Source organism: Lathyrus oleraceus, chromosome 4 (assembly GCF_024323335.1).
Source record: "Lathyrus oleraceus cultivar Zhongwan6 chromosome 4, CAAS_Psat_ZW6_1.0, whole genome shotgun sequence".
In the NCBI taxonomy this organism is placed as follows: Eukaryota; Viridiplantae; Streptophyta; class Magnoliopsida; order Fabales; family Fabaceae; genus Lathyrus; species Lathyrus oleraceus.
Window position 1 is genome coordinate 23,382,668 of NC_066582.1, and position 72,089 is coordinate 23,454,756.

A 72,089-nucleotide genomic window follows, 5' to 3' on the forward strand; every position below is an offset into this window, starting at 1 on the left:
CTCAACCCATGTCTTTCATTCAACACCTAAAGTTCATCATATATAACAAAAATCAATATATCCACAAACTTATTTTCATAAAACCCTAAAGTTCAGTCACTTCACAACTATTCACCTGCTACTAATTACTATAAATGAAAGTTATTATGCAGAAAGTCACCAATCAATGTTTTAAGGTTTCATCCCTTTTCCACACCAATAAATTTTTCCAGCATTTGATTATGAATTTTGTAAAAACATAGTAAAATATGTGTTGGTTATACTCCTAAAAACGTATATTATGCTCAATAAAGTATAGGAATAGAGCATCACAATGCCATGAGTTCGATAAAGAGTGTTTAAAAACAAAATACAATTTTAAGAAGATGATGATAATGGTGGTTGTTGATTCCTTACAATACTAATGAGTATTTTCTTCGACTCTTCATCTCACTTCCCTCATATAGGATACTAATACTATGTTAAGCTGAGTTCACATTTCATTATTTCCACAAACACTCACCATAATAGGTTAACTAAAAAGCATATAAACAAAGTATTGTATCAAATAATAAACCAACACACTAGGTAATGCAATCAGTAAATCAAACTTTACAATATCTACTACCAAACACCTTTATCCCTCACTCAAATAAAATTGTTTATTCCTTCGTTGTCATAAAAACAAGGGTAATAGTATTATTGTCAAAATTTTGTTATGTTCCTACAATTTATGAAGGAGACGAGGTCATAATTTTTTTTACTTAACACTCATTTCTTTCTTCTTTTTCTTTTTTTTTTTCTTTTGTTGTATGCAAGTCACACCTATCAACTATGGTGTTTGATAAAACAGTATAGGTTGATGGCGAGTCAGTGACACGTGGTACTTTGTCATATCATTCATAAATTGTCTTTCGTTGATTTTTAAATTGTCGAGTATATCATGATAGTCTATATCCATAGATCATGATTATGAATACTACATTTAATCTTTATGTTTCAGCCACAATCACTTGACACAATTTCGACTAAAAAGAGCATTGGATCATTTTGCTACAAGTAACTGTCGTATGTCTTTTGTTCTTGTAATTTCTTCCCCTCTCATAACCAATAGCTAGTTTGACATGTCTGTCTTTCATCCTATTTGATGTATCATAGTGAATTGTGTCTAGAATAATAGTTTGTGTTTGTGATAATACTTATATTGACTTATTATAACATTAAATAAATTAATCACAATCTTCATTGTTTTGGTTACATCAATTGCATTTTTAAAATACGTAGAGGGGGTGCCAGTAAAATACTTGTTTTTGAGATGATAATCTCAATGTACCAATGCTCTTTTTTAAGAAAATGGGCCAACGATTTTTTTTAGAAAAGACAATGGATCAATAGAATTTTCCATGCCACCTCTTAAATTTAACATGACACCTCTTTAATTTTCGATAATATCTATGTTTTTCTTAATAAAATTTTAACAAAAATGTGTAGTAAATTTAATATGTATTTTTACGATTTTAAAAAAAAATTTAACACTTCCAAACTTTTTAGTAAATCCGGTATATTTATACCAGATTATTTGAAATAATTGATGTAAAAAGTATGATTTTACACCGTCTTATTTAAAAATGGTATATAATATATGGTTTCACATCTATTTTTTAAAACCAATTGTAAAAAGTTTTTCTTTTACATCAATTTTTTAATAATCACATAAAAATTCATAGATCTCTCAAAAATTCGATAAAATCTCAGAAAACTTTCAAATATCTGCTGATAAACACAATATTTTAAAAATGCAAAATTCTGGATATTAAAGTATCTCCCAATATTATGACTTATAATTTGGAGTACTTTTATATTAATGACTTTTCACTCTAATCAATTTGGTTTTTGTAGCATGAAGTCATTTGTATTTTTAAAAGTCAAATATATTTTCTCATATTTCATAGGTATGAAATATGTCAGGCTTAATTCTAAATGCAATGCTGAAATAACAATTTTCCATTTATTAATAGTTAATTTTTCTTTATAGGGCTAGTTAAAATATCTTATTCACAAATATAAATATATTGTGAAAACTCTCTTACATTCCCTACACTTTATAAATATGTAATAATCAAAATATAGAAAATGAGAATGGGAAAGAGAATATTTGGTTGGAGAGTGAAAATGACATGAGAATGGTGTGACAAAGACAGCTGAGCATGAGTAGGGTATGTATTATCCTTGGACAATTTCAACTTCAAGTTGGAGTTAAAATATGTATTAATGAAAGGGCCCTTGGTTAAGGCCCTTGATGCACCACAATGAGTAAAATGTCTCCCTGTGACAAAACATGAGTGCTTTTCAATCTTTGTTATTTTCTAACCACTGCTCTTACTGATCATCTACTCATACTCCACACATACTATCAATATGCTAAATCTTTGTTTGTTTCTTTGTGGCTTTACTACGTTGTAATTATTCCTTGTAATCTTGCAAATGTTACACATAGGATTTGGTTTAGATCATGAAAGTTAGTCTACTGTCTGGTCCATGATTGAATAACCTGAGTGGCTACGTGAAAACAAGTGTGTCATCTCAACAATAAAACGTTACATCGGTTGTCTTTGATATTTTGATTGATTTTTTAAAGTTGCATTTGGATTGATGGAAAAAATAATAAAATGAAATAAGTTTATATTTTTTAGTTTGAATTGATAAAAAGAGAATGAAATAAAATGGAACATAATAGAATGCATTGCATTGCATCTTATTCTATCATGTATTACTATTTTCTTATAATTTGATTTGAGGATAATGAGAATATATCTTTGTTCCGTCTTAAATATCAAAACAATTATGTTTTGAACGGCTTCTTTCTCTCTACTCTGTTTTTTAAAATATCCAAACATAAACTAAATATTAATTTTCTGAAGATTATTTATCAAAGTGTTATGTGATATTTCAATTTTATAAGTTTTTGAGTAAATAGAAATAATAGAAGACATAAAATTAGAGAAAGGAAGAAAACAAAAATTAGAGTTCAATTGATGTCTTAAGAGGTATCAAAAATATTAGAAATATTAAAGAGTTGGGAATACAATATGTTATCTCACGGATTAGTGTGATATTTTAAATAAGAAATTCAATAATACTTTGTTAGGAAGTGACTTATTTTAAGATTTATTTTGAAATTTATAATTTTAAATGTTAATGATTGAGATAATTTTATTGTGTTTGTAAAGAAGAAGTTCAACGGATCCGGAGAGAACGGCTAGGAGTCACCCTAGGTTGTCCCACCGTAATTTGGGTCATCCGATCCAGATTCGTGTTTACTATCTTATTCATCTCACTTACGTGGTAGACGTGATGCTCAAGAGAGATTCAGTTGGACCATAACAGAAAGGAAGGAAATCATCCCTCAAACTTAGGAGGAAGAACTGATCATTCCCTACTCTCACGTACTCATTGGAAAAGTAGGAGAGCATTATTTTCTCATTATACCTTGCCCAAGAAACCATCTATTCATGCTCCAGCCTCAAAATTAGGAAATTTCTTGACTAATTTACACATATTCAATATATAGAGTCTTTTGCTTATGCACTGATGAAAAAACTAGCAAATGAACTAGTATGTATTGAAGTAATAAAATAAGATTCATCTCCAAGAGGATTGGATTTTAACAAGGAAAACGAGTGCGAGTTAACGTAACCAAAGAGAGGGGTTTGTTCGAAAATTGTTAGTTTGATCCGAAAATAAGAGAAAATTAACTATAAAAAAGATACAATGATAAATGAGATTATGTCTTCTCATTAGAATCCCCTACTTCTATTCTATTGATGAAATATGCATTAACAGACATAAAGAGAGATAAGAATAATACGGCAGATTATTACCACTGCATCCAATTTATTGGTGTGTAGTTCACTAGCCTAAGCATTAATTCCCTGATCACTCAGATCAATTGAATCGTCGGGCTAGACACTAGAGTGTGTTAATCCCCAAATCATAATTCCTAATTAGACTATCCCTAGTTAATTAGAGAATCGAACAATTATCTTATTTCCGATAAGCAACCCTACGGTCAATATATCACTACATACCTAAGTTAAATTGTGTGTCGTAACATAAATAAGCAATAAACACAAGCGATAATTAAATAATAACAATATGTCAAAGCAATAACATTAACATCATCCACTCATATGTCCCAATAGAATAAAAGCATGTCCATCATATAAAAAAGATCTAACCTAGGGGAAATCTAGCTACTCATAGTGTAGATTAAGTGTACATGAAAAATCAGTGAAGAAAATGCTCCCCAGTAGTTCCAATGGTCTCCAAAAGAACCAAAACCCGCCCTTTGTCGTCACTCACGGTCTTGGAATTCAGAACCCTTCAAAAGTGGCCGAAAATTAGTTTTAATAGAAAAACATGTGTCAGCTGCAAAAGCAGCACCGAATCCGCGACAACCAGCATCGCGCGAGCGAGAATTCCATAAGCGAATCACACGTCTTCTCTCCTTTTTCTTAACAATTTTCACTAAATCTTTGTATATTCCTTTTATTCTCTTTTTTCTCAATTCTTCACATTTTAACATGGTTTTCCATCATTCTTCTTTCGAATTTACCCAAATTTCTTTATAAAAATCACGTAATGACGACTCTTATAATGCCGATGACCAGGTTCCCTTATTATACATCACAAGTACTTCACAAGTAGAATGACCATTCTAAATTTTAAGACAATAAATGGTTGACTCCTACAACTTCTAAAAAATTCGGTTGTTTATTTCAATTTTTTATTTAAAAAATCTTATATCATTTGGGTAAGAGGTCAAAATTGAAAAATAAAGAGTGGCCACTAAGCATCAATCAATTTTTACTTTTATGCCATTCCCAATCTTAATTTGTCTCATCATGTAGACAAAAAAATTACAAAATGGTTCATTCAAGAGAGTTTTAGTATACAACAAGAATATCATTGTCATATCCACTCTCCAAAGACAAACCAATTGGAGTATGAAACCTTTTACTAAACTGTAATTCACATGAAATGCTACAAAATTGAATATCAAGTTATCAATGAATCATAATGCATTATATGATTAGATTGAGTGGGATACAAAGTTAAAAAAAGAAAAAAACAGCCTATGTGTTGATCCTTACCCCACCTAGCTCCCATTAACTATATAGTCAAATTTGGAATCATAGCCGTGGCTAAATTACCACCAATGGAAATATTAGTGCTCTTCATACTCACCTTATAACTAAGTAAATAATTGTTTTGATTGGCCCAAAGATGGTTCTTCCCACCAAATTATATTGCTTACAATCATTAGTTTTGCTTACGTTTTGAACTCATTGGGATTTTTTGTTGCAATCTATGGGAAGAAAAAGTATGAGAGCATCGTGTTGAGCAATGTTTAGTCATAGTAGTGGACTTTTGCACCCTTGTAATTATGCTTTACTTTGTGCCATGTATGTCTCTATTTAGGCCTCCAAATGGACAAAGATTAACCAAGATTACTAGACTACTATAAAGTGTTTGTTCTTTTTAATTTGACCCACATGAAAATTTACCGGATATAAACTATTTCATATCTTTTGTGAACATGGTTTTACATTGCATGGTGGCCAATGTGATTAAGGACAAGACAATCTTGTATGAACATAGTACTAAGGCTAGTGTGAGACACTGTTTTATCTTTATGTTGAACTTGTTAATTGCTTAATGTTAACCTTAGAATAATGGTTAGGTTAAATGCATTTAATTATGGTTGTATTCTGTGTCTAAGAGTTGTAATAGTTTAGTGATGGAAATGGTGGTGTTTAGCATGAGCCTTCAATAGTGACGGCCATGGTCACATTGTATTTTGAGTGTCATTTGTATATTTCCTATTAATCTAAACAATATATTTATTAAAAATATTTACTATTTTTTATGGAAATATTTCATGATTTATAATTTAAATAATATCATAATTATTTACTTAAATTATGCAATGATTCTTAATTTAACATAGTTGTTTTTTTTTTTTTTTTAAAATCATTAGTCACTTAGTAGAATTTTCTAGAACTATCACTACGCCAAAAACTGGAATAGACAGCGCCCCTTAGAGGGCGCTTTATTACAAAAGCGCACTCTAAAGTGAAGAGAAAAAATAAGGAGCATACTATTGGAATAGACAGCGCACTTTAGAGGGCGCTTTTGTAACAAAGCGCACTCTAAAGTGAAGCGAAAAAATAATGAGGAAATGGAGGGACACCAATAGAGGATGCTTTATTGAAAGCGCCCTCTAAGGGTAACCTTAGAGGGCGCTTTTAAAAAAGCGCTCTCTATGTCCATGTACATTTCCAGTTTATAAGGCGCTTTTGGAAAGCCTTAGAGAGCGCTTTTAGAAGCGCCCTCTTAGGCCCCCTATAGAGGGCGCTTTTGTAACAAAGCGCCCTCTAAAGTGAAGTCAAAAAAAAATAATGAGGAAATGGAGGGACAACAATAGAGGGCGCTTTAGTGAAAGCGCCCTCTAAGGTTACCCTTAGAGGGCGCTTTTAAAAAAGCGCTCTCTAAGTCCATGTACATTTCCAGTTTAGAAGGCACTTTTGGAAAGCCTTAGAGAGCGCTTTCAGAAGCGCCCTCTTAGGCCCCCTTTAGAGAGCGCTTTTTTTACAAAAGCGCCCTCTAAGGTCCCCTTTAGTAAACATTAAAATTACAACATATACTGCATGTCTCTTTATTTTCCCTCTCTATAAGCTATTTCGTTTACGTAACTGGGTTTTCTCTCTACTGCGATTACTCTCGTCCTCCGTTCGTTCTCCCTCCCTCACCGTCATCGTCGCCGTCGCCTTTTTCTACGGCTGCGTTCACGTTCACGTCCACCGTCACTGTTCACTTTCTTCTCCATCGTTACCGTCACCTTGAAGGTATTTCTCTTCTCCATCGTTACCGTTCACTTTCTTCATGTGTTTGATTAGGGCATTTTCTAAACTTAGTTTTACATTTTGTGCATTATGTTGATTAATGTTGTTTAGGGCAAACTGAGTTTTTTATTTCTGATTGAAAACTGATATCATTTGAAGTGTGTTTGAGCTTGTGCTTGGAAGTTTGATGATTATGGATGCAAGTTTGTTCATGTTCCAAACACCATAAGTTTGCATTGGTCTTTTGCATGCAGTAGGTGTGTGTGAGTTTGTATTCAATAATGATAAAAAAAAAGAGTTTAGATTGTTGTAACATGAGAGAAATGGAAGGTATATGAATGTGTTCACGTATTGAATCATTGTCTTACTTGGGTCTTATTGAATCATTTCTATATTACAGATAAAATGGCTAACCAAGACGATACCCATGACGCGAATGGATCACGTAACAATGTTGAAAAAGAAATCAAACGAGGATTGACTGTTATGAAGTCAATCATTCGTGCAAGAGACAAGGGTGTAAAATTTGAAGTACATTGGAGTGCTGAAGACCAACTAATTGAGCCTAACGGTTCAATGTTGGCAAGTTACATTGGTTTCCTTGTTCGACAATATATTTCGATTACATGTGATAATTGGAGAAGTCCGGACTTGAAGGTTGGCAAAGAAAAAATATGGTCGGAGATACAGGTACTTACCATATATTGTTATATGTTTTTTTGTTGACTATTTGTTGACCATATATTGTTATAATATTACTTTATAATAACACACTCCATGTGTATGTTTTTTAGAGATCCTTTCACATCGATGAAAGCCGGCAAAAATATTGTATTCAATTGGCCGGAAAAAGACTCCGAGGATTTCGATCCTTTTTGTCCAACAAATTTCTCAAGGATGAGGAAGGAAAATTTGTTGAAGCAGAACGGCCAATGAAGTATGCCGAGATTATTTCAGCCGATGAATGGGATAACTTTGTCGCCAAACGAAGAAACGAAAAATTCCATGTAATGTCTATTAATTATGGTATTATACAATTGTTAAGTTACTTGGTTCTAATATGCCTTAAACTTTTTTATCCAGGAAGTAAGCGACAAAAATCGGAAAAGGGCATCAAAACCCGCGTATCCGTACAAAAAAGGGCGTACGGGATATGCACGGTTACAACAAAGAATTGTGAGTATATTCAAATGCTATGAGCTTATACATTGTCACAATATGTTATAATTGATGATCTTATAATATAATTCAATGTGTAGCTAGCCGAGGAGAAAAGTGACGCAACATCTCTTCCGGAGCACGTATTATGGAAGGTTGCTCGGGTTGGGAAGGATGGGGTTGTCGTTGAAGCGGTCCAAACTGTTTATGACGAATGTGTAAGTATATGTAACATTATTTCTTTAATTATATCGAAAATTTTGTTAGACATATAATTCATTTTTAATCTCCTCTAATAATATTTCAGGAGACTTTATCCCAAACCTTACCTTCAACCGAGGTCCAGGATTGCAGGAGCGTACTTAGTCGAGTACTAAATGTTCCTGAGTATTCCGGTCGTGTGAGGGGTAAGGGTTTTGGTGTGACTCCGTCGTCATTTTATAAAAAACCAAAAACAAAAAATCCTACCAACAAAGAGGTGATGGAGACCTTGGCGGAGTTAAGGGCACAAGTACTCCAACTGCAAAATGAGAATGCAAGGTATAGAGAGGAAAGGTGCGCCTCCGAGGCAAAAGATACTAGTGACCGAGCTAGTATCAATTGTCAACCGAAATTTCCCGAGGTAATTATATATGTTATTATGAAATTAAAATAGCACTTTTTTACTTGACACATATACACGTTAACAATAACATTTATTATTGGTTTAGGGCATTTCACCTTGTCAGCTATATCTATCGTCACCAACTTATCGCATGGTTGACAAGGGAAAAGTGCACAACACTTCGGGTGAATTACTTCACCATAATCCCCTCCCGGTGGGATATATGAAAGTTTCGGTTGACCTTGTATTAGATACCGACGCGCTTCTACCATTACGTGACGTTGTTTCAGAGACAACGTTGATGCGAGAAGCAGTCGGATCCTTTGTTGGATGGCCGTCAGATCTAATTTTCCCAGATGCCGAGGTATATATGTTCTAAATGATTATGAATCTTTAGTATTCACATTTCAATTCAGCTACAATTATGATATTTAATCAATCCTTATTACATGGTAATGTTAGACTCCTACAAGACCCACGCATAAAGCTGGTAAAGGGATTTCAAGACGCATCGAGTCGGTTGCATCTCTAAAAGAGGTACAAATATATATACCTATTGAATTATATACGCAACGATTCTGTTGCATCACAAAAAGTCATGATTTAATTTATATGAATTTTTAGGTTCCCGGTCGAAAGTTGAAAAAAGCTGGTAACGATATTCCTCCAATGACGTCCGGGACAAAATCTCAAATTATGATGCGTCTTGAGAAAATGGTGAATGAGTCCGATATTATGCACGGGGCCATTCGTAGTATAGATTTTGATGAAGGTGTTTTCGGAGCTGCTCATTTCGAAATAATTGCAAAGGAGGACATGCAACAACTTTTTGAACACGACGAATTGGGCATCACTGTCATTCATACATACATATGGTACTCCGATCAATCTATAATTTACTTAGTTGAACAATTTATTTACACATTTCAATGAGTAATCTAATGTTTATTATGTTTCTATTTAAGGTATATGTATGTAACATTGCTGCGGGGAACTGAATTGTGTAACCGTTTCAATTTTATTGCTGCTTCCCGTATCAACGCAACGTTAATAACGAAAAATCCAACATCCGTAAAGAATGATCTAGTCGATAGATTCATGGCGGCCGGCGATAATACTACACCCAGTTTGTATTTTTTACCGTTTAATTCTGGCAACGGGTTAGATTTTCTTTCTAATAATTTCATTCTAATCTATGTATATCTTTTACGTAGAAAATTTTCATTCATCTAAATTTTTGTTTTATTTTACAGTGGTCACTGGGTGTTGGTTGCTATGGATCTTTCGAGACTAATAGTGTATTATCTCGATTCGTTATCGGGTGATTGGAGTAAATATCCGAGTATGAAGAAGACGGTTGACGCGTAAGTGAAATTCCCCTAAATATTCGTGTGTATTTGTATATTTAATTATGTCTGTCAGATTGATCTCAATATATGTTTTTATTTTGTTAGGGCAATAATAAAATTTAGATCGAAAAAGAATTATCGCAATAGGAAGGACATTACCTGGATCAGAGTTCAGGTATATATTAAGTATCTTATTTTTGCTTATAATAGTGTTTGTTTTTTTGCTTATAATAGTGTTTGTAAGAAATTAACTATATATATATTGTTTGTTTTTCTGTGTAGTGTCCTCAGCAAAATAATTCGGTCGATTGCGGATTTTTTGTATTGAGATTTATGAGAGATATCATTGCGTTGAATCGTATAGACATCCCAAAAATGGTATGGAATAATAACTTAGGGTTTATTTTAATATTATCGGATATTTCATCTAATTTGTTACTAAATCATGAATATGTTTTATTCTCTTAATTGTAGTACTTTGAGGAATACAAATCTTACTCAAGAGCTCATTTGGATGAAATGAAGGATGAATTGTGTCAATTCATTGTTGATCAAAGAATCATATAGCTAGGTTGTATATTGTTGTACATATATGTATGGAATGTTGTTGTTGTATGCTGTTGTTGTATATATGTTGTATATTGTTGTTGTACTTTTACTAAATCATGAATATGTTGTTGTATATTGTTGATCAAAGAATCATATATTAATGTTGTATATATGGAGGATTAATGTTGTATATAAATGGATTCATGTTGTATATATCAATGGATTAATGGTGTATAACATTGGATTAAAGGATGAAATCAATATGAATTTTACACTTTTGCAGCATGCGAACAGGTTACCAATTAAATATCCACTGTTTTTCAAACAAATTTTTTTAAAATAACTAACACTTTAGAGGGCGCTTTCTGTAGGAAGCGCCCTCTAAACATTTTACATTGACAACTTTAGAGGGCGCTTTGTCCAGAAAGCGCCCTCTAAACACTTTACATTGACAACTTTAGAGGGCGCTTTTTCCAGAAAGCGCCCTCTAAACACTTTACATTGACAACTTTAGAGGGCGCTTTTTCCAGAAAGCGCCCTCTAAACACTTTACATTGACAACTTTAGAGGGCGCTTTTTCCAGAAAGCGCCCTCTAAGGTGTCCCTTTATGGACCACTCCAGAGGGCGCTTTTTTCTGAAAGTGCACTATAATGTGGCCCTTAAAGGGCCACTTTAGACAGCGCTTTCTCCAGGAAAACAAAGCGCTGTCTTTACCTATGCCAGCGCCACTTTAGAGGGCGCTTAAAAGCGCTGTTATAGGCCAAAATAAGCGCCCTCTTTTCCCTTATTTGGCGTAGTGTATGGTTGTTGGAGTGTTTTTTCCAATTACAAATTTTGCAAAAGAAATCTAGATAATTAGAAATAAATACTTTATTAACTTATTGTGTTGTTCCGTTCTAGAACTATAAATAGAGAGATGTAGAAGTTGCTATGGAGTTGAGTTTTCGATGCGACGGAGCGGGGGTGTACCTGCAAGATTAGCACTCTCACGCTCAAATCAATATGTGTAAGAGTAGATAGTATTTAAATTGTGTTTGAAACTTATTGCATAAAATCACGTCATTCCCAATATATATGGGAGAGGAATAACAACCTCACTATCTTCCAAGCATGGAATGCGGAGGATCGTTAAATGTGCCTGAAGCATGAATCTTCTACAGCGAGGTACAAAATGGTCTCATGACAAGGAGAAGTTTCTAGAAGTTGAATTGCAAGGTTTTTTATCGCACGACGACGAGAAAATTGGTTTGACAAAAGAACACTTTTAAATATATTATGTTGTGATGCAAACAAATGCCTTTAATCTCCAATTGTGAGTCGCGTTTAACCGAAAGAACACGATCTAAACATTTGTTCAGTAAAATCAACCAACCAATACTTAGTTTTCTATGAAAAACTACGTAGTTTTGAATTCCTCATTGTACCTGAGGATACGTAGGAGCGAGACCCACAATCTCGTCAAGCCCCTTAATAAAAACAATTTTTTGCGGCCCCTTTTCTTTTCCCTTTTAGACTCTTAAACATTTGAAGAAAACAAATAACATATGCTAACATTCTAATCGCAAATCTAACTAAATTGTTCCTGAATTTGGTTGCGACGATCATTTTCTTTTCTTTTTAAGAATTTTATCGATATTGTCCCTTTCCTTTTTAGATTAAATAAATTTCGGTGAAGACTCTGTTATTTCGAGCATGCAAACGATCGTGGTCATTTTTCGCACCACGACAGATGGCGACTATATTGGGGACGTTGCTCTTGCAAGAGAGAGTCAAGCCTAATTTGATTAAATTTGAAGGTGATAAAAATACACAAGTAAGGGGATTAAATAGTGTATGTCAAAAACATTTCGTTTCAGATAATGTAACTTCAGAATCTGAACAACATTCAGAGTCTGATATCAGAAAAAGTAATGACAACATAAATAATAATGATTAGACGTAAAAGCAAGCAACATACAAAGATTATCATGGTTCCTCTTCTCAACTGAGAGTAGTCTAGTCTCCTTGCCTCAACAAGAGAATTTCACTATAATCAACATATTACACTTCGCTCAAGCACACTTGTAAGAGACTTCAGTTGCTCAATCAATCTACAAAGAGACTTATGTTCAAGCAACCTTACAAGAGATTTCTACTCAATCAACCTAGAAAGAGACTTCACTGCTCAAGTACATAGACAAGAGACATTACTGCTCAAGCTCGCAGGAAAGAGACTTCCTCTATTTTAAATAAATAGTTTAGTAGAAAAGATAATCATTATACTTAGATACACAATCAGAAGTATAGTAGTTGTACAACAACCACAAAGGTTCTTAACCTCTTAAGATTTCATTGTCATTTGTTTGCTTTCTTTTTATGTAATCTCCTCTTAGAGGAATTTACATCTGTATGTATCGTTATCCCATGTATGAGTTATTCTTCTCATCAAATAAAAATCGTTCAATTGAACATTTATTCATCAATTACTTCTTTTCTTTACATAATTTTATTTGTATAATTGATAAAATAAGAGCATTAGAACACTGAAATAACAGAAACTTTTGAAAACTTTAAATTATTTTGATCTTTGAACTATCAACGAAATATTTGTTAGCTTACAATCATGCATCTGATTCACAATACATGAGGCATCTCAAATGATCATCTTAATGAGTCAATCAGAAGTGGTTATTCTTCCGAGAAACAAGAATTAACATGGAGCCCGCTAGGCGGCAGAGCAAAAATCATAGTTTTACGAGCCATCTTCATGGTGGAAAAACTGTTCAAGACCAAGGGTGTCGGGGAATCAGAGTTTAATACCCAAAAAATGCATAAACTAGTAAATTCATGCATTCATTTTCCTTTTTGCATATCATGCACAAAACAGATCATGCATAGCCAGGATTCAATGACCTCAAGGAGAATTCTGGCTTAATCCTCAACAAAATCAAGATTCCATAGGTGTTCTCAAGAGTAAACCAACTTTATTCTTCAGTACAAGTTGCTTTCAGGAGTCAAGCAATAAGGGTGATGATTCTCAAGGTGAGTTTCTTCCCCAACAAGGTGGTTATGTTCCCCAAATGAACTCTGATGTCAACGGAATATTTGTTTGGTTTCCCCAGTAGATATTGTTAGAACAAGATTTTGGTTTTGCAATATATCCTAAGTTTTGATGATAACAAACAATGAAACAGTTTGGTACCCTAATAAATTTTCTAAGTGTGCAGGTTTCTAAGGAAAAATGAATCTGATAAAAACATATTTGATAACTAAGAAGTCCAGAACAACTGATCCAGAAATGTAGAAATCATATTTGACGCCGAACAAGAACTCTTCTGAAAGAATTACATACATAAGTTGTCATTGGAGTTTACATTTGAAGACTCTGAAGAATTTACATCTGAAGATTTTACATCTGAGGACTCTAAAGACTTTACATCTGAAGACTCTGAAGACTCTACAACTGATGACTCTGCAAGACAACATCAGAATATGCTCTATCTGAAGACTAGTCAAGCTGACATATAAAGACGACTCAACAAACAACTATCTGAAGAATAGTTAACAGAATATCTAAAAACTACAAGCTTCTACTTAATGACTCTGATTCCACTCTGATTCACGCCAAACAACTCACTCTGATTCACGCTCAACAAAACATTTGACTCATCAAAATCAGAAACTTAACAAAGAAGTATTCTAAGTATGGTACAAATCTATATAAGGACAATATGGATTATACTCCAAGATTGATATGGAAAGGAAAATAAAATTCATGTCATTAAAGTCCCATAATTGACAAGATATCTCTATTAATTTCTCTCTCTAACAATATCATCTTCAAGCTATACATATAAAGCCCTTATCATCATCATACTCATAGACGAAGAAATTACACAATAATTCAACAATACACTTCAATCTACATACACAATATCTTTTATTGTAAAATTCAGTAATCATACAAGAGTTGTTGCTCATAATGTGATCATTGATCATTGTTCTTAATCGTGTTCATACTGCTTATCTAGAAGCACTAACACACACTTGTAATTCTTTATAGTTATTCATTTTTCCTCAAGTGACTTGTGAAGTCTGTAGACTTGAGAGGGCTAAGAGATTGCTAAACTCTTAGACATTGTTATAATCTTTTGAGATTATTAGATTAAGTCCTTGTTGAAGGAAAAATCAGCTTGGCCTGGTGGACTGGAGTAGCTTTGATTTTCAAGTGAACCAGGATAAATTTCTTGTGTTGTTAGCATTTATCTTTCATGTGAGTGGTATTACAAAAGTTTCTTATTACAGTAAAAATAATTCAAACCCTCATTTCTTGTTTTTCTCCACCTTCAAGTGGTATCAGAGTTTCGGCTCTGTTATTGATTTTTGAATCAAACACTTAACAGTGTAGAGAGATCTAGCGTGAGAAAAACATCATGGCTAACACAAATGAAAGAGATAGCTACAAGGCTAAACCTCCAATTTTTTATGGAGAGAAATTTGAATACTAGAAGAACAAAATTTAGAGCTTATTCCTTGGCTACGACACTGATCTATGGGAAATTGTCACAAATGGCTATGAACCACCCATTTCTGTTGTTGGTATCGTTATTCCAAGAAGCAGAATGAGTGATGATCAGAAGCGTGATTTCAATAATCACCATGAAGCCAGAACTATTCTGTTGAACACAATCTCCTACAATGAATACGGGAAGATCACCAATAAGGAAACAACTTAACAAATATTTGATTCCTTAAAGATGACTCATGAAAGCAATAATCAAGTCAAAGAGACTAAGGCTCTGGATTTAATCCAAAAGTATGAAGCATTCAGAATGAAAGATGATGAAGTTGTTGAGGTAATGCTCTCCAGATTCCAAACTTTAGTTGTAGGACTCAAGGTTCTAGATAAAGGATACACTACAACAGATCATGTCAAGAAGATAATCAGAAGTCTTCCAAAAAAATAGAGATCGATGATTACTGCTCTGAAGTTATCTAAAGATATGAACAGCATAAGCCTTGAATAACTCATCAGCTCCTTCAGGAGTGATGAGATAGTTCTAGAGGAAGACGAACCTCAAAAGAAGAGCAAATGAGTAGCTCTAAAGTCTAGATTATAAAGAAGAAAGCCAAAAAGGAACAAAGCCTTTCAAGTTGAAAAAGAAGACGAAGATGACTTAGAGAATGCAAATTCCGATGATGAAGAGGAGTTATCTCTTCTATCCATAAGAATCAAAAAGCTATGGAGAAAAAGAAATAACAACTTCAGAAGGCCCAGACAGAAGGGAGATCGTCCAGATTCAACCTCTAGAGGCAGACCTAACAAGGAAGTGACCTACTACGAATGTAAAGAACCTGGACACTACAGAAATGAATGTCCAAAGCTCAAGAAAGATAGCTCCATAAAGGAAGGTTTCAAGAAAAAATCCTTTAAATAAAATAAGAAGGGACTCATGGAAACATGGGACGACTCTGAATCTGAAGCTTCAGAATCTGGTTCTGATTTGTTAGCCTGTTTATTAGAATCTCTGAGCTTGTATCAAAAGCTTCGACGGAAATTCAAGAATCTAAAAAGGGTTCATGAAGAGACTATTGAAGAGTGTGATAAGCTTGAGAAAGAATTTTCTGAACTTAAAGAAAATAATTTTATCCTTGAAAAAGAAAATGAAATTTGAACCAAAAAATGTTCAAAACTTGAAGAAACTTTTCTAAAGCTCCACCTATTTCTGACACCATCATATACAAATATGAAAAGGCTTTTCAGAAATTTCTGAAGAACGGACTCGAAAGAAGCAAAATGGATTTTATGATCTATGGTGTTAGTCATAATAAGAAAAGAGGAATTGGACATGACTCTGATGAAGATGGTCTAAAACCTTCTGCTGAAAACAAACTTAAGTCTCCCTTTTCTTATCATTACACACCTACACAGACACAAAAATTTAATAATGCTAGAAAATCCAAAGTTTTCAGAAACTCAGGGAGAACTATTCCTAAAGGACCCAAAAGATTATGGGTACCAAAAGATAAAATAGTGTATGTTGAAGATATCCTACGCACCAGCATTGAAACACCAAACATGGTACCTGGACTCTGGATGCTCGCGAAACATGATAGGAAGAAAGCATATGTTCCAAAACCTAGAACTTAAAGATGATGGCTTCGTAGGCTTTGGAGGAAATCAGAAAGGAAGAATAAGAGGATCTGGTACAGTTGGTAATGGATCTCTTCCCTCTATTTCTGATGTTCTTTAGGTTGAAGGATTAAGGCATAACTTGTTATCCATAGGTCAATTAAGTGATAACGGTTATGATATAATCTTTAATAAAAAAAAGTGCAAAGTTGTTAATCAGACAAATGGCACAGTCCTTTTCACTGGAAAGAGGAAGAACAACATTTACAAAATTAAGCTTTCAGATTTAAAAGTTCAAAACGTAAAATGTTTAATGTCTGTAAATGAAGATCAATGGGTGTGACATTGACGCTTGGGTCATATTAGTTTGAGGAGGATTTATCAGCTAAATAAACTTGAGTTAGCCATAGGCCTACCTAAGCTAAAGTTTTCTTTAGATGCTCTTTGTGAAGCATGTCAGAAAGGAAAATTTTCTAAAACAACTTTCAAAAACAAAAATGTTATTTCTACCTCTAAGTCTCTGGAACTTTCACACATTGACTTGTTTGGACCTGTCAAGATATCGTCAGTCAATGGTAAAAAGTATGGACTTGTCATTGTTGCTGATTATAGTTGATGAACATGGGTAAAATTCTTAAGGCACAAGGATGAGTCACATTTTGTGTGCACTAGCTTCTGTTCAAAAGTGCAAAATGAATTTGACTCTAAAATCATCAGAGTCAGAAGTGATCATGATGGCGAATTTGAAAACAAACTTTTCGAAGAAATTTTTGACTCTAATGGAATATCCCATGATTTCTCATATCCTAAAACTCTACAACAAAATGGAGTTGTAGAAAGGAAGAATATGACCCTTCAAGAAATGGCTAGAACCATGATCAACGAAACAAATGTGGCTAAGCACTTCTGGGCTGAAGCTGTGAATAAAATGTGTTACATTCAGAATAGAATATCTATCAGACCTATTCTGGAGAAGACTCCTTATAAACTATGTAAGGGAAGAAAACCCAATATTTCTTATTTTCATCCTTTTGGATGTTCTTGTTTTATTCTGAATACTAAAGATAATTTGAACAAGTTTGACTCTAAGGAACAAAAGTGTACTCTGTTGGGATACTCAGAACGTTCTAAAGGATATAAAGTATACAATATAGAAACAAAAATTATGGAAAAATCAATACATGTCAGATTTGATGATAAGCTTGACTCTGAAAAGTCAAAGCTAGTTAAGAATTTTGCAGATTTGGAGATAGCACTTGCAGGTTCTGACGAAAAGACCAAAGAATCTGAAGAAGTAGAAAAAGAAACTTCAGAAGCACCTGACATCATAATCAATCATAAAAGATCAAGAAATAGACAAAATGTTTCTAAAGAACTGATTCTGGGAAACAAAAATGAACCTGTCAGAACAAGATTAACATTCAAAGTGTTTGAAGAAACACTTTTGGGACTAGTATCTCTGATAGAGCCAACTTCCTGTGAAGAAGCTCTTCAAGAAAAAGAATGGATTATGGCAATGAAAGAAGAACTTGATCAGTTTTCCAAGAATGATGTCTGGGATTTTTTACCACGACCCAAGGGAACCTATGTGCTTGGAACCTGTCATACGGTGAACTGGACTTTTTTGTGGTTTTAATCGCAATGTCGCGGTTAGCAAGAGTCGCCACCGACTTTTCTTTTATCCAATAAGGAAAGGTGGAAAAGAACAGGAAAAACCTTAATTTAGATTTTGGGTTCGGGAGGTACATTATACAAAGGGAAGGTGTTAGCACCCTTTGTATCCATGGTTATCCATGGGCTCTTAATTGCTCGATCACTTATATTATTTTTGTCTAAAAAAAAGTGTTTGTGAATTGTTTAGAAAAATTGTTTTGAAAAGAGAATTTAACTTTGTAATGATTCTTGTATGAATGTATACAAAGTGATTATCTCGTTTAGTTTTGAAAATTGTTTAGAAAAATATAACTCGGTAATGATTCTAGTATGAATGTATACCAAGTGGTGATTTTCTGAAGGTATTTTGAAAGGTGTGAGGTGTGAAAAAATGTTTTAGGTTGTGAGCCAGCAATTAAGAGTTATACCGACCCAAGGTCTTTATGAGTATTTCCTATCCTTATGAGGGTAAAACTGTCCTTATTATTGAGAAATAAGTAGTTTTATCCTTTGGATGTAAAAGGGTCATCGTAGGGTCATCGATTGGTCATTGAAGGCAACAGTTACAAGGATACCTTAGCATTCGAAGGGACTATCATCTTTTAACCGTAGGCAACATCGGAGGGTCATCGAGGGACAAAGTTGTATATTCGAAGGCAACATCCGAGGGACTATAATTTATTTTATGATGATTTAACCGAAGGGTCTTTGCTAAGGGTATCCCCACGTTCGCGGGACATGACCGTAATATCGTAATCGTAAGGCAACAAAGAGAGGTCCAAAATCACTTATTCAAAGGCAAAGTTTTACAATTAATTATATAATTAGGATGAAACTCCACATTAAAATTATTAAAAATAATATATTAAAAAAAATTAATACATTAGAAATTAATACATTAAAAATTAATTTAGGGTGAAACTCCACAAGGGTATCCCACAACTAAAGTGGAATACCTAGCCAATAACCTTTTCCTGGGATATGCGAACCTTTACGAAACTCAAAAAAAAAAAGAAACATGTCAGAACACCAAATCAGGGTGCAATCGAAGATTACACCGGAGAAATATCACAACAATAAATAGGATAGGATGAATAATGCATGGCTATGATAAAACATAAAAAAAAAGAATAGAAAAGTCAGCTACTGTCTCGTTCGCCTCTGCCTCGCCTAGCGAAGGCCACGGATTTTGAATTTGAAAACAGCCCCATGTTAGGAACTTTGAATTTTATGGCATTTTATCACAGGAATAACATGGTCAAACATTCAGGGTATTCAGGCATATTTAAATTCCCATACGAAAGCAAATTATATATCAACATTTAATCATGATGCATTATATATGTAGATATGGCCAATTGAAAGTATAAACAATAGAGATACGCAAAACCTATTTGCCAATTCAAGGTTGAAGGGATTGACCACTTGTAGTATCGGAATAAGTTAGGCAGCGGGAATTGGACGGCGATGGCTTCGGTGCAGATGGGCTGCCTTCAGGGTTTCTTTACTCTGAATTCTCCGGGTAGGCAGGGTTCCTATGCCAAAGTTTCTATCCGTCCTTCTCTGTTCTCTTTCTTTCTTTTTCCTCAAGGTTTTGTTCCAAGGAAACCTCAGAGTGTTTTGCTTCTCTTCCTTCTTTCTCCAGTGAATCTCCCAGTGTAAACTCCAAGTCTAACTCCCCCTACTGAAACTTCAGTATTTATAGACTAATTTCGTGGGTAATGGGCTTGGACTGAGGGAGACCCAAGTCCAAAATAATTTGTTATATTTTATTTATTTATTTATTTTAATTATTTAATTAATTAATTAATTAATTAATTAATTAAAAAAAAAATCTCATTTTTTTTTTTTTTTTTTTTTTTTTTTTTTTAGGAAAAATGATGGGTAATTTTTGGGGTATGACAGCTGTCCCTGTTCAATATTCTTGAACCGAGAGAGTTAGGATGGCGTGTATGCCATTCGTGGTCTGGAGGTGGAAGATTATTGAACACTAGAATGCCCCAAAAATTTGCACTTGAGAATCGACAGTTGGTCTTGATGGAGATGGGCTTAAAGATGCCATCCGGGAGGTTTGATGACGGAAGCTTCAGATCGCGCCGTATATTAGGCCAATTTGAAGACATGGGTGCCACACTGGGTCGTACGTTAGACCGTATAATGAGTCATCCATTAGGCTGCCGACTTCGCTGGGGAGTCGGAGTGTGTCATATGCTGTTGGGGATAAAGGATCAGAATGGACCATACGCTAGATCGTATCTGAGTTGCAGAATGAGCCGTACGTTAGGCTGAATCTGATGACGAAAGGGGTAGTCGTACGTTAGACTACACTTCAGAAATGTACCGTATGTTAGGTAGCATCTGTGGGGATGGACATCCGAACGGGTCGTACGTTAGACCGTCGCAGAATGAGTCGTCTGTTAGGCCGCATCTGATGATGAAAGCGGTAGTCGTACGCCAGACTACACTTCAGAAATGTACCGTACGTTAGGTAGCATCTGAGGGTTGTAAGATCCAAACGGGTCGTACGTTAGACCGCGTTGGGGTTGTTGGAGTTCAGAATGGATCGTACGCTAGATCGTATCTGAGTTGCAGAATGAGCCGTACGTTAGGCTGTATCTGAAAAAGAAAGTAGTCGTACGCTAGACTACACCCCTGAATGTACCGTACGCTAGGCAGCATCTGAGGATTTGAAGGTCCAAATGGGTCGTACGTTAGACCGCATTGGAGTTGCTGAAGAAGTCATATGTTGGGCTGAATCAGAATGAACCGTACGTTAGGCTGTATCTGATAACCTGTATATGTTGTACTTGCAATAAATGTCTGGGATGGGCTTAGAGATGCCATCGTTAGGAGGATATCGAAGTGTTGTCAGAATGAATGTTCCCATGAACTGTATTTGAAATATGTATCTGAATCTTGAATGTGATTGATAAAGGTGTCTGTCTGAATGAACCTTCTACTTTGACTATATCAGGAGGATAATTAACCTGCAAAGAAAAGTTAGCTTCATGCTATGTCATGATGCATGAGATGTTTCGTGTTATGCTAAAATAAATGTGAATGTTGTATGCATGCGTATGCTGTGAAAGGATGTAATGAATGAGTTATGCGTATGAGAAGTTCTGCTTGGGGACTCTACTGGGGAAAATAAATCCCCATCTACTGATTTGAGACATTTGTGTCGATGACCCTTTCTCGGCTGGGGATGCTTGATTTCTGTCTGATGGTGGAAATATTCAGCAGAGTCGGGCTGGAGATGGATGAGATGATCAGCCTGTCTGGCGATGCCGACCTCTGTTGGGGAATAGCTGGCTGTGCCGGGGAATACTGCCATTTCTTCTGGGAAAAAAATAGGCTTGCTGGGGAAGAGAATTGGTAGCGGATTCATTGGAAGCATGGTTAGACCTTATCCTCGATCCTGAAGTCTTGTAGTAATTGCTATTGCTATTCTATGCATGTATTTTGGTAAACATTGGTCATATTCAAATGCATATATTAATTCAAATTAAATCAATGGACATTTACGCAACCAAAACAGAAAAGTAAAAACAAAAGCATCTTTTTTTGAAAGAGGGTTGTATTGATTTTGAAAGGAGGCCTATAAACAGGCAATTTGTGTACAAGGAGACAGAAATCCTAGTAAGAGGAAATTGTCGAAAACAAAGAGAAAGCTATGTGGAAGAAGTCCTATTGATTTTAAGCCTACTACTGTCATTATGTCTTCGAGCATCTCATCCCTTGCTGTCGGATAGAAGTGATTGGCTTGGTCAGTCCCTCGAACTTGGATGAAAGTTGACTGAGAACGGGACATAGTCATACGCTTTAATCCCTAATTTTTGCCTGGACCGCCTTTTCAGGTTTTCAGTCCACCAGGATACCCTTTTTTGCCCAAGCCGCCTTTTCAGGTTTTCGACTTGCCGGGTGTACATTTTTTTTTTATATATCCCTAATTTTTGCCCGAACCCTTTTGGTTCGCCGGGATGCCCTTACTTTTGCCTAGATACGTCGATCTAGCGGGTCTCTTTTATGCGTAGTATTTTTTAACTATGTCCGCGTTCACGGGATGTGGGAAGTCTTCACCATCCATTGTAGCGAGTATCATGGCTCCACCTGAGAATACCTTCTTAACTACAAATGGCCCTTCGTATGTGGGAGTCCATTTGCCTCTGGGGTCAGTTTGTGGTAGGATGATGCGTTTGATTACCAAGTCGCCAATTTGATACACTTGTCTCTTGACCTTTTTGTTGAATGCCCTGGTCATGCGCTTCTGATATATCTGCCCGTGACATACAGCCGCAAGTCTCTTCTCATCCATCAAATTTATCTGATCGAGTCGAGTCTGAATCCATTCGTCTTCGTCTAAGCCCGCCTCTTTCATGATCCTTAGAGAGGGAATCTGAACCTCTACTGGTAAAACGGCTTCCATTCCGTAGACTAAAGAGAAAGGAGTTGCCCCTGTCGAAGTTCGTACCGAAGTACGATAACCATGAAGAGCAAATGGTAACATCTCATGCCAGTCTTTGTATGTTACCGTCATCTTTTGTATAATCTTCTTAATATTCTTATTAGCCGCTTCTACACGCGCCGTTCATCTTTGGCCGGTACGGAGAAGAGTTATGGTGTTTTATTTTGAACTGCGTGCAGAGTTCAGTAATCATCTTGTTGTTCAAATTAGTGCCATTGTCAGTGATAATTCTCTCAGGGACGCCGTATCGGCAGATGAGGCTGTTCTTGATGAATCGTGCCACCACATTCTTAGTAACAGAAGCAAATGAGGCTGCCTCCACCCACTTTGTGAAGTAATCAATAGCAACAAGGATGAAACGATGTCCATTAGAGGCGGTAGGTTTAATCTCGCCAATCATATCAATGCCCCACATTGCAAAGGGCCACGGCGCGGTCAACACGTTTAATGGAGCAGGAGGCACATGTACTTTATCCGCATAGATCTGGCACTTATGACAAGTTCTGGAGTGATGGTGGCAATCAGTTTCCATGGTAGACCAATAATACCCTGACCTCAGAATCTTCTTGGCCATTGTATGTCCACTAGAATGAGTCCCAAAGATACCGTCGTGCATGTCTTCCATAATCTTCTCTGATTCCTTTCTATCCACACAGCGAAGCAAAGTCGAATCATGGTTACGTTTGTACAATATTCCATTACTCAAAAAGAATTTAGCGGAGAACTTCCTCAGAAATTTCCTGTCATTGATGGATGTCCCTTCAGGGTATTCCTGAGCTTCTAAATATCTTTTTATCTCGTGGAACCAAGGCTTCTCTTCTACTTCATCAGCGTTAAGTTCATAACAATATGCTGGTTCGTCTAGTCGTTCAATGGTAATCCGGGGAGCTTCATTGTCCCATCTGACTCTGAACATAGATGACATGGTAGCCAATGCGTCTGCCAACTGGTTCTCCTCTCGGGAATATGTTCGAATGTGATCTCTTCAAAGTATGGGGTTAATGTCAACACCTGCTCTCGATAGGGGATGAGGTTCGGATGTTTAGTGTCCCATTCTCCTTTGACCTGACTGATTACTAAGGCTGAGTCTCCATACACCCTCAAAAACTTGATTCTCAGGTCTATAGCAGCTCTGAGTCCCAAAATACATGCTTCATACTCAGCCATATTGTTGGTACACTCAAAACATAGTCTAGCGGTGAAAGGCGTATGGCCACCCTTGGGGGAAATGATCACGACGCCAATACCGTTGCCCAATGCGTTAGACGATCCATCAAAAACCATAGTCCATCGGGATCCCACTTCGGGTCCTTCATTCGGTCCAGGTTCTTCATAATCAGTAACAAGCATGACATCCTCATCTGGGAACTCAAAATTCATAGACTGATAATCATTCACGGCCTGATGAGCCAAATGATCAGCTAGCACGCTTCCTTTGATTGCTTTTTGGGTGGTATACTGGATATCATACTCTGTTAAAATCATCTGCCATCTTGCTATTCTTCCGGAGAGGGCGGGTTTCTCAAATATGTATTTGATAGGATCCATCTTAGAAATCAACAAAGTGGTGTGATTCAACATATACTGTCTTAGTCGGCGAGCAGCCCAGGCCAAAGCACAGCAAGTTTTCTCGAGCAGTGAGTATCTTGTTTCACAGTCGGTAAACTTTTTGCTAAGGTAGTATATGGCATACTCTTTTCGACCGGACTCGTCATGTTGTCCCAACACGCACCCCATTGAGTTTTCTAAAACGGTTAAATACATGATTAGAGGTCTTCCCTCAACTGGTGGCACCAGAATTGGAGGTTCTTGGAGGTACTTCTTGATTTTGTCGAAAGCTTCTTGACATTCATCATTCCATATCATCTCTTGATTTTTTCTCAGTAACTTGAAGATGGGTTTGCAAGTAGCGGTCAAATGGGAAATAAATCGGGCAATGTAATTCAAACGTCCCAAGAAACCTCTGACTTCTTTATCCGTACGGGGAACTGGCATCTCTTGAATAGCTCTCACCTTGGCTGGGTCGACCTCAATACCTTTACCACTGACAATAAAGCCCAAGAGTTTACCAGATCTTACTCCAAAGGTGCATTTGTTCGGGTTCAATCTCAACTTGTATTTCTTCAGCCTCTCAAACAGTTTGTATAAATGATCGAGATGTTCTTCTTCAGTATGAGACCTGGCTATCATATCGTCCACATATACTTCTATTTCATGATGGATCATGTCATGGAACAAAACCACCATAGCACGCTGGTACGTTGCTCCTGCGTTCTTTAAACCAAACGGCATTACTTTATAACAGAAGGTGCCCCATTGCGTCACAAACGTAGTCTTCTCCATGTCCTCAGGTGCCATTTTGATCTGGTTATAACCCGAGAATCCATCCATGAAGGAGAATACCTTGTGTTGAGCGGTGTTGTCTACCAGAACATCAATGTGTGGCAGTGGGAAATCATCCTTGGGACTCGCTCTATTCAAATCTCTGTAATCCACACACATTCGCACCTTACCATCCTTCTTTGGCACTGGTACCACATTAGCAACCCATTGAGGATAAGAAGTAACCGCCAGAAAACCAGCATCGAATTGTTTCATGACTTCGGCCTTGATTTTCTCGGACATTTCAGGACGCATGCGACGAACCTTTTGCTTAACATGACGACAATCTTCCTTCGTCGGCAAACGATGCACTACTATATCGGTATCCAGCCCTGGCATGTCTTCGTAAGACCAAGCAAAAATCTCCACATAGTCATGTAGCATCTGAATCAATCTTTCCTTGATACTGCTTTCCAAGCCTGCTCCTATTTTGACTTCTCTCTTGTCCACCTCGGTACCCAGATTTACAGTCTCAACTGACTCCTCATGCGGCTGTATAGTCCTTTCTTCTTGTAGTAACAGTCTGGCAAGTTCTTCAGGTACTTCACAATCTTCCTCACTTCCATCTTCGGCTCGGTAGATCGGATTTTCAAAGTCATAATGAACAGTAGTAGAACCATTATCAACAGGATCCAGAGTGGATAGGGATCTGCAATTCGTTACGTGCGTGTGTGTAAGAAAACATAGCTTGTTTGAAAGATAATAGGAAAGACAAAGAGCGCAATATTTGAATGCAAAACGTCCATTGATTTATTGAATATAAATATGCTTATGAAAATGACAAAACCCCTAACAAATTAGCCATTGTGCCTCGGGCATAGACACAATGCTTTAAGAAGTTTGATTGTAAAAGAAAATTAAAATTTGCAATTCTAGAATAAACAATAACAATTACTCCTGACTAAAGGAAATCGGGATAATGTCTTCAGTCTTCCAATTGTTGAGTCCGTCACCAATTGTTGGGAAAATCCAGCTATCCAAGTCGCAATCACTATCAGCATCTTCCATAGCATTAATCTGATTTTTGACTATCTTTCCAGAGTTAAACCCCAGGCCAGCTTTATCAGACTTGTACGGTACATTGATCAGTTGACCCCAACCAGCACGATCACCATTTTCAATCGCGGCTTGAGCATCTTTCAGAGAGATCATGACAGGGGGAGCACGAACAACCTTGGGCACAAGGGGAGTTGGCTTAAGGACAGGACTGGGTGGAGGAACCACTTCAAATGACTGAGAAGGAGTCTCAAAGAATTCACCATCCATCTCGACGTATTTGAAGGCTTGCACACTACTGACAATATACTCTTCTTCTCCACATACAGTGACAACCATGCCTGCTATTGGATACTTCAGCTTTTGATGAAGCGACGAAGCTACCGCACCTGCCCCATGGATCCAAGGGCGCCCCAACAAGCAGGAGTAGGCGGGACGAATGTCCATCACGTGAAAGGTAGTGTTGAAGACTTGAGGTCCTATCTTGATAGGGAGAACCACTTCACCATAGACAACACTCTTCGCACCATCGTAAGCACGCACCACAACATCACTAGGTTTCAGTTCAATGCCTTTGTAGTCAAATTTATCGAGTACAGCTTTCGGGAGCACATTCAAGGAAGAGCCGTTGTCGATCAACACGTGAGCCAGGGTGATCCCCTCACACTCGATGGAGATATGCAGAGCTTTATTGTGATTCTTTCCTGCTGGCGTCAGGTCAGCATCGGAAAAGCCTAGGCCATTGTCAACAGTCAAATTAGCAACATAATGTTCGAATTGATCGACGGATGTTTCTTGAGGCACATGAGCGGTCTTCAAGAATTTCATCAATGCATTGGCATGGGATTCAGAGGATAATAACAAGGACAACATTGAGATTTTAGACGGAGTATGCCCCAATTGTTCCACTACATCAAAATCGCTCTTACGGATGATTTTCAGCATCTCTTCCATTTCCTGTTTGGCAACATCTTCAGAAGTAACTTCGACCGATGTCTCTGACTGAGGAGGATTGACTGGTCTTTTTCCTCGAATTTCGGGAGCGGGAGGTGAGATTTCTGGGGAGTAGATCCTTCCACTTCGAGTAACTTTACTAGTCCCCACAATATCATTAGGATTAGCAGAACTACCAACTTGCTTTATGCCATGGATGTAAACGTCGCCTCCATAGTTCCACGGAATAGCTTTGCTGGAGGAATATGGCACGGGGCCAGGTGCGGTAATAATCAGGGGAGCCCCTTTGGGCTCAGCGGTAATCTTCACAGGCACTCTAGTAGCGGTAATCTTCACTGGAGCTTTGGACCTAGCAATCACAGATACCTCTTCAATAGAGTTGTCCACCTTAGGAACCCTTTCAAATAGAATTGTACGATCATCCATCAGCCGTTGAATGCCGTTCTTCAACTTCAAACAATCATTGGGTCGGAGTACACAGAGATCGCAATCTTCAGCACAACCTGGAAATAAACCAGCTTGCAATAAATTCTTCTTAACGATCAGGAGAGGAGATGCTAAATCAGCAACGTCAGTAACGTGAGAATTGTCGTCCACAACATTAACATTCTGGTCATGATTAGGCATAGGTGCTGTGATGACATTGGGGGTCGCCGGAGGATCAAATTCAATTTCTCCAGCGTCGATCATATCCTGAATCTTGTTCTTCAACAACCAGCAATCATTCGTATCATGCCCGGGGCTATCGGAGTGATAGGCACACCTGGCGTTGGGATTATAACGAGGAGAAGTAGTGTTGGGATTTGCAGGAGGGCCTCTGAGGGTAATCAAATTGGCCTTTAACATACTCTGCAGTGCTTGGGTTAAAGTCATATTGATCTTGGTAAACTGTCTTCTCGACCTGTCTTATCTGTGTTGGAAGTTCTGAGATGGCGGTGCGGCAATTGTAACTGCCCCAACAGTATGGTCACGATTCTTCTTGTTATGCTTCCTCTCACTGTACACAGCATTTGATTCACTCTTTCCCTGATAGGACTTTTTGGTGCTTGCAGAAGTAGCTGCCTGTATCTTTCCACTTCGAATGCCGCTTTCAACCCGTTCACCTGTCAAGATAAGTTCAGTGAAACCTGACGAGGAACTTCCCAGTAGATGGCTGTAGAATGGGCCAGTCAGTGTACCCATGAACATGTCCACTAACTCTCGATCAGTCATAGGGGGTTTGACTCTGCCAGCCAAATCTCTCCACTTTTGAGCATATTCTTTGAAACTTTCTTTAGAGCCCATAGTCATATTTTGTAGCTGTAGCCGAGTAGGCGCTAACTCAGAATTATACTGGTAGTGCTTGTAGAAAGCTGTTGCTAAATCAGTCCATGTGCGGATGTTAGAGCTCTCAAGCTGATAATACCACTCTAACTGTGTGCCAGACAGACTCTCTTGGAAGAAATGGATCCACAGTTTCTTATCAGTAGTGTGCGGCTGAATCTTTCTCACATAAGCCCTTAGATGCATCTGAGGACAAGAGGCACCATCATACTTAGTGAAAATGGGAACCTTGAATTTGCGGGGAATGACCACATCAGAGACCAGACCCAAGTTTTCGAAATCCAGACCGGGCACTTTCTGCCCCTCCATAGCTAGCATACGTTCTTCCAGCAACTTGTACTTATCATCCTTCGGAGAGTACTGTTCATGTTCATAATCTTCATCGTCGTCCTCAGAATTGACGAGATTAGGATTCTCATCTTCCGAATCATTCTCGGTCTCTTCTTCTGAATCCTTCGGAATTCTAATCTTGACTCCTGTAACCTGTCCCTTAAGCCTTCTCCCCGGGTTGATGTAACCCACAGGTTTCTGGTCCTTCTTCTTCTCCATCAAAAGAGCTTTCAGTTCTTCCTGCCCCTTAGATAAGCTCATCATCATTTCCTGGAATTGAGCATTCTGGGCCTGGAGATCTTTGACAGTTTGTTCGAGAGCCATTGTTCAATCTGTTTGAATCTGCTGGAATCTGTTTGATAGGAAAATCGTGAGAACACTGATCCTTTAGAATACCTGTTATGCGATGCAATGCAATGTATGAAATGTTTTCAAGGACTTTCGGGATTTAACTTTGCATAAACTAACAAAAAGAGCTTTTTTTTTTCTTTTCTCTTTTGTTTTTGCTTTTGTTTTTGTTTTTTTCTGTTTTTTTTTTAGCAGAGTTAAATCCCTAAATCCTTGAAATGGTTAGTACAATGCCATGATGTTATGATGTTATGTTGTTATGATGTCATGTTGTTAGATAAATAACAAGCACAAGCAAGTCACACAACAATCATTCCTAGGTTTTAAGGCTTGCGTGAGTTCCATAGGTAAATACCCTCCCCACTGAAGTTTGGTTGGTTCAACCTGTCTTAGAATAGTAACCGGGTTCTAGAAGGATCTCAAATCATTGACCTTTCCTTAAGTCCACTTCAGTGCAACACCAAGTGGTTGACCGAAGCTTCCCTAAAGTCCAATCTCAAAGAGTGTAGTATCGAGTCTCAACCAACTCCAGTCGGAACCGAAGCCAGTTATCTCACTACTTTCTAATGGCCAGGATGAGTCAATTAGGGTTCTAAAGGTCTGGTTAATGCTTTTATGACACCACGCGAATGCCAAATATTTCCTCAACTAACATGAGGAACATCAGGACATCCAAAGTGCCACATTAACCGTAGCCATCATTTTGACCATTCCAGTATACGCCGGACAGTCGCGATGATCTCTTGCTACTTACCTAAGGTACACTAGATCCGGGTGTAGGATCTTTCACTCAAGCATAACATACCCAAGCAATCCCTTAAAAATAAATCAGACAAATTGAATAAGTGATCTTGTTTTTAAGGTAACCTCTCTTTTTAAGGTCCCCAGCAGAGTCGCCAGTTCTGTCATACGGTGAACTGGACTTTTTTGTGGTTTTAATCGCAATGTCGCGGTTAGCAAGAGTCGCCACCGACTTTTCTTTTATCCAATAAGGAAAGGTGGAAAAGAACAGGAAAACCCTTAATTTAGATTTTGGGTTCGGGAGGTACATTATACAAAGGGAAGGTGTTAGCACCCTTTGTATCCATGGTTATCCATGGGCTCTTAATTGCTCGATCACTTATATTATTTTTGTCTAAAAAAAAGTGTTTGTGAATTGTTTAGAAAAATTGTTTTGAAAAGAGAATTTAACTTTGTAATGATTCTTGTATGAATGTATACAAAGTGATTATCTCGTTTAGTTTTGAAAATTGTTTAGAAAAATATAACTCGGTAATGATTCTAGTATGAATGTATACCAAGTGGTGATTTTCTGAAGGTATTTTGAAAGGTGTGAGGTGTGAAAAAATGTTTTAGGTTGTGAGCCAGCAATTAAGAGTTATACCGACCCAAGGTCTTTATGAGTATTTCCTATCCTTATGAGGGTAAAACTGTCCTTATTATTGAGAAATAAGTAGTTTTATCCTTTGGATGTAAAAGGGTCATCGTAGGGTCATCGATTGGTCATTGAAGGCAACAGTTACGAGGATACCTTAGCATTCGAAGGGACTATCATCTTTTAACCGTAGGCAACATCGGAGGGTCATCGAGGGACAAAGTTGTATATTCGAAGGCAACATCCGAGGGACTATAATTTATTTTATGATGATTTAACCGAAGGGTCTTTGCTAAGGGTATCCCCACGTTCGCGGGACATGACCGTAATATCGTAATCGTAAGGCAACAAAGAGAGGTCCAAGATCACTTATTCAAAGGCAAAGTTTTACAATTAATTATATAATTAGGATGAAACTCCACATTAAAATTATTAAAAATAATATATTAAAAAATATTAATACATTAGAAATTAATACATTAAAAATTAATTTAGGGTGAAACTCCACAAGGGTATCCCACAACTAAAGTGGAATACCTAGCCAATAACCTTTTCCTGGGATATGCGAACCTTTACGAAACTCAAAAAAAAAAGAAACATGTCAGAACACCAAATCAGGGTGCAATCGAAGATTACACCGGAGAAATATCACAACAATAAATAGGATAGGATGAATAATGCATGGCTATGATAAAACATAAAAAAAAAAAAATAGAAAAGTCAGCTACTGTCTCGTTCGCCTCTGCCTCGCCTAGCGAAGGCCACGGATTTTGAATTTGAAAACAGCCCCATGTTAGGAACTTTGAATTTTATGGCATTTTATCACAGGAATAACATGGTCAAACATTCAGGGTATTCAGGCATATTTAAATTCCCATACGAAAGCAAATTATATATCAACATTTAATCATGATGCATTATATATGTAGATATGGCCAATTGAAAGTATAAACAATAGAGATACGCAAAACCTGTTTGCCAATTCAAGGTTGAAGGGATTGACCACTTGTAGTATCGGAATAAGTTAGGCAGCGGGAATTGGACGGCGATGGCTTCGGTGCAGATGGGCTGCCTTCAGGGTTTCTTTACTCTGAATTCTCCGGGTAGGCAGGGTTCCTATGCCAAAGTTTCTATCCGTCCTTCTCTGTTCTCTTTCTTTCTTTCTTTCCTCAAGGTTTTGTTCCAAGGAAACCTCAGAGTGTTTTGCTTCTCTTCCTTCTTTCTCCAGTGAATCTCCCAGTGTAAACTCCAAGTCTAACTCCCCCTACTGAAACTTCAGTATTTATAGACTAATTTCGTGGGTAATGGGCTTGGACTGAGGGAGACCCAAGTCCAAAATAATTTGTTATATTTTATTTATTTATTTATTTTAATTATTTAATTAATTAATTAATTAATTAATTAATTAATTAATTAAAAAAAAATCTCTTTTTTTTTTCGTTTTTTTTTTTTTTTTCGTTTTTTTTTTTTTTTTTAGGAAAAATGATGGGTAATTTTTGGGGTATGACAGAACCAAATGGGTTTACAGAAACAAACTTAATGAAAAGGGTGAAGTGGTCAGAAACAAAGCACAACTGATGGCACAAGGTTATAGTCAACAAAAAGGTATTGACTATAATGATACCTTTGCTTCAGTCACCAGGTTAGAATCTATTTATCTTCTTGTATCTTTTGTTGTAAATTATTCCATCAAATTATATCAGATGGATGCCAAAAGTGCAATTCTGAATGGGTATATTTCTAAAGAGGTGTATGTCCACCAACCTCCTGGTTTTGAAAATTCAAAATGTTAAGAACATGTTTTTAAATTGAAAAAAAATCTATTTAGGGTCTAAAACAAGCTCCCAGAGCTTGTTATGAAAGACTTAGTTCATTTCTTCTGGAAAATGACTTTATTATAGGCAAAGTGGACTCCACTCTCTTCTGTAAAAACATCAGAAACGATCTTATGATCTGTCAGATATACGTTGATGACATAATATTTGGTTATGTTAACCCCTCTGTTTGTCAAAGCAAATAAATAAAAGTCATCCTGAAGAAATTTGAAATGTCAGAAAGCAAACCAGCCAAGACTCCCATGCATCTTACTTGCATTCTGGAGAAAGAAGAGGTAAGTCAAAAGGTTTGTCAGAAACTCTATCGTGGTATGATAGGTTTTCTTCTCTATCTGACTGATACGCGTCCAAATATATTATTCAGCGTGTGTCTCTATGCTAGATTTCAGTTAGATCCAAGGGAATCTCACTTAACGGCTGTTAAGAGAACCCTGAGGTATCTGAAAGGATCACCTAATCTTGGCATGATGTAAAAGAAAACATTAGAGTATAGGATTTTTGGGTATTGTGATGCAGATTAAGCTGGAGACAAATTGGAACGGAAAAACACATCTGAGAACTGTCAGTTTCTAGGAGGAAACCTCATCTCATGGGCTAGCAAAAGATAATCAACCATTGCACTCTCAACTGCAGAAGAAGAATACATCTCAACTTCATTATGCATCACTCAGATGCTCTGGATGAAGAATCAACTTGACGACTTTCAAATCTATGAGAGTAATATCCCTATCTTTTGTGACAATGTTGTTGCTATATGTTTAAGTAAGAATTCTATTTTACATTCAATACCGAAGCACATAGAAATTAAATATCTTTTTACCAGAGACTATCTTCAGAAAGGGATAGTAATTTTAAAATTCATAGATACAGACCATCAATGGGTTGACCTTCTGAATCAAAAACCCTTTGGTATTCTTGATTTCAGAAACATCAACACGTGGTCTCTCAAACGTGTGACTTTGGATCTTTAAGGCAACTCTCTAGATCAGAACTCAAGAGCCAAACTGTTGAGATCCCCTCGAGAAGTGTGCTTATTTTTTAGATTAGACAACCATCATTAGCTGCAATTAATTTTCCCCATGCTTGTCAACTCAGATTTCAGCAATAATAATTATTTTTGTTGCCTATTGATTCTAACGTTATTGTTTTGCACGTGGTTGGTATATGTATATATTTTACCATAATTTCCACTTTCACACTTTTCACTTTCACAACATACACAAACCCTTGCCTTCATTCTCTACAACCTCATCTTCCTTGCAATCTTCATCTTCATAGCAATATCATCTTCTTCTATAACTGCAAATGGATCATCAACAACAACAAGCCTTTGAATACTCTCAACAGATGAATACTATTGAGGAAACTGTGGAAGCTTCACAACAGGTTACAACCCTTGTTGCTATGCCCTCAACAACTTCATACCAATAACCTCACGTTCTTGATCACACCTCACATAAATCTTGCAACGCCTTTTGAAAAACTGGAAGTTTCATGTGAACTCTTGGTTGATTTTGATAACCTACAGAAAAATGGAATAGACCTCACCAAAGAACTAGAAAACCAAGGATGGGGAAACTACTTTCAAAGGCTTTATGGTCCAGTTTACACATTCTTGGTAAATGAATTCTGGAGGTTTGCTGACTGCGACGACCACTGCATTGTCTCCTACGTCCTAGGGGTCAAGATGGTAATCACAGAGAAGTCCATTGTGAAGCTACTGAACATGGAAACAGTAGGAGGCATAAGAATCTACAATATCAATCCCAGGGAAAAATATATGTCCCAGGAAATCATCATGTCTATCTTCGCTCAGAACCCAGATAAGAAAACTTCAAAGAATAAGGAATTTCACCAACATCTGAGAGTTTGGTTGAAGATAATTCTGGGAACTATCCACCACCGTCCAGTGTCAATCTCCTATGACTACATTAATACAGATCATAAGTGCATTATGTACTGTTTGCATAAAAGGTTGAAGTTGAACCTTCCCTCCCTCCTCTTCAAATATCTGAGGGACTCAATCAAAGACACAAGGAACAATATGAAGCTCAGAAATTACATCCCTATGGGGAGACTAATTTCTGAAGTTCTCATAGAGATTGGGATGGTGGACCACATCATCTCTATTAACATGATGGAATACATTACAATGGATGTTTGCAAGCCTCTGAACACCATGAATCTGAAGAGTATGGGGCTTGTTGACAAGGTCAGAATCCAACTTACCTTGGACACCTCCTGGGAAGCTCTGAAGGATCAAAGGAAGATACTAAATCGGTTATATCTTTTCTCTAAAATTTATCCACCTGAGGTAATAGCTCATTATCTTCAAGATCTGGAGTCTCAGGGAATTGACATATCTGGATTTTCAGTGGATTGGCTACCAGAACAGCCACCCAATTTTATGAAGAGGAATAGAGAGCGCTATAAGAAGAAAAAGAAGAAGAAGAAGAAGAAGAAGAAGAAGAATATAAGAAGAAGAAGAAGAAGACTCTAAAGCTGAGAGATTCTTCGGCATCTCAGAAGCAACTTGTGCCTCTAAGCTCCTCCGTTCCAAGTAAGTCTCCTATTTCTGAAGCTCACTTAAGTTCTAGATCTAGGAAAATTCTATTATCCTTACCACAACCCCCTCCAATAATCTCTCCTTCTGAACCTACTATATCCACCCCCATTCTTTCAGAAACCCACACTTCAGAACCCCTTACTTCTGAAACCCACAACTCTGAACCAAACTCATCCTCATCCTCGCTATAAAAATTTGATCTCACAATCACAACAATCCTTGTATCTGAGGTTATTTTATTCAATGAACTCATATCACCTCCCTCATATACTCCCTTATCTCCTCCATATTATGACCTAACCTCAAACTCTGAACAATCAGATGTACCTGAACAAACCTCCCCCACTCTGGCGCAACTGCAAGCCATGGCGGAATCTGAATAGACTAAGTCTGTATCAAAAACCTCTGAACCAATACCACCACCCTCTGCACCCACTTCAGAACCATCTGAAACCCTTTCACCCACTTCTGAACCCTCTGAAACTATCCCCAACCCCTTTGAACTTATCCCTCAGACATCTCAACCTTACCTTACCTTTCCAACCCTATATGAGAATTTTGCGAAGTTCTTAGAAAGCACTACTACGAGACTCAGGCAACTATTTGAAGAGTCCAGGCTAAGTGACAATCCTTCTGAAGTAAGGACTCACTGGAATGTATTTCTCATATGGATGACATCTAAGGTCTTCAAGCTCAAGGGAATATCTGAACAAGTTAGAAATGACTATATCAGAGATGCTGAGGAAAGACTAGAGGCGCGTCTGGTGCAGGAAGCCGAGGAACAGACCAGAAAGGAAGCTGAGGAAAAGGCCAGAATAGAAGTTGAAGAGAGAGTTGTTGTTGTCGAAGCTGCTACTGCAGAAGTTGAAGCTAAAGCTGATGCTGAAGAGGCTGCACGCATAGCTGTAGAAGAAGTTGTGAAAACTTCTGAGATTGCTCTGACTCAAAGTGAGTCATCAACATATGATCTAGCTCCTCTGGTTCTCAAGACTTTGGAAGAGATCCAAAAAGAATAGCAACTTGTGAGAGCCAGACTCGACCAGCAAGATCAAGTTAACTCCAACATCTAGGGCTTGCTTGCCCAGCTACTTCGGAGGATGCCTCCTCCTCCAAACCCTTAGGCACTCTAGGATTAATTGATTGTACTTTTTAGTTCTAAGAGTTTTTACCTCTAAGGCCTTCTTCTTCCATGTTTTTACTTTGTGTATCTCTCTGATTTTTAAATGAAATTCGGTTTGGCTTTTATGTTTTACTTTTGTTTTTTTAAACTTTTTGAGTCAGACAAAAAGGGGGAGAAATAAATAATAGCTTTCTGATGAAATAAAATATCTAACTCTCAGAATGTATTTCTTACATTAAAAATCAATTGCATAATCTAAGTGTTTACAGGATATATCAGAACAAGGAAAACTGAATCATTATCTAAGAAACAAGTGAAGCAATCTAAGAAGCTCTGGTAAGAAACTCTTTAACCCCGAAACTCTTTTTTGATGCAAATAACTCTAAAAAAATTCTAAGTATCAGACTTAGGGGGAGATTTTTAATCTCAGGGGAAGTATTACTATATCTGACTCTGATTCATTTATATTTGTAACCTTGTGAAGTACCATTGTTTATCCAAAAAGTCTAAGTTTTTTCATCATCAAAAAGGGGGAGATTGTTAGAACAAGATTTTGGTTCTGCAATATATCTCTAACTTTTGATGATAACAAAGAATGAAACAGTTTGGTACCCTAATCAATTTCTCTAAGTGTGCAGGTTTCTAAGGAAAAATGAATCTGATAAAAACATATATGATAACTAACGAAGTCCATAACAACTGATCCAGAAATGAAGAAATCATATTTGACGCCAAACAAGAACTCTTCTGAAAGAATTACATACAGAAGTTGTCATTGAAGTTTACAGCTAAAGACTCTGAAGACTTTACATCTGAAGACTATGAAGACTTTACATCTGAAGACTCTGAAGATTTTACATGTGAAGACTCTAAAGACTTTACATCTGAAGACTCTGAAGAGTCTACAGTTGATGACTCTGCAAGACAACATCAGAATACACTTTATTTGAACACTAGTCAAGCTAACATGTGTAGACGACTCAATAAACAACTATCTGAAGAATAGTTAACAGAATATATGAAGACTACAAGCTTCTGCTCAACGAATCTGATTTCACTTTGATTCACACTCTGATTCACGCTCAACAAAACATTTGACTCATCAAAATCAGAAACCTAATGAAGAAGTATTCTAAGTATGGTACAAATCTATATGAGGACCGTATGGATTATACTTCAAGACTGCTATGGAAAGGACAAGAAAATTCATGTCATTAAAGTCCCATAATTGACAAGATATCTCCATTAACTTTTTCTTTAACGGTATCATCTCCAATATATATAGGCCTTATATATATATATATATATAAAGGCCTTATCATCATCATACTCATAGACGAAGCAATTACACAAGAATTCAACAATACACTTCAATCTACATACACAATATCTTTTATTGTAAAATTCAGTAATCACACAAGAGTTGTTGCTAATAATGTGATCATTGATCATTGTTCTTAATCGTGTTCATACTGCTTATCTAGAAGCACTAACAAACACTTGTAACTCTTTATAGTTGTTGATTTTTCCTAAAGTGACTTATGAAGTTTGTAGACTTTAGAGGGATAAGAGATTGCTAAACTCTTAGACGTTGTTGTAATATTTTGAGATTGTAAGATTAAGTCATTGTTGAAGGCGAAATCACCTTGGCCGGTTGGACTGGAGTAGCTTTGATTTTCAAGCGAACCAGGGTAAATTTCTTGTATTGTTAGCATTTATTTATCTTTCGTGTGAGTGGTATTGCAAAAGTTTTTTAATACAGTAAAAACAATTCAAATCCCCCTTTCTTGTTTTTCTCCACCTTCAAATATTTCCCCACAAAGTTTCCTCTGGAGTTTTCTCCAACAAGACTTTATGAGCTCCTGTGGCGAGTTTCATTACAATAGGATTCCTAAGAAAGGTATCCTCAGTAACATCATCCTCATCAAGTCTCTTGTTCAACATGGGCATATCTTCACAAGGATAGCTTGGGTCAGTAATTAATCTCCCCAATGAGTGTAATGGGCAAGAGTTTCCCAACAGACAAGATTCATTGAATTTTCTTAAGACATCTCAAGTAAGTCTTTTGTGAATTTATTCCCTATAAAGTATTTTATACTCCCCAACATATTTGCTTTCAACTAATAGTAGTTGAATGCAACCGTTTCAACCAAGAGTAGTTGAATACAATATTTGCAGCCAATAGTAGCTGAATGCAATAGTTTCAACCAAGAGTAGTTGGATAGATTGCTTGCATATATAGTTATTTAGTCAAGAGTAGTTGGATAATTTATTTTGCATAGGTTTGCTTTCATCCAAGAACTACATAATGCGATAGCTCCAACCAAGAGTAGTTGGACGAAACAATTTCAGCCAAGAGCAGTTGGATATGATGTTTCAGCTAAGAACAGATGGATACATGTTTTGCATGTATTTGTCTTCAGCCAAGAGTAGTTGGATACTATATTTGCACAAATGATGCTTTCATCCAAGAGTAGTTGGATGCATTAGCTCCCACCAAGAGTAGTTGGATGCGATAGTTTCAGCCGAGAGCAGCTAAATATTACGTCTTTAGCCAAAAAGCAGTTGAATATGATCATTTGTTCTCCTATGAGAGCATGCCTTCAACGAATAACGTTTGAAGAATAGTAAAAAATGATAATTTGTAATATCCATCCCCTGTAGAGTTGTAAAACATGTTTACCCGTTTGTTGAGATCTACCGTCAACAAGAAGTAGCGAAATATGATCAGTCAACTCTAGAAAATCTATCATCAACCATGTTGTTTAACGGTGACTCAGGGAGGTTTCTGGGTTGGAATGAAATTTATGGTTGAGTTTCAACCGAAGTTCTTGGTGTTCATCTGGCTATGGCCTTTTCTAGGTTCAGGTTGAGTTCTCTAGTTGAAGCTCAACCGAAGACTCGGTTTTTGTGGTGGTTTGGAGGGTGAAGGTGTTGTTGTTTGGGGAGGCCGGTGGTTGTGATTAGAGAAAGTAGAGAGAAGGAGAGAGGACGAGTGATGTAAGAGAGAGAGAGTAAATGAGCTCTCTCTCTCTCTCTCTCTCTCTCTCTATATATATATATATATATTATATATATATATATATATATATATATATATATATATATATATGTGTGTGTGTGTGTGTGTGTGTGTGTGTGTGTGAGTGAGAGAGAGAGATTGACATGTCACCAATAGCATGCTTTTTAATTGTTCAATTCAACATGTCAGAGTAGTTCTATTTGGATCCGAAACATGATGACCGTCATACCGATGGAACCCATATAAATTATACGTGTATTAAATTATAACGAGAATAACTTTATATTCTAAAATTTTTGTTTTTAACATTAAAGCTTTACTACGACAGTAAAAACATCGAAGTATCGTTTACATGTCGAAAGAGAAAAAATGGTATTGAACTAAGAAAATTCACATTCTTTATTATTAATTAGCGAAAGCATTTCTAATTAAATAAGAACTTACTGTTTTTGAAAAGGGATTTTTAAGCACTACGAAAGTAGGCAATTACGGATTTAAAAATCTGGTAACGGACACGCGAAAGCGGACGATACCTCTGATTTAGTTTTTTCAGCTAAAATAATATTCTAATTATGAATAAAATACTATAATTTGTATGATTAAAGTAGGTAGACGAAAATCTATGTTTTGGTCTCTCATTATTAATATTAATTTATACCCAATATTTTCAATTTTCCCGCAAAAACCAATCTTTGTCTTAGATAAACACATTAACGATAGATACCGGTAGTTGTAATTGGTCTTTATGGGATTTGACAATCTTTCATACGAAGCTGATAAATTCGTGCACTTGCGGTCTATCATTTGGTAGAGCATTAGTGGAAAGCCTGTTTATCAAATATATTGTGGTGGTGAAACTATGATCCTAATACTTGATTAGCATTGAGGCATGTGCAAGTAAGGTGAGTCCAATCTCCACAATCTATTTATCCTTCCTCTCCACAGTTCCATTATGATGAGAAGTGTGAGGATATGTCACCCTATGCATGATTCCTTCCTCATTAAGAAACCTTGTGAAGCGCTTGAGTTCTCCTCCAAAGTTTGATTTGACTGATTTTATTTTGGCATTAAATTGTGTGGTCACATAGCTCTAAAATAGCTCGAATGAAGCAATTACATCACTCTTATGTTTGAGCATATATATATCCATGTATACATGGAAAAAGTATCTAAAAATGCAATATAGAAGGAGTATCCACTACTAGATGGTGCATCTGAAGGCCCCCATAACTTAGTATGCACAAGTTCAAATAAAGTAGTATATTTGGTTGTGGATAATGAAGGAAAGAGCCTATGTGATTTTCCAAGACAACATCAATTGCAAAAACTATGTGACTATTTATTATTGATTGCAATATTACAAATTTGAAGGATCATACGTATCGCCCTAAGATTGGCATGACCTAACCTAGTATGCCAACTAAACATTTTATTTGCAACTAAGGAATTAACATTGACATTATTTGATGTCTTATTTGATTTAATTGTATTATGAACAATTGGATGCAAAGCCTTTGGATTGTGACTTAAGCTATTTCTTGAAGATTCCAAGAGCCTATTGATGAAGCAATATAGCCCACTCTCATCTAGGAATCCTTCGAGTAGCACCTGATTAGATTCCTAAGATTTAACAAACAGAGCATTTGTTAGAATGAGATTCAAAATAAAACATGTTATCCTTAGGAAACTTAGACATGGATATGATATTCATGGTGATATTAGGGACATGCAACAAATAAGCTAGTTTAAGCATATAACTTGACACAATATTGGAATGGAATTGTGAATGTCCAGTTGTTTTAACTTCTAGACTATGTCCATTACCTACTACCACTTTATTTGTCCCTACATATGATCGGATGCATTGCAATTTATAAGTATTACAAGTGATATGGTGTGAAGCACTTAGTCTTCAAACCAGACTTTAGATTCGAGTCTTGGGGGAATTTGTAAGTGATCTTGATGTGCTAGGTATGTTGTTATTGGTGCAGTCGTGGCCTCTTGATTCTTGACACCATCCTGTGTAGAACTTGTATTGTTTGATATAAAAGCTTAAGCTTTTCATTTAGGTTGCACAAGCTCAAAGTATTCATCAAACCTATGCCAACAATCAACTACAAAGTTCCCGTACTTATTACATAACTGACATGTATGTGTATTGCTTTCTCGTGGGTTTAAGTTTATTGCCCATGTCCTCTACCACGAGATGACATGCCTCGACCATGAAAGTACTAATGAGAATTTCCTGAGTCTGCATCATGCCAGCATTTGTGTGTACGAATGCTTGAGTTACATTGACTATAGAACTTGGAGGTGCTAGCTCCTGAGGAAACTTATTCAACTAGGCTTCTTGCACACAGTAGAGCTTAACATCATAGGTGTCCATTGGTTGAGTTTAGCCATACACCATGATAATAAACATATTATATTCTTATGGTAGTCCTTGTAAGATTGCATCCACTTGATCACGTTAAGAAATTGAATCTTCAACTGCCATAAGAAAATCTACAATAGCTCAAACATATAACACGTATTTAGAAATGGATTTGGTTCCTTTCTTGCCTATCTTTAGTTCTGATCAAAGTTGATGCATACGAGCCTTCATCATAGAGTTAAAGTGCTTTTTTCCTTGTCCCAGACCTCATATGCATGCTTGCATGAGAGAACCCTTGGTAAAAATGACTTAGAGATCGTGGAAATAAGTGAAGTAAACAAAGCATGATCTTGCACTATCCAAGATTCATAGCTTTCCGATACAATGTTAGCAATGCAATCATGTTCAGTTTTGAACATAGGTGGAATTTATGGATTAACAACTATTTTGTGGAGTTTATGAGAGAGTATGACTCCCTATACTTGTTCATTCCACAAAAAGAAATTATTTTCTTAAAGCTTAATTGACAATTTTGGTGCAAAATTGTTAGTTGTACCTGAGAATGCCATAATATTCAATATAGTTTGAGATGATTTCTCATCGGGTTGCACTACATGTTGTGAGGATTCAATATCAACCATGAAGGCTTCTTTGAAGCTTAAACTTTTAGCATTTTACGAGGTGCGGGATAAGAAAAAAAGCTTTTTTTTTGAGTTGGTGGTGATGATGATGATGATGCAACAAAAGAACATGGTCCTCGTAGATGTATGATATCATGTTATATTGATATAAGAAGATAAGATAGAAAAGACAAAGAGCAATGCAAGATTATCTTACTTGAGAATTTTATGTTCATCCTCATGCATTGAGAAGCTCATGTTTGTGTTGATTTACACTAGTCTATGCAAGGTAGTTACACTTCCTACCTTGAAATTAGTTACAATGCATAACTAACATAACTACCCTAACTACCTAAAACTCTCTTCTCTAACTAATCTCTAACAAACAACAACTTCATTCTATGAGATGGATAACAAAAGTAGAAAAATATTTAGTTTCAGGTTGGTAAAATTAATTTCTTCAATGTAACAACAACAATAACACATAATCTTGAAACATTTCCTAACTAATTAAGAAACCTTAAAAAATATTTTTTTTATATTCATCAAAGAAAATGGTGTTTGTGAGTTTGGAGCGGCGACCGATGATTTAGGTTAGGGCAAAACGTAATGAACGAATTCTTTTATAGACAAAATTGAGTTATATTTCCCCTCGGTTGGTATTCTAACCGAATGAATAGATGACTTAATATTTAAATAAAAATACATTATTTCGCTGACACTTCAACTGTTTGTATGCCACATCATCTAAGTTCCTATGTGGCACACTCAAAAACTCTTCTTCACTTTTCAAAAAGAAAAAACACATACTTATTATCTATAAAAGATCATGAGTTCGAATCTTTACAAAGAGAAAAATATATTATTTTCATAAATATTAAGAAATATTATTTATATGTGTCTTGCAATTATTCATTTCTCGTAAAGCTAAAATAATTATAAATCATAATTATAAATCAGTTTATGTATCAACTATCCACACATCATTAAAATTTTCATATAAGTACTTGCTAATTTTATTGTAGTTCAATATAAACAAATTTAATATTTTACTTTGATAATTTTAAAACTTAACAATTAAAATATAAAAATATTATGCATCACATGATACATATGTAAATAATTTAAAATAAAAATATAAAAAAGATATATGTATAAAAATAAATGAGAATGAAAGTAAAAATTAAAGCACCGGTAATATCTTTTATAATTACTCAAATTTGTAAAAATAAATCTTATATGTGATTTTCAATAATTTCCCTTTTTATTGTTGTTAAACAAAATATATTGAATATGTTAGTCAGAAAAATTCATAATACATTATTACAATATAAATGTATTAACTATACCTGTCCAAAAAAAAATCTTAAAGAAAATGCATTCTTATGTTTCGTTTTAAAACCAGAAATCACATTATAATATTTAAAATAAAGTGGTCAAACCATATTTTCAAATAGACAAAAATATTTCAATATATTTTTAAAAATATAATTCAAAGTTTAACTTCAAATATTAAATTTTATTACAATACTAAAAAAAATTATAAAAAAAATCATTTCAAACTTAATTTATAATTTTTAAATCGATAAATAAATGCTTCAAATTATTTCTAAAATATTATTTTAAATTAAAACTGCAGATATATATTACAAAATTAAATCATTAATTCTCAGCTATCATTTATAATTCATTACATAAAAAGTGTCAAATAATATATTGATAAATTGTAAAGAATTGAAATTGAAGGGCTAATTCGTTTGAGTTAAATCAATTGCAAATATCTCAAATTAATAGTATAATAAAAGGAAAACACATAAAAAAAAACACATAACATATTTCTATATTCCAATCATGGTCCAAGCTATAAGACTCATTCAAAAGTCATTCTCACACATTTCTAGACTACAAATTCAACATAAATGGAGAGCTTCTTCTAAGATTTTAATATTGATCGTCATAAATGATTATATAAAGTGTGATTCATTTGAATGTGGAACGTCCTCCATCCACAAAATAATGAAAAATAAGCATTCTTAAAGATGTTGAAAAAAAAAAAAGAGAATATAAAAATAATTATTGAAACTTTTTACCCTTATTTCAAATTTTAAAATTAAATTATGATGTCTTATTTGCAATTTTTATGAATCAAAGATATTTTTTTTAATTTAAATTTTTACTCTCTCTTTTTATCATCTTCATCTTATTGTCTCAATTAATTTTTGTTATATTAAACAAAATCAAAATCTATGATTTTAATACTACTTAAAAAAACTCATTTCAGTCTCGCGCGGATTTCTATCTAGTTTAAATGAAAATCAAATATAAAGAATGAGGACATTATAAATTAAATAAAAATATAAACTACAATTGTTGGGATTAAAAACATATTTCTTAATTAGTTTTTTCCTCGATTATGTGAAACAACTAAGGGAATATAGTGTATTTTAAAAATAAATTAAAATATGGTGCACTCAGGTTTATACCTTTTTTTGTTGTGTGAGATAAAAAATTTATCATAAAATATACTATTTGTAGTAATGAATCCTCGATAAAATCTTCATATGAACTAACATCCCCTCCAAACAACTTCATTCAAAACGGTCTTCCAATGTCCAAATGAAACAACTTCCCATGAAGTTTACTACCAGCACATAAAGGTAAAAAAAATTCAATTTTACAAATATTTAATTTGAAACCTAATCTTGGACCAATCTCCCGAATGATGTCAAGGGCTTTAACCACTTCCTATAAAATCCCTATGATAGTTATGTTATCAAGATATTAAACATGAAACAAAATCTTATCATTATTGTTGATCGATTAAATAAGTGGATGTAACACAAAAGCGAAAATAAATTATCCTAAGGAATGACCTTATTGCACTCTAGTGATTGAAAGTGAGAAATTTATGGAAAATGAAGTATTTTAAAATTTTAAAGGAAAGAGATTATTAAGGTAAAAAAAATCTTTAAAAACTCTAAACTCTATTTAATTTTTTAAAAAGTCTTGATAAAGAGATAAGTAGACCATAAATCACATCTTTCTGCCAATTAATCAACCTTTATCTCTTTCCCTTTAATATAGAAGTGATTCACGCAACTAGAACAAAGGTGTACGGTTTGTAATGTACACTTTATGAGTTGTGGCTGTTCAATTTCATTGTGATAGTGAATAAACTATCTTTATAGAACATGACAGAAGGACTCTAAAATTTGTATGGTCGTTCACATTCATATTTTTTTAAGATGTCGATATCATAATGTGGCAAATGGAAGATGTTAAGCTAGCTGGTTTTTTCTTTCTTGTCTAAATTAAATTTCTGCTTTTTGTTGAAATCTTATCCTTTTATGCTTTAATAAATCGGATCATAAATGAAAATACAAATAAACGTGTGGGGTTAGTTCAAAAGGATGAAAGACTGGTCTACACGGAATGTGGACCTTAAATAAGGACCATGTGTAGCTTCATTTGTTGGATCATTAGTCCTTTATTAGTGTTTGGGATTTCTTATTGCATTTTTTAATGATATTGATGTATCTTTTGTGAAAAATAAATAATATTTCTATAATAAAAAAAAGTATTTTTGGACGCACTAAAATTTTAGAATAAATCTGAATGTGTATTTTCAGAAACGGTTCTTTTTGGAAAATCAAACACAGATGCAGAATGGGAAGAACAATATAAATTAACATCAATCATTGTTATGACATACATAAAAAAACGTAGCATTATATAGATAATCGTTAACGTAAATCTAATATTACACTTCATCATTAAGTGATGGTTGAGGACGTTTCAACATCTTTAGAATATATTTGGTCGATCTCGCAACCTTCACATTCACCTTGATCGGACATTTTATTTCGTAACGGTAAAATATACTCTACATAACAGTTAAATTTTCATATGTCTTCAGCTCAAACTTGTTTAACGGTATCTTCCATTCGTTGTCAATCGAGAGTGAACGATAATAAAGGTTCACAACTCTTCGATTGTCTAGGTAGCGCAACAGATTCTCTAGTGTAGATTTTAGATCGACAAGATGTGTGATCTCGGTGAACCTAAATTCCCGAGGGGGGCTCTCGCCGTTGAATTAGACAAAAACGAGATATGGATATTAAGACATTATGTGTGTGTTTTTGCTAACAACATGAGGGACACCCATAAGTTTTAGATCAATATGGACCTTAGAAATCCAATCTTGTCTTATAGGATATTTTGGAGATGTACATCCAGACCAACCATGTTACGTTTAGTAAATCAAAGTGAATACGGAAATGCAATTCTGAATTAACCCCTGTTAGAATATTTCTTATAGAAAATGAGGTGTGTCTAAAAGTACATTTTTGGATTCACCCCTCATAGTTACAGAACCTGATATGGAAACAAAACCTGTTATGAAACGCAAAAAGCTAGAAAAGATTAGAAAAACGGAATATACATTAAAAGGTATCAAAAGGTTTTCAGTTTACATTGTTAATATCAATCCAACATTACATAAAAGAAAATGAGTCAACTCCTAAATACATTGTTAGAGAAAAACTAAAATACATCAAAATATGTGTCACCGTCTAAGTCTATTTCTACGGATGATTCTATCTTTGACTTTTGCTTATTTGATTTTATTTCAATCTCGTCCAACTTGGTGAATTCTTCCATCCTATCCGAAAAGTTATTCAACTAAATCTCAGTTTCCTTTGTGGAATAAGTTGTCTAGTCTGGTGATGTCTGTTGTATATGGCATCCTGATTTCAAATAAACTTGAATAAAATATAGTGATTTTGAAAGTCATCCAATACAAATAATGTGTATGATTGGATTTTGAGGTGGGGCACTCCGAGGTGGAATCCCCCCCCCCCCCCCAAGAAGCCTTATCTTGTCAGATTAATACACACATTATTATATGCACTTGATATAAGATGATCCATTTCAGGGAAGTGCATTCATTTTTCCTCTGGTGTCGGACTGCTAACACAAGGAATAAGATATGCATGAATTGCATCGAAATGTTCTTTTTTCTCGTATAGCATTGTGTATGATTCGTTATGTGCCTTCAACTCTTTGATAAGTTGATGTCAAACAAGTGTATGATTCTTCTCTCTTTTACCGATCAAAGATGAAACAACATGATAATCGTAATTGAAATTCTAGTTATCAGACTTTAGATGTCACACGGGTTGTTATGACATCCAATTCTGCACAGTCAAGAATTATGCAGAACTTAAAAGTAAGTGCAGTAAATAACACAAGTAATTGTTTACCCAGTTCAGTCCAACATGACCTACATCTGGGGGCTACCAAGCCAGGGAGGAAATCCACTATCAGTAGTATTAATTCAAAGCTAAATTCACCCGTTTACAACTCGTCACTTAATCCCTACCCAATGCATTTTCAATCTTACTCTAAGATCAGAGTTCCTACTCACTCCCCCTCAATCACCTCAGTGATTACTACCTTTAATCAATATTAAAGACAATTTTGAAGTCACACTTCAAACAACTCTTGATTGTGCTTAACAGCTTTAATCAAGATACACAACACTCACGCTTAAAAGCTTTGAGCGACACAACACTTACAACTCAATGAACACCCTATGCCAAAGCAATCATCTACGTGATAATGGCTTGGCTTACAAGATATGTCTAATACAAGACTCACAAAAATACAACAATGAAGATTGATGGACACACTAACTCTTCACGCCTCAAAATCCCCAGTTCTGAATGAAGGAACGACTTCCTTTTATATTGCAGTACTTGGGCCTTTACACTTGTATTCTCCTGAATTTAAGGTCACGCGAGTTCCCCTAAATTCCACATCTAGGTTACTAACAAATAGGCTATTTGTTAGGTTCATTAAATGTAGCTTGGTTGTTGATTTCCTGGATTTTCTCTCAGCTGTTGAATCCCTGAAGAATAGCCTGAGAAAAAGCTGAAACAGAAAACTGAACAACCTACAATATAGCATATGCTGTCAGGAATGAATGTCACGACATTCAGCTTGACATCAAGGATCATATGCTAAGTCTGTTTTTCCAGAAAATAGACTGTACAATTTTGCTGACCTGTATATGACCAAAATGACCATACTACAGTAACAGCTTACATTAATAAATGTCAAAGTATCCAATTTGACATTTACACATTTGGCCTTAAGTCAATTCTGTTATCCTCTTGAAGAACAGACTAAGAAATATGCTGAAGTATAGCAGAACACCACTCTGTCTATTGTTCAGTATATACTGTCAATGATGAATGTCATAGCATCCAGTTTGACATTCAGTCAGTAGGCCCTATGCCAGGTCTGGTATTTCCTTGATAACCAGACTGAAAATGAATACTAAGTTCTAACAGAACACCAGCTGTTCTATTCCTTAGTATCTGCTGACAGGGATGAATGTCACAACATTCAATAAATCCTGTATTAGCTCATCCTGCAGTAACTACTCAAGTGTGTCATGACATCAGTCAAGACATCAGAGTACAGTTAGACATTCTAACCTACAATGCAGTCACACATACACACCATGTCATGACATCAGTCAAGACATTAGAATCCAGCTAGTGTTTTACCATATAATACAGCCAATTAAACACCTACAAACTCCCCCTTTAGCAGCGGAATCACACATCTAGCAGGAAATAGACCTAGCTAATACACTCAGAGTGGCAGCACACTCACACACATGGAAGTTAAATAAAACTTCACATAGCAGCACACAAACAGAAGTTAAATAAAAACTTCTACACACATCAGCTGCAGAGGAGGGAATCTTGAATCTTTTATGAATATCTGTTTCAACACACTAATCTGTTGTCCTGGGGTATCACCTGTTACTCCCCTTTTTTGGCAAAAATGTTGCCAAAGCAACACAGACTTACACATAACTTACAGACTTACAGACTTGGTTTTACTTCACAGTTTCAACCAAGTTAGCACCCACTTGATCTTGCTTCACAGCTTTGATCAAGTAATTACCCACTTTTGCTTTACAGTAGGTACAGCCATATCGGATGCCATGACTTTGTTTCTGACATCCAGAACCACTCCTGCATGAACAGCATCCTTGAATTCCTGCAGGTGCATAGGCCTTCTCACGTTAGGGTGTCTCCTTACCCTCTTGTTGCCACACTTGTTGTACGTGGCATAGCTGTAATCTGTTGACCAATCAGAGCATAGTTTCAATTGTTTAATAGGCAGAGATATTAAACAATACATCCCAAACATCAATGGTTGCTATAAGTTCTCAGAGAGACATATTCCCAGTTTGCCCCTTAAGTTTTCAAATTGAGTAGCATCCAGAGCCTTTGTAAATATGTCAGCCAGTTTCAGTGGCTACATGTTCCAAGGTGATCACCTTGTCTTCCACCAGATCTCTGATGAAGTGATGTCTAATGTCAATATGCTTGGTCCTGCTGTATTGGATGGGATTCTTGGAGATATTGATGGCACTGAGATTATCACAGAACAATGTCATGACATTTTGAGTGACATTGTACTCAGTGAGCATCTGTTTCATCTAAACCAGTTGGGAACAACTGCTTCCAGCAGCTATGTATTCAGCCTCTGCAGTGGACAGAGATACACAATTCTGCTTCTTGCTGAACCAAGATATGAGATTGTCTCCCAAGAAGAAACATCCTCCTGATGTGCTTTTTCTGTCATCAGCACTCCCATCCCAATCAACATCACAGTACCCAGATAGGACAGGCTCAGACCCATGTGAGTACAGCATCCCGTAGTCACAAGTCCCATTGATGTACTTGAGAATCCTTTTGACTTGATTCAAGTGGCTCACTTTAGGCTCTGCTTGGTATCTAGCACATACTCCAACTGCATAAGAAATGTCAGGTCTACTTGCAGTTAGGTATAGTAGACTGCCTATCATGCTTCTGTACAAGCATTGATCAACACTAGGCCCTCCATCATCTTTGGTTAACTTCAGATGAGTAGGAGCAGGAGTCCTCTTGTGCCTAGCATTATCCATACCAAACTTCTTAACTATGTTTTTGGCATACTTGCTTTGGGAGAGAAACATAGAGTCCTCCATTTGGTTGACTTGCATTCCAAGAAAGTAGGTTAGTTCCCCAACCAGACTCATTTCAAACTCAGATTGCATTTGTTGAACAAAATGTGTTACCATTTGTTCTGACATACCACTAAAGACTATATCATCCACATAGATTTGAGCAATCATGATTTTGCCGTCTTCATCCTTCACAAACAAGGTTTTATCTATTCCACCTTTTCTGTATCCATTTGAGGTCAGAAATTCGGTCAACCTTTCATACCATGCTCTAGGTGCTTGCTTCAACCCATACAAGGCTTTCCTCAACTTGTATACATGCTTAGGTTGGTTAGGATCACAGAACCCTTTAGGTTGTTCCACATAGACTTCTTCATTCAAGTAGCCATTCAAGAATGCACTCTTCACATCCATTTGGAACAGTTTAAACTTCAGAATGCATGATATACCTAACAGCAATCTGATGGACTCAAGCCTAGCCATAGGAGCAAACGTCTCATCAAAATCAACCCCTTCAACTTGAGTGTATCCTTGAGCTACTAGTCTTGCTTTATTCCTAGTAATTACTCATTTCTCATCAGACTTGTTTTTGTAGATCCACTTGGTGCCAATGATGTTGGTCCCTTCTGGTCTTGGAACTAGCTCCCATACTTCATTCCTTTTGAACTGCTCAAGTTCCTCTTGCATGGCATTGATCCAGTATTCGTCAGTCAGGGCTTCTTTCACATTCTTGGGTTCAACCTTGGAAACAAAACAGGAATTAGAGCTCATTCCCCTTGACCTGGTAGTCACACCACTATTGGGATCCCCTATGATAAGATCCTTAGGGTGATCTTTCTGAATTCTGATAGATGGCATTTTGGTGGTTGCATCTACTTCACATTCAGGAGGAGGTTCCTGTACTTCTTCAGACTTGACTGGAATGTCTGTTGAACTGTCAGGGAATGTTGCAACATCCTCTATGACATCGATTCCTTCCTCTTTATCATCCACAATAACATTTATGGATTCCATCAGGACATTGGTCCTGTAGTTGAACACTCTGTACGCCTTGCTGTTAGTGGAGTAACCTAGAAATATACCTTCATCACTTTTGGGATCCAGTTTCCTTCTCTGTTCACGATCTGTGAGAATGTAGCATTTACTTCCAAAGATATGAAAGTACTTCACAATGGGTTTTCTGCCTTTCCATATTTCATACAGAGTGGAGGAGGTTCCTTTTCTCAAGGTGACTCTGTTGTGAACATAGCACGCGGTATTCATAGCTTCAGCCCAAAAGTGCATAGGGAGCTTCTTTGCATGAATCATAGCTCTGGCAGATTCTTGGATAGTTCTATTTTTCCTTTCAACTATCCCATTCTGCCGGGGAGTTATAGGGGAAGAGAATTCATGACTTATTCCTTCAGACGAGCAAAACTCATCAAACTTGGAATTCTTGAATTCCGTACCATGATCACTCCTAATTCGGACAACACAACTGTCCTTTTCCCTTTGGAGTCTGATGCACAGGTCTTTGAAGAAATCAAATGTATCTGACTTCTCTCTGATGAAACTTATCCACGTGTATCTGGAATGGTCATCAACCACCACGTATGCATATCTCTTTCCCCTCAGACTTTCAACCTACATAGGTCCCTGTCATACCCCAAAATTTGCCCGTTGATATTACAAAGCATTTTTCAAGGCACTCCGACTTATTCTGCAAGGCACTGATCTTAAAAGAACAAAGGCCCAGCTCACGAGTGGCCCAATCCAGAAAAGGCCCAAATTGGCCTGCTCGCTAGGCGAGCAATTCCTTCGCCTAGCGAACCCCTCGTCATGACACTCGCCCCAGCGAAGCGCCAGATCCAGTAAAAGCCCAAAATAGCTTGCTCGCTAGGCGAGCAACTCCTTCGCCTAGCGAAGCCTGCGAATATCAGAATTCCTGGGCTTCATTCTGAGCCCATTAGGTCACAACCAGAGCATTATAAATAGCCAAGCTTCAGTAACGAAAAAGGAGGGGGAGGAAGACGGAGACAAGGACAGACGGAAACCCTGGCACAGAAACCCTGGAGGCTACCGTAGAGAGTTCCGAATAAAGAAACCCTGAAGGCCGCTCTTCCGCTCTGAAGCTACCGCCGCCCAACTCCAGCCGATACCAAAAGCGATCAGTCTCTTCAACATAGCAGCTTAGTTGCAAGCAGGTTTGCGCATCACTATTGTTTTATGTTTTTAATCGGTAATCGCTATATACATAAAGCATCATGATTGAAGTTTCGAATATGTAATTTGATTTCGCATACGAATTTAAATATGCTTGAATATCATGAATGTTTGACCATACTATTCCTGTAATCAAATGCCATAAAAGTTCAGGTTTTCAGAGGTCATGCTGCTGTCAAACTCCAAACCCGTGGCCGCTCGCTAGCACATCGCTAAGCGAGCCTGTAGCGAGCATTCGCTGAGCCGTCGCTAGGCGAAGCAGAGGCGAACGGGACAGTGGCTGCTTTGTTTCTTTTCTATTCTGCCTTATGTCTATCTAACCAAGACTTATTATAATTCTGCATCATTTGGCCTGAGATTATGACTGGTGTGTTGTAGTGCAATTTTCAATTATACTTTACTTTGATGCTCTAACCCGTGTGCTGAATTGTGTAAAGGTTTACATATTCCCGAGGAAATGGCCGGCTAGGTGTTCCACTTTATGTGTGGGATACCCTTATGGAGATTCATCCTGAATTACTCAATTGATTTTAATGTATTAATTTCATGGTGAAGATCCACCCTAATGGCTTAATTGATCTTAATGTACTGATTTTAATATGGACCTAATTACCTACTTGATTACGGTTACCTAATTAATTGTAAAACTTTGCTTTTGAATAAGTGATCTCGGACCTCTCTTTGTTACCCTACGATTAGGGTATTATGGTCATGTCCCGCGAATATGGGGATCCACTTAGCAAAGACCCTTCGGTTAAATCATCATAGTCCCTCGAATGTTGCCTTTGTCCCTCGATGACCCTTCGGTGTAGCCTACGGTTAAATGATGATCGTCCCTTCGAATGCTAAGGTATCCTCACAACTGTTGCCTTCAATGACCAATCGATGACCCTACGATGACCCTTTCACATCCAAAGGATAAAAATACTTACTTCTCAATAGTAAGGACAGTTTTACCCTCATAAGGATAGGAAATGCCCGGAAAGACTTCGGATAGGTATAACTCTTAATTGCTTATTCACAATTTAAAACTACTTTTCACACCTTACACCTTTCAAAACCTCCATTAGAAAATCACCACTTGGCATACATTCGCGCTAGAATCATTGCCGAGTTATATTTTTCTAAACTATTTTCAAAACTAAACGAGATAACCACTTTGTATACATTCATTCAAGAATCATTACAAAGTTAAATTCTCCTTTCCAAAACATTTCCTACACATTTCCCAACCACTTTTTCAAACTAGAAAAACATAAATGATTGAGCGATTAAGAGCCCATGGATAACCATGGATACAAAGGGTGCTAACACCTTCCCTTTGTATAATGTACCTCCCGAACCTAAGAATCTAAATTAAGGTATTTCCTGTTCTTTTCCACCTTTCCTTATTGGATAAAAGAAAAGTCGGTGGCGACTCTTGCTAACCGCGACATTGCGATATAAAAACACATAAAAGTCAGTTCACCGTATGACAGAACTGGCGACTCTGCTGGGGAATTACAAAGAGAGGTCACCTTAAAAATCATTTATGTTTTAAACTGTTCCTTCTTTTGAGGGTATTTTATGCTTGAGTGAAAGATCCTACACCCGGATCTAGTGTACCTTAGGTAAGTAGCAATAGATCATCGCGACTATCCGGCGTATACTGGAATGGTTAAAATGATGGCTACGGTTAATGTGACACTTTGGATGTCCTGATGTTCCTCATGTTTACTTGAGGAAAAATTTGGCATTCGCGTGGTGTCATCAAAGCATTAACCAGACCTTTAGAACCCTAATTGACTCATCCTAGCCATTAGAAAGTAGTGAGATAACTGACTTCGATTCCGACTGGGGTTGGTTGAGACTCGATACTACACTCTTTGAGATTGGACTTTAGGGAAGCTTTGGTCAACCACTTGGCGTTGCACTGAAGTGGACTTAAAGAAAGGTCGATGATCTGAGATCCTTCTAGAACCCGGTTACTATTCTAGGACAGGTTGAACCAACCAAACTTCAGTGGGGAGGGTACTTACCTATGGAACTCATGCAAGCCTTAAAACTTAGGAATGATGTTTGTGTGACTTGCTTATGCTTGTTATTTACTTAACATCATAACATCATCATAACATCATGGCATTGAACTAACCATTTCGAGGACTTAGGGATTTAACTTTGCTCTATTTTGTAAAAAAAAAAAAAAAAAAAAAGAAGAAAAAGAATTTTCCTTTTTGGTAGTTTAGGCAAAGTTAAATTCCAAAAGTCCTTGAAAACATTTCATACATTGCATAGCATAACATTGCATAACAGGTGTTCTAAAGGGATCAATGTTCTCACGGTTTTCATGCAAACAGAAAAATGGACCTCGAACGAACTGTCAAGGATCTCCATACTCAGAATGCTCAACTCCAGGAGATGATCTTGAACTTATCCAATGGGCAGGAAGAACTGAAGGCTCTCTTGCTCGAGAAGAAAAAAGACAAGAAATCTGTGAGGCACATTAACCCGGGAAGAAGGCAGTTTACGAAGATCAATATGACTTTAGTACAGGCACTGCAGGGTATGCTAAAAGCAAATTTAATTACCCTTAGAGATCCTCCTGCAAAACCCAACACTACTTCTCCTAGTTATAATCCCGACGCCAGGTGTGCGTATCACTCCGATAGCCCCGGGCATAATACGAACGATTGTTGGTCGTTGAAGAATAAAATTCAGGATATGATCGACGCCGGAGAATTTGAATTGAATCCGCCTGAGACTCCTAAGGTCATCACTGCTCCTCTGCCTAATCATGACAAAACTCTTAATGCTATAGAGGATGCCGACAGCGATTGCGACCTGGATAGCTGGGTCTACCCAACAATTGGTGGCGGACTCAATAATTGGAAGGCTGAAGACACTATCCCGATTTCCTTTAGTCGGGAGTAATTGTTATTGCTATTTTAGTATTTCAAAAGCATTGTGTCTATACCCGGGGCACAATAGCTAATTTTTCAAGGGTTTTGTCATTTTCATAAGCATATTCATATTCAATAAATCAATGGACTTTTTGCATTCAAATATTGCGCTCTTTATCTTTCCTGTCATTTTTCAAACAAGCTATGTTTTCTTACACACACTCACGTAACAATTTGCCGATCCATATCCACTATGGATCCTGTTGGTAATGACTCTGCTACTGTTCATTATGACTTTGAAAATCCGATCTACCAAGCCGAGGATGGAAGCGAGGAAGATTGTGAAGTCCCTGGAGAACTTGCCCGACTACTGCAAGAAGAAAAGACTATACAGCCGCATGAGGAATCAATTGAAATTGTAAATCTGGGTACTGAAATAAACAAGAAAGAAGTCAGAGGTTTCTTGGGGCACTCGAATTACATTGCCCAATTCATTCCACACTTGACTGCTACCTGCAAACCCATCTTCAAATTACTGAGAAAAAATCAAGAGATGGTATGGAATGATGAATGCCAAGAAGCTTTTGACAAAATCAAGAAGTATCTCCAAGAACCTCCAATTCTGATACCACCAGTTGAAGAAAGACCTCTCATCATGTATTTGACCGTGTTAGAAAATTCGATGAAGTGTGTGTTGGGGCAACATGACGAGTCTGGTCGAAAAGAGCATGCCATATACTGCCTTAGCAAAAGGTACCGGCTGTGAAACAAGATACTCACAGCTCGAGAAAGCTTGTTGTGCTTTGGCTTGGGCTGCTCGCCGACTAAGACAGTATATGTTGAATCATACCACTTTATTGACTTCTAAGATGGATTCTATCAAATATCTATTTGAGAAACCTGTTGTCTCCTGAAAGAGTTGTCACTGACAATGGTACTAATTTGAACAACAAGATGATTACTGAACTCTGCACGCAGTTCAGAATAAAACACCATAACTCTTCTCCGTACCGGCCAAATATGAACGGCGCCGTGGAGGCTGCTAATAAGAATATCAAGAAGATCATACAAAAGATGACAGTAACGTACAAAGACTGGCATGAGATGTTACCATTTGCTCTTCATGGCTATCGCACTTCAGTACGCACTTCGACAGGAGCAACTCCTTTTTCTTTAGTCTACGGAATGGAAGCCGTTTTACCAGTGGAAGTCCAGATTCCCTCTCTAAGAATCATGAAAGAGGCGGGCTTAGATGAAGATGAATGGATTCAGACTCGACTCGATCAGATAAATTTGATTGAAGAGACTCGCGGCTGTTTGTCATAGGCAGATATATCAGAAGCGCATGATCCAGGCATTTAACAAAAAGGTCAAGAGACAGGTATATCAAATTGGTGACTTGGTGATCAAGCGTATCATTCTACCGCAAGGTGATCCCAGAGGTAAATGGACTCCCACATACGAAGGGCCTTTTGTAGTTAAGAAGGTATTCTCTGGTGGAGCCATGATACTTGCTACGATGGATGGCGAAGATTTCCCGCATCCTGTGAACGCGGACATAGTTAAAAAATACTACGCATAAAAGAGACCCGCTAGGTCGACGTATCTAGGCAAAAGTAAGGGCATCCCGGCGAACCAAAAGGGTTCGGGTAAAAATTAGGGATAAACATATAAAAACGTACACCCGGCAAGTCGAAAACCTGAAAAGGCGGCTTGGGCAAAAAAGGGTATCCTGGTGGACTGAAAACCTGAAAAGGCGGTCCAGGCAAAAATTAGGGATTAAAGCGTAAGACTATGTCCCGTTCTCAGTCAGCTTCAACCAAGTTCCAAGGACTGAACAAGCCAATCACTTCCATCCGACAACAGGAGATGAGACGCTTGAAGACATAATGACAGTGGTGGAATTAAAATCAATGGGACCTTTTCTGCATAGCTTTCTCTTTGTTTTCTTGACGATTTCCTCTTACTAGGATTTCTGTCTCCTTGTACACAAATTGCCTGTTTACAGGCCCTCTTTCAAAATCAATACAATTTCATTTCCAAAAAGCTGGTTTCGTGTCACTTTTCTGTTTTGTTTGCGTAAACGTCCATTGATTTAATTTGAATTGATTTATGCATTTGAATATGATCAAGGTTTACCAAAAATGCATGCCAGAATAGTAATAGCAATTACTACACGACTTCAGGATCGAGGAGAAGGTCTAATCATGCTTCCCAATGAATCCGTTGCTAATTCGATTCCCCGACAACGCCAGTTATTCCCCAGAAGAAATTGGCATCACTAGACTGGTCATCTCTTCTACCCCAGCCAGGCTCTGTTGAATATCTCTGCCATCAGATAAAAGTCAAATACCCCTAGCTAAGGAAGGGTCATCAATACAAATATCTCCGACCAGAAGACTGAGATTTATTTCCCCAGTAGAGTCCCCTGGAAGAACGTTTCAGACACATAGTGCATTCATTACATCAGTTCGCATCACATACCTGCATACAATGTTCGCACTTATTTCATTCCGCATCATATACATTACATCATTTCACAGCACCCGCATACATACAACATTTGCATCTCATGCATCATGACATGGCATGAAGCTAACTTTATTTTTCAGGTTAATCATCCTCTTGATACGGTCAAAACAAAGGCCCATTCAGACAGACATCTTTATCAATTACATTCAAGATTCAACTATATCCCTCAGATACTGCCTAGCATATGGTACATTCCGAGGTGTAGTCTAGCGTACGACTACTTTCTTCTTCAGATACATCTTTCAGATATACTCCATGTCAACATTCATTCTGACATCCTCCTAACGATGGCATTTATAAGCTCATCCCAGACATTTATCGCAAATACAGCATACTATCAGATTCAGCCTAGCGTACGGTTCGTTCTGATTCAGCCCAACATATAACTCCTTCAACTCAGATACGATCTAGCGTACGATCCATTCTGACCTTCAACAACTCAGATACGATCTAGCGTACGATCCATTCTGACCTTCAACAACTCATTTACGATCTAGCGTACGATCCATTCTGACCTTCAACCACTCAGATACAGTCTAATGTACGACCAAGTTAGACCTTCAAGTCCTCAGATAGTGACAGATACGGTTTAATGTACGACCCAGTTAGACCTTCTGCTACTCAGATGCTACCTAGTGACAGGTACATTTCTGAATTGTAGTCTAGTGTACGACTACCCCTTTTATAAGCAGATTCAGCCTAATGGACGGCTGATGCTGCTCAAATACAGTCTAATGTACGACCAAGTTAGACCTTCAAGTCCTCTGATGCCACTCAAATACAGTCTAATGTACGACCAAGTTAGACCTTCAAGTCCTCAGACGCCACTCAAATACAGTCTAATGTACGACCAAGTTAGACCTTCAAGTCCTCTGATGCTGCTCAAATACAGTCTAATGTACGACCAAGTTAGACCTTCAAGTCCTCTGATGCTGCTCAAATACAGTCTAATGTACGACCAAGTTAGACCTTCAAGTCCTCTGATGCTGCTCAAATACAGTCTAATGTACGACCAAGTTAGACCTTCAAGTCCTCTGACGCCACTCAGATACAGTCTAATGTACGACCAAGTTAGACCTTCAAGTCCTCAGATAGTGACAGATACGGTTTAATGTACGACCCAGTTAGACCTTCTGCTACTCAGATGCTACCTAGTGACAGGTACATTTCTGAATTGTAGTCTAGTGTACGACTACCCCTTTTATAAGCAGATTCAGCCTAATGGACGGCTCATGCTGCTCAGATGCGGTTTAATGTACGACCCAGTTAGACCTTCATCTCCTCGGATGCTACCTAGTGACAGGTACATTTCTGAATTGTAGTCTAGTGTACGACTACCCCTTTTATAAGCAGATTCAGCCTAATGGACGGCTCATGCTGCTCAGATGCGGTTTAATGTACGACCCAGTTAGACCTTCATCTACTCAGATGCTACCTAGTGACAGGTACATTTCTGAATTGTAGTCTAGTGTACGACTACCCCTTTTATAAGCAGATTCAGCCTAATGGACGGCTCATGCTGCTCAGATGCGGTTTAATGTACGACCCAGTTAGACCTTCATCTCCTCAGATGCTACCTAGTGACAGGTACATTCCTGAATTGTAGTCTAGTGTACGACTACCCCTTTTATAAGCAGATTCAGCCTAATGGACGGCTCATGCTGCTCAGATGCGGTTTAATGTACGACCCAGTTAGACCTTCATCTCCTCAGATGCTACCTAGTGTATGGTTCAGCTCTGAAGTGTAGTCTAGCATATGACTACCCCCCTTTTATAATCAGATTCAGCCTAATGGACGGCTCATTCTGCTCAGATACGGTTTAATATACGACCCAGTTAGACCTTCATCTGCTCAGATGCTACCTAGTGTACGGTACATTTCTGAAGTGTAGTCTAGCATATGACTACCCCCTTTCATCATCAGACACAGCCTAACGGACGACTCATCCTGCAACTCCAATACGGTCTAGCATAAGACCCATTTGGATCTTCAACTCAGATACGATCTAGCATACGATCCGGTCTGATCTTCTATCCCCAGTGGAATCACCCGCTTAATGGAGGTTTCGTTCTGCAACTCAGAGACGATCTAGCGTATGATCCATTCTGATTTTTCATTCTCAGCGAAATCATCCGCCCAATGAACAACTCACTCTGGTGTTCAGACGCGGTCTAGCGTATGATCCATTCTGGTCCCTTATCCCCAGCAGCGTGTAACACACTCTGACTCCCCAGCGAAGTCGATAGCATAATGGATGACTCACTATACGGTCTATCGTATGACTCGGTACGACATCCATGTCTTCAGATATCGTCTAATGTACGACGCACTCTGAAGTTCTCATCATCAAATTCCCTGGATGGCATCTTTAAGCCCATCTCCATCAAGACTAGCTCTTGGTTGACAAGCGCAAATTTTTGGGGCATTTTAGTGTTCAATAATCTTCCACCTCCAGACCACGAATGGTGCACATACCACTCTACTCTCTCGGTTCAAGAATATTGAACAGGGGCAACTGTCATACCCCAAAATTTGCCCGTTGATATTACAAAGCATTTTTCAAGGCACTCCGACTTATTCTGCAAGGCACTGATCTTAAAAGAACAAAGGCCCAGCTCACGAGTGGCCCAATCCAGAAAAGGCCCAAATTGGCCTGCTCGCTAGGCGAGCAATTCCTTCGCCTAGCGAACCCCTCGTCATGACACTCGCCCCAGCGAAGCGCCAGATCCAGTAAAAGCCCAAAATAGCTTGCTCGCTAGGCGAGCAACTCCTTCGCCTAGCGAAGCCTGCGAATATCAGAATTTCTGGGCTTCATTCTGAGCCCATTAGGTCACAACCAGAGCATTATAAATAGCCAAGCTTCAGTAACGAAAAAGGAGGGGGAGGAAGACGGAGACAAGGACAGACGGAAACCCTGGCACAGAAACCCTGGAGGCTACCGTAGAGAGTTCCGAATAAAGAAACCCTGAAGGCCGCTCTTCCGCTCCGAAGCTACCGCCGCCCAACTCCAGCCGATACCAAAAGCGATCAGTCTCTTCAACATAGCAGCTTAGTTGCAAGCAGGTTTGCGCATCACTATTGTTTTATGTTTTTAATCGGTAATCGCTATATACATAAAGCATCATGATTGAAGTTTCGAATATGTAATTTGATTTCGCATACGAATTTAAATATGCTTGAATATCATGAATGTTTGACCATACTATTCCTGTAATCAAATGCCATAAAAGTTCAGGTTTTCAGAGGTCATGCTGCTGTCAAACTCCAAACCCGTGGCCGCTCGCTAGCACATCGCTAAGCGAGCCTGTAGCGAGCATTCGCTGAGCCGTCGCTAGGCGAAGCAGAGGCGAACGGGACAGTGGCTGCTTTGTTTCTTTTCTATTCTGCCTTATGTCTATCTAACCAAGACTTATTATAATTCTGCATCATTTGGCCTGAGATTATGACTGGTGTGTTGTAGTGCAATTTTCAATTATACTTTACTTTGATGCTCTAACCCGTGTGCTGAATTGTGTAAAGGTTTACATATTCCCGAGGAAATGGCCGGCTAGGTATTCCACTTTATGTGTGGGATACCCTTATGGAGATTCATCCTGAATTACTCAATTGATTTTAATGTATTAATTTCATGGTGAAGATCCACCCTAATGGCTTAATTGATCTTAATGTACTGATTTTAATATGGACCTAATTACCTACTTGATTACGGTTACCTAATTAATTGTAAAACTTTGCTTTTGAATAAGTGATCTCGGACCTCTCTTTGTTACCCTACGATTAGGGTATTTCGGACAACACAACTGTCCTTTTCCCTTTGGAGTCTGATGCACAGGTCTTTGAAGACATCAAATGTATCTGACTTCTCTCTGATGAAACTTATCCACGTGTATCTGGAATGGTCATCAACCACCACGTATGCATATCTCTTTCCCCCCAGACTTTCAACCTGCATAGGTCCCATTAAGTCCATGTGCAGCAGTTCCAGAACTCTGGAAGTAGTAGGATGTCCCAGCTTCGGATGTGACATCTTGGTTTGCTTGCCCACCTGGCATTCTCCACAGACTCTTCCTTCATCAATGAGCAACTTTGGAATTCCTCTGACTACTTCCTTGGATATGATCTTCTTCATTCCCCGTAAGTGGAGATGTCCAAGGCGTCTATGCCACAGCTTCACCTCTTGTTCTTCCTTGACTGAAGAGCCTATTATGGATAAGTTTGAGACTTTAGGTTCCCACAGATAGCAATTATCTTTGGACCTAGATCCTCTCATAACTTCCTGATTGTCACCATTCGTCACAATACATAGCTCCTTAGTAAACTGAACATAGAACCCTTGATCACACAGTTGGCTTATGCTGATGAGGTTTGCAGTTAGTCCTCTTACTAACAACACATTATTCAGTTTTGGAACTCCAGAGCAGTCCAGCTTACCCACACCTTTTATTTTTCCTTTAGCACCATCACCAAAGGTCACATAGCTGGTAGTGTGAGGTTGGATATCTGCCAATAGATTTTCCATACCAGTCATATGTCTTGAGCATCCACTGTCAAAGTACCAGTCTTCTTTGGTAGAAGCTCTTAGAGCTGTGTGGGCTAACCTAGCATACCATTGTCGCTTCTTGTTGGAGACATGGTGCCTAAATGTCTTATGCTTAGGTCTGACATGAGGGACTTGGTTCGGGTAACCATGAAGCCTGTAGCAGAAGGCTTTTATATGCCCAAGCCTACCACAGTGGTGACATTTCCATTTCTGGAATTTCCTCTTCTGATGATTAGTCATCCTGGTTCCCCGATGTTGAGACATTGGATGTGACTTCCCTTTGAATTTCTGAACTTTAGCCTTTGGGCGTTTGGGTTCAGCTGAGGATCTTTTCCCAAAGCCTAAACCAGATGTGGTTCCAGACTTCTGTCCTACCTTTAGGATCTCTTCCAAGGTGTCAGTTCCTTTATTCATCATTCTGATGGATTTAGTCATCTGATTCAGCTTGGAGGTCAGCAGGGTTATCTCACCATTTAGATCCTCTATGGCCGTCAGATGCTTCAGTTTCTCATCTTCCAGCTCCTTGATGAGTTTCTTCTGCTTTTCTCCTTGTACACGTACTTCTGTACTGGTGACACACAGCTTCTTATAAGCTGCAGCAAGTTCATCAAAGGTCAGTTCATCTGCACTTGAGTCATCATCAGTGGCACAAACACTGGTTAGTGCAGTGACATGTTTAGCAGATTCTCCTTCAGATTCACTTTCAGAATCTCCTTCAGACCATGTGATAGCTAGCCCCTTATTTTGCATTTTGAGGTAAGTAGGGCATTCAGCTCTGACGTGTCCATACCCTTCACAACCATGACACTGGATTCCCTTGCCATGGTTGAACTTCTCTTCAGAATTTGATCTTTTCTTAATGTCAGACGGGATGTTCTTGACATTAGGTCTACCTCTTTGATCAATCTTCTTCACGAACTTGTTGAACTGTCTCCCAAGCATAGCTAAGGCTTCTGATATGCTTTCATCACCTCCAGTGTATCCTGCTTTTGACTCCTCTTCAGCATTAGATACAAAAGCTACACTTTTGTTCTTCTTTTCAGCATTCTCAGCCAAGCCCATTTCAAAGGTTTGGAGAGAGCCAATTAGTTCATCCACCTTCATATTGCAGATGTCCTGCGCCTCCTCTATGGTTGTGACCTTCATAGCAAATCTCTTAGGCAAGGACCTGAGAATCTTTCTTACAAGTTTCTCTTCAGCCATTTTCTCACCTAGTTCACCAGAGGTGTTTGCAATTTCAAGAATATTCATGTGAAAGTCATGAATAGTCTCATCCTCTTTCATCCTCAGATTTTCAAACTTGGTGGTCAGCATCTGAAGTTTGGACATCTTCACCTTGGAAGTACCTTCATGAGTTACCTTGAGGGTATCCCAAACTTCCTTAGCTAGTTCACAGTGGTGCACCAGTCTGAAGATGTTCTGACTGATTCCATTGAACAATGCATTCAAGGCCTTGGAATTTCCAAGAGCTAATGCCTCTTGCTCCTTGTCCCACTCTTCTTCAGGAATCTGCACACTGACTCCATTTTCACCTGTCTTTGTTGGATGTTCCCATCCTTTGTTGACAGCTCTCCAGACTTTACTATCTAGAGACCTTAAGAAAGCTATCATATGAGGCTTCCAGTCATCATAGTTAGAGCCATCCAACAGGGGTGGTCTATTTGAGTGTCCTATATCCTTGTCCAAGGTACTAGAAAGTAACTTCCCTAGATCTCACCCAGAAATTTACAGGCAGGGTGCCTGCTCTGATGCCAATTGAAATTCTAGTTATCAGACTTTAGATGTCACACGGGTTGTTATGACATCCAATTCTGCACAGTCAAGAATTATGCAGCACTTAAAAGTAAGTGCAGTAAATAACACAAGTAATTGTTTACCCAGTTCAGTCCAACATGACCTACATCTGGGGGCTACCAAGCCAGGGAGGAAATCCATTATCAGTAGTATTAATTCAAAGCTAAACTCACCCGTTTACAACTCGTCACTTAATCCCTACCCAATGCAATTTCAATCTTACTCTAAGATCAGAGTTCCTACTCACTCCCCCTCAATCACCTCAGTGATTACTACCTTTAATCAATATTAAAGACAATTTTGAAGTCACACTTCAAACAACTCTTGATTGTGCTTAACAGCTTTAATCAAGATACACAGCACTCACGCTTAAAAGCTTTGAGCGACACAACACTTACAACTCAATGAACACCCTATGCCAAAGCAATCATCTACGTGATAATGGCTTGGCTTACAAGATATGTCTAATACAAGACTCACAAAAATACAGCAGTGAAGTATGATGGACACACTAACTCTTCACGCCTCAAAATCCCCAGTTCTGAATGAAGGAACGACTTCCTTTTATATTGCAGTACTTGGGCCTTTACACTTGTATTCTCCTGAATTTAAGGTCACGCGAGTTCCCCTAAATTCCACATCTAGGTTACTAACAAATAGGCTATTTGTTAGGTTCATTAAATGTAGCTTGGTTGTTGATTTCCTGGATTTTCTCTCAGCTGTTGAATCCCTGAAGAATAGCCTGAGAAAAAGCTGAAACAGAAAACTGAACAACCTACAATATAGCATATGCTGTCAGGAATGAATGTCACGACATTCAGCTTGACATCAAGGATCATATGCTAAGTCTGTTTTTCCAGAAAACAGACTGTACAATTTTGCTGACCTGTATATGACCAAAATGACCATACTACAGTAACAGCTTACATTAATAAATGTCAAAGTATCCAATTTGACATTTACACATTTGGCCTTAAGTCAGTTTTGTTATCCTCTTGAAGAACAGACTAAGAAATATGCTGAAGTATAGCAGAACACCACTCTGTCTATTGTTCAGTATATGCTGTCAATGATGAATGTCATAGCATCCAGTTTGACATTCAGTTAGTAGGCCCTATGCCAGGTCTGGTATTTCCTTGATAACCAGACTGGAAATGAATACTAAGTTCTAACAGAACACCAGCTGTTCTATTCCTTAGTATCTGCTGACAGGGATGAATGTCACAACATTCAATAAATCCTGTATTAGCTCATCCTGCAGTAACTACTCAAGTGTGTCATGACATCAGTCAAGACATCAGAGTACAGTTAGACATTCTAACCTACAATGCAGTCACACATACACACCATGTCATGACATCAGTCAAGACATTAGAATCCAGCTAGTGTTTTACCATATAATGCAGCCAATTAAACACCTACAGTAATTACGGTCACCTTTAACATCCACAATTCGTTTAATGTATTTGTGCATAAAAATCAACATCTTTTCAATGTGTATCATTTTTGGTAAAAGTGGTGAAGGAGATGGTTTGCTAATACGAGCACCTTTGAAAACACTTTTTTCGAGATTTTGAAGTTAGAGAATTAGGAAAAAGAATGCCAACATTGTCGCAACCTGAAAAATACAGTGCGCGAAAAAAACAACCGGCGAAAGAAAATGACAGAAGAGTCGCCACCGTGCGTTATTCATCCCAAAGGAGGGAAAGGAAATGCTCAAAGTAAACCAAAAAAGGAAAGGACAAGACGGGGTCTCGCAACCAAATCTTGGGTTCGGGAGTCGGTTATGCAAAGGGAAGGTATTAGCACCCCTACGCATCCATAGTATTCTACGGGATCCACTTTTGTAGTTTTTCGTCTAAAGGGTGTGAGTTTATCTAATGTACTATTTACTAAAAGGTTAAGAGAAATGACTCGCGTGGATGTCGCATCCACTACATACGTATCTCATCTGAATATGAGAATCAGAGTCTTCGTAGCTCGGCTGACCTATGGGTTGGGGGTTAGTGTGCTCGCTAAGACATCGCGTCTTATGCCTACGTATCTCATCTGGAATGAGAATCAGAGCAAGCCGTAGTTCGGCTAACTACGGGGTCATGGATTGGCGTTTGGACGAACGACGTCACTACGCAATCTACCGGATGCTCGACCTTTGGAGACTTACTCGCCTGTAGTAGAAGGAGTAAACGTGTTGCTTTGGGTTTTAGGGTTTGGGATGCTCGAGGGCAAACAGGCAGTCCTTGACGAAGGAACCGCGCTACATGTGGGTATACGAATACAAAACACAAAACATGTATCTCAAAGTAAAATGCCACCAAGGGGCTCAAACATTGCCTCCTATCGAGGTCTTCCAGCTAAGAAAGCGATAAAGTACAAGAAAGGGAAAAAAATTACCACACGGATAAAGATCCGAAGCTATAGCAGTTAAAGGAGCAAGAAACCCTGAAACCTCTCTAGCTGGACCGTCAAAGGAAATCAGTCAACACGAATAATCAGAATAAAACTCCAGGGGGTATCCCACAAATAAAGTGGGAAACCACGCGAGTGTCTCTGCGAAAGCCAGGTGAGCCCTCACAAAACTCGACAAAGGGTTAGAACAACAGGATGAAATCAAGAGAAAACAATGCCATGGAAACACAAGACAGGTTAGAATAAAGAGAACAAAAAAACGAATATTGTCACGTTCGCGACTGCTTCGCCTAGCGAAGGCTTAGCGAAGCTTCGCTACAGGCTCGCCTAGCGAAGCGGCTAGCGAGGGCCTGCGGGTTTTGGATTTCTCGTTGATACCTGCACGATGTCAAGGACTCCAAACCCTATGGAATTCATCTCAGAAACGAAATTATTAAAACATTCGATGCATTGAATTCATATATTTATACACAAACATAAACCCGTGGGCAACACCTGATGTTACCTCATACATTCATAATATTCAAATTCAAGGCGTAAAGTAGTAGGAACAAAGGCATACCTGATGAGAGAGATCGATCGAACGGCGCGGCTGGATTTGTAAAGCTCTGTTAGGTTTGCGTGAGGCGGAGGCAAAAGAGCGTGTGAATCGGAGTGAACTCCTCAGAGCTGCCTGAAGGTTGCTGCAGAGTAATTTCTAGGTCTCCTTCTCTCAAGATCTCTCTCCAGTGAATCTCCCAGTGTAACTCCAAGTGTCCTTTCCTCTACTGAAACTTCAGTATTTATAGACTGATTTCGTGGGTAATGGGCTTGGAATGAGGTCAGCTGAGGCCCAAAGCTTTCTGATATTTTCTGAAATGCGCGCCCTTCGCCTAGCGAAGGATCTGCTCGCCTAGCGAGCATGATAGTGTTCTTCGCTAGGCGAAGCATCTGCTCGCCTAGCGAGCATGACAGCTCAGCGGCAGATTCTTGCTTCTTCAAGCTTGGAAATTTGCACGGTGAATAGGCCCCAATTGGCCCTGTTGGTAGTACCTCAAGTCTATTCCTTGCGTTGACTGACCGTCTAAGTAGAACCCACAAAGTGTCCTGGATGATGTTCGAGCTTCTTGGAGCTGATTTTGATTGACGCGATGCAATATGGCATGAAATGCTAAATGACCTAAAAAATGAATGCATGAATGAGGAGGGCAAATTTTGGGGTGTTACAGCTGCCCCTATTTTATCGACTAGGGACCCGAAAAGAAGATAGCGGCGGCTTTCGCACTTTCGAGGTATCAAGGGATTGAATACAATAAAACCCAAAAATTTGCACTGAAGTGAAGTGAAGTAACAATGCCTTGAAAGAAGAATCCGTCTGGTACGGTGAGAGTCAGCCCGAATACCGAAAAAGAATGCTAACCTGGATACCAAAATAAATGGTAACACCGAAATAACCATGGCCTGAATGCCGCTCATCAGTCTGAATATTGGAAATGACTTCGATCTGAACATCGGGAAAACTGGCCTGAATGCCACTTCGGTCTGAATACCGGAACATTGGCCTGAATGCCACTTCGGTCTGGATACCGGGGAAACTGGCCTGAATGCCATAAGTTGCGTCGACCTGATCGTCGGAAACTTCTTCGATCTGAATATCGGAAAACTGGCCTGAACGCCACTTCGGTCTAGATACCGGAACATTGGCCTGAATGCCTCTTCGGTCTGAATACCAGAAACTGGCCTGAACGCCACTTCGATCTGAATATCAGAAATTGGCCTGAACGCCACTTCGATCTGAATATCGGAAATTGGCCTGAACGCCACTTCGATCTGAATATCGGGAGAACTGGCCTGAATGCCACTTCGGTCTGGATACCGGAAAACTGACCTGAATGCCACTTCGGTCTGGATACCGGAAAACTTCATGCCTGTCAACATCGGCAGAAATAGGGAATGATAATAGAGGCGGCGCATGGGCCAATGACACTTGCTGGGGATAACAAAGGTAAGTCATGAACAATCTTCAGTCTGAGTACTGGAAACAACTTCTAGCTTATCATTTGGGATACCGAGAATGTTTTATGCTTACAATGCGTATGTTTGAATTTTTCAATGGCGTAATGCTCCATGAAGATGGAAATGCTACGCGATTTGGAAGGATGCAATGCAATATGATTCTACATGTAGGGATGCGAAATGCTGGGTAGAATGCCAGGCCGAGGCGAGGGGATCTGCTAGGGAAATGATTACCATCCTCTGGGCTCTGGCCAGGCTGCTGGAGATACACACCACAATGAACTCTATGGGGAGATGACTAACCATGCGGTGTTCTGGCCATACCGAGACTCTGATCGGGGAAAGAATGGCATTGGAAGCCTGCTGCTGAGGAAAGCTACAATGGTTCTGGCAACCACGATTTGCGAGAGATGACTCAGCAGGGAGAGCAAACACTGATACGGTACCGAGGTTCTGCTTCAAGGAAAGAAACCATGGACCTGGCATTGGGATTATCGATCTGGCATCGAACTCTAAGGAGCAGCCACTTCTGTTGGGAAGATACAGTCTGGCACTGTCAACTCCGGTGGGGATATATAGTCTGGCACTGTCAACTCTACTGGGGAGTGTATGTCCTGAAACAAACGCTTGGGGTAGTACAGTGGTGAGAAACTACTGGGGATTGAAGAATCCAACACTCTGATCAGCTCTGCAGGGATAAGACGCCGGATTCGTCTGTTGGCGACTTCACTGGGGAAGATATTCACGGTCATCTGCAGGGGATTTTAAGGAAATGCCCCGAGGGTATCTGTTCTGAATAGACGATCCAAAGCACTTAAAATTTACAGCAATTTTAAATGTTTATTGAGCATGTACCTGTAAAGCCCTTATGTGTCAAGATGCAATGTTTATCAAAAATTCGGACGTCATTTTGGCAAACAAAACAGTAAAATGAACATGAAAACAGAGATATACTAAATAACATGATTTTATTGATTGAATGGCCTCTGAATAGGCATTTACATCAGGAAGCAATCCCTGGAAAGAGGTAATCGCACAAAAGATAAAAACAGAAATTAATCTAACGGCAATGTGAAATGGATTTCTATTGGGTTCCAATTCTGCTATGACTTGCTCGTCTTCAAGATCCTCCAGATGATCAGCCTTCTGAAAAGGTGATTGGACTGTTTCCTACCTTTCGAAAATTTCCAGTCATCGACATGAGATGAGATTCAGAACTACTCAGAACGCAGTCATTCGCTTAATCCCTAACTTTTGCCTGGATCGCCCTTTTCGGGTTTTCAATCCACCGGGATACCCATTTTTGCCTAAGTTGCCTTTTCAGGTTTTCAACTTACCGGGTGTACGATCTTTTCATTTTTAATCCCTAATTTTTGCTCGAACCTTTTCATTTTCTTGGTTCGCCGGGACGCCCGTTTTTGCCTGGACTATTCTTTTTACTGTCCAACGGGTCTATTTTATACGAAGTATTTTTTAACTGCGTCTGAGTTCACAGAGGAAGTGAAGTCTTCACCATCCATAGTTGCAAGCATTAAGGCCCCACCATCAAAAACCTTGGTGACAATATACGGTCCATCATAGTTAGGAGTCCACTTGCCCTTGTGATCTGTCTGAGGAGGAAGGATCCTTTTCAACACTAAATCTCCGACTTGGAAACAACGAGGACGCACTTTCTGATCAAAGGCTCTCTTCACCCGACTCTGATACTACTGCCCATGACAAATAGCTGCCATTCGCTTCTCTTCGATAAGACTCAACTCATTGAACCTTGTCCGAATCCATTCGGCTTCGTCTAACTTGACATCCAACAGGACTCTTAGAGAAGGAATCTCCACTTCAACAGGTAGGACTGCTTCCATACCATACACCAGGGAGTAAGGGGTCGCCCCGGTCGACGTACGTACTGAAGTGCGGTACCCATGCAAGGCGAAAGGTAGCATCTCATGCCAATCTCTGTACGTGACGACCATCTTCTGCACAATCTTCTTTATGTTCTTATTTGCCGCCTCAACAGCGTCGTTCATCTTAGGGCGGTAAGGGGAAGAATTGTGATGCTGAATGTTGAAGTTCTGACACAACTCCTTCATCATTTTGTTGTTGAGATTAGAACCATTATCAATAATGATACTTTCGGGAATCCCATAGCGACAAATGATTTCTTTCTTGATGAAACGGGCAACCACATGTCTGGTGACATTCGCGAACGACGCTGCCTCGACCCACTTGGTGAAATAGTCGATGGCAACAAGGATGAAGCGATGCCCATTGGAAGCAGTCGGCTCAATCTTTCCAATCATGTCAATACCCCACATGGCAAACGGCCACGGCGAAGACATCACATTCAGAGGATTCGGCGGTACATGCACCTTATCAGCATAAATCCGGCATTTATGACACTTCCGAGCATACTTGAAACAATCTGATTCCATGGTCATCCAGTAATAACCCGCTCTCAACAATTTCTTAGCCATTGCATGTCCGCCGGCATGAGTACCGAAGGAACCTTCATGAACTTCCTGCATTAACATGTCCGCCTCGTGTCTGTCCACGCATCTGAGCAAAACCATGTCGAAGTTCCTCTTATACAGCACATCATCTTTGTTCAAGAAGAAACTGCCTGCCAATCTTCTCAAAGTCTTTCTGTCATTGTTGGATGCCCCTGCAGGGTACTCTTGATTCTTCAGAAAGCACTTGATATCGTGATACCAGGGCTTGTCATCGACTACCAGTTCAGCAGCAAACACATGCGCGGCCCTGTCAAGGCGCATCACATCGATCCTGGGAGCATGGTTCCAACGAATTACCTTGATCATGGAGGATAGAGTAGCAAGTGCATCTGCCATCTGGTTCTCATCACGAGGTATATGATACAATTTTACTGTTGTGAAGAAAGTCAACAGTCTTCTCGTGTAGTCTCTGTAGGGGACCAGAGTGGGCTGGAGAGTATTCCAATCACCATTCACTTGATTGATCACCAGAGCTGAATCTCCGAAGATGTCCAGAGTCTTGATTCTCAGATCAATGGCTTGCTCAATACCCAAGATACAGGCTTCGTACTCAGCTTCATTATTTGTGCACTCAAAAGTCAAACGAGCGGTGAAAGGCATGTGGGCACCTTTCGGAGTAGTAATGACAGCGCCAATTCCACTTCCTCTAGCATTGACAGCCCCATCAAACAACAAAGTCCACTTTTCGTTTGGATCAGGTCCCTCCTCAACAACTGGCTCTTCACAGTCTTACATCTTGAGGAACAGGATATCTTCATCAGGGAATTCAAACTTCATCGGCTCATAATCATCAATCGGCTGCTCGGCAAGGTAGTCTGACAGAATACTACCTTTGATGGCCTTCTGTGACGTGTACTGAATATCATACCTTGTTAAAATCATTTGCCAACGAGCGACCCTTCCGGTGAGAGCTAACTTCTCGAATATGTATTTCACTGGATCCATCTTAGAAATCAACAAGGTAGTATGGTTCAACATATACTGCCTCAGTCGGCGAGCAGCCCAGGCCAAAGCACAGCAAGTTTTCTCAAGCTGCGAATATTTGATTTCACAGTCGGTAAACTTTTTGCTAAGGTAGTATATGGCATGCTCTTTTCGACCAGACTCGTCATGCTGTCCCAATACACACCCCATCGAGTTCTCGGTCACTGACAGGTACATTATCAGAGGTCTCCCAGAAACTG